Source organism: Amblyomma maculatum, chromosome 8, assembly GCF_055883805.1.
Source record: "Amblyomma maculatum isolate TAMU_Amacu chromosome 8, ASM5588380v1, whole genome shotgun sequence".
In the NCBI taxonomy this organism is placed as follows: domain Eukaryota; kingdom Metazoa; phylum Arthropoda; class Arachnida; order Ixodida; family Ixodidae; genus Amblyomma; species Amblyomma maculatum.
The window spans coordinates 125767048-125839136 of record NC_139351.1 but is presented as its reverse complement, the minus strand read 5'-3'; the positions used below and the strand labels follow the sequence as shown (position 1 = coordinate 125839136).

At 46.7% G+C, this 72089-nt stretch overlaps 1 pseudogene; it reads left to right on the top strand.

The window, feature by feature from the left end:
- Positions 1 to 56837: 56837 nt before the first annotated feature.
- On the top strand, positions 56838 to 66279 carry LOC146182495 (uncharacterized; annotated as a pseudogene).
- The last annotated feature ends 5810 nt before the right edge of the window (positions 66280 to 72089 follow it).

The following is a 72089-nucleotide window of genomic DNA, read 5'->3' as shown; positions in this document are numbered from 1 at the left end:
CATTACTTTTTTTCTTTGATGTGTAGTGCTGTGTTATTTCTTGTTCATTTCAGCCTACTGCTTGGTATTAAGCGCGCGCATACCTCGTTTCTTCAGTGCATGTAAAATTGCTCAGGTCATATAACTACTGTATAAAAAAAAAAGGGAAAAATAGCGCCCTGAATGACTTTTTTTTTTCTCTCTCTCCTCTCTGATCCTTAAGTGCAATTGTTACTTATGTGCCTGTTATAACCAACTTTGTTCATGTGACTCCTCCCCCCCTATGTAATGCCTGAAAGGGCCTTTAGGGTATATAAATAAATAAATATAAATAAATAAATAAACAAGGCACTGAGACTGCGCAGTTACACTTTCACCACAGTTGAGGACCCGTTTCAGCTGAATTTGGAGCCAGCCTTAAGCTGGGATCCACTTTCAAGTGTCTTGGCGCTAATAACTAGCATAGTGTCCGATAGATAGGTCACTGCGGCCACGTTGTCACAACCTCTCACGGCTGCCGGCAATGCATTTGCAGGTAAAATTCCCGAGCCAGGTCTTCGGCTGAGGGTGGTTCTTTTTGAGAGCTCGGTTATGTGGATGAGCACTTGTATGGGGGTGCGAATTAGTGTCACTGCTTGCCCCAATCGAAGTTGGGGTCCCAGCAGAAGAGGTAGATCACCTAAACCTGCAGGCTGCAAAAGTGAGCGCTCGGGCACCGTTACATCCTGTCCATTATCTGAGTGAAGCCGGAGAGGGTATTTCTTGGTGTCAGCTTTTTAAAACACAGCTGAGCTTGGTGTGCCAGTGCCAGCTGAGGCAGACTGGCAGGCCCTCGTTCGTGGTGCTTCGCTCACTGCTGTGGTGCCATTGGGTTGTATGTAAACAGGGGTCGCAGCTGGAGCGGAGAACCACCACTTGCCACAAGGTCAACTACATGCACAGAGATCGTGTTTGTTGGGCGCTTGGAAAAGGCACTGCTTGTGAGCGATGGCCTTATGAGCACCGCTAGTGCAGATGAAGGCCCACAAAATGCGGAAGCGGTTAAAAATTGTGCAACAGCTGGGTGAAGGACCAACCCTTCCTGTGCAGTACTTATTATGGAAGACTGCTGCTGTTTGATATATACAAGTCGCTGATTCCAAGGGCACGAGCTGCTTCAAGGTACTGGACTTCTGTGCAGACTTGTATGGAAGCTTGGTATATGCGTGTGGCCAAAGCAAAACATGCACGTATTTGCCGGTGACTTCATGAGTAATTGCCAAATAAGACTACGATCTTTCAGTAGCCTCCACTGAAAACAGGTTATGCCTAATAAATTATATATATAAGCAAAATATTCATGTTTAAATGTTGCCTATTTGTTTTGCAGGAATCTTGAATTAACGAAGCTTGTCTCAAGATGTAACGGCATCCATCGTTTTTATCAGCAAAGGAAACGTTTTTCATGGAAGACGATATATCATAATATGACCGAAGGAATATATGCACTGTCCCATGGATAACTGCAATTATCACTGATGGTGATATTGTACATTGACTGCAAATGCCCTTTCGGCGAGAAGCTGCCCTCTCGAGTGGGGCTGCAGATGCACGTTTGCCACTTCCTCGCTCAGTGCTGAACACACTGGCGCCCGAACATGGGACCTCAGAAAGAGTGATATTCCTCGCTTTGTGCTGAACACGTTTGTAATCTGCACGACAGAAGAAGATGGAGGGATAGCCGATGCGCGTAATTGAATGCTCCCGACCGCGCGTGCTCAGAGAGAGGTGGCCAAATGCCCTCATTTTAGGCTTTCCTCTCTCGTCCTCTTTTTAATCGGTGACCCTCCCTCACCCTCAATTTAAAAATCTCCTAGTACTCCCTCGTAACACTTCAAAACATTGCTGGTCCTCTCTGACGCTCACTTCAGCTGCCCTTCCTCACCCTCAACCTCATGTTCAGCAGTTTTATTGTTCGTTTTTTTTTTTTCTTCATATGACAATGTCGTTTAATTGAAGGAGGCGTGAACTATTTCCATTCTGCGTCCGCTTTCGGCGGTGTAGAGCCCAGGTCATCATTTATGCTCAGCAATCAGAATTTCTCATTTTTTTGGTATCTGGATGACACTTGTGTGAGAAATATGGGAGAGGCCTTCGCCCTACAGTGGGTTTAATCAGGCTGATGATGATGATGACTTGTGTTTTTAGACTGACAACTTCGGCAGCGAGCATTCCGTCATGCCTTTTCAGGGTCTAAAAGCAACAAGAGCCAGAAAAAAAGATGATTTTATTGGGTTTTTAGATATGCCACTTTACATCCCACCCGAAGTCAGAAACCCATTCTTCCAAATGCATCAGCCCATTCAAAGATCGTAAAAACAGCCACTGTTCATTCAATGTCTTGGTGGTTTGAAAAAGACGTGAGCACAGGCTGGAGCTAACAACGAAGTAAATTGCCTGACTCAGAGGCCAGTTTACCTTGCGACGTATTGACTTCCGTGGAAAGAAAAGTACAGAAAGAAGTGAAATCCGAGATGAAAGGCAAGAAAAAAACACAAAAGTAGAGTGGCAAGCTTGCCAGAGTCGATGTTTTCAGCTCCTAACCGACATGATGCACTTTCCTTTGATGCACTTTACCTTTGATACCAGCCCTATCAAAGATATTGGTCCCTTGATATACGGGCACTTACTTACACGTGCGCACTCGGCAAGGAGGGTGCACCATTTGAATCAACCAAGGAAGGCGTCCTTATGCAAGTTATGCCATGCATGAAGAAATGCCATGTTTATTATATTGTTATAGCAGACGGCAGGACAAAGACTCTGGTCTTTTTGGATGAGTTGTGGAAAACAAGACTGCGCCGCTTACACAAAGGAAGCATAGAGGGGAATATTCCATGTGTATAATGTGGCCTCAGTGGGTGGTAGAAATGATCTTGGACGCCAGATTTCTCAGAAATGATGGGTGGACACGGGCTGCACACCCTTCGAGATAAAACGATAGCCCAAGATTGGAGCTTTATCACTTTCAACATCGTTATCCGTGGCAATCACTTTGGATTACTTGCGTGTTTATGCATGCATGGCTTGCGACTTCGCTTTCTATGGTCTTTTCGGAAATCGTTTTTCCGTCTCTGTGCACTTAAGCATAGAGGCAATTCCTTCCCAGGTGCAAGGCCAGTACGTGGTATGCTCTGTCAGTCTTGTCATTCCCTCCACACTATTCGCAGCTGCGTGCACGCCATTCTTCTGAGGCGTGTGTTCATGTTCAGCATAATGGCGCACAAATAACGCCAATCCGCGCGAAACACGTGCCTTGCTCAGGAATTCAGTTCTCTTGGGTGCTCGTGCAGGGGGCGCACGCTAGGAGATGTTCAATACAGCCTGCTCGGTTTCTGCGCCTTTGGGTTCAGCAAGAGAGCATGTTTTTCTGGCTTCCCAGAGGAAAAAAAACGTAATCTGCGAAGGCAGTCGTGTTAATTCGTAGAACGTGCTCCTAAAATATGTCGTGCTATCGAAGGATACGCGTTCGTTTCATGTATATTCACGGATTTCAGATTGTTTAGACGCGAAATATGCGAGTGGTCATGAGTGCCCTCACACAAAGTGAAATATCAATTCTATACCTGATAGATACAGCTCAGTCAGTCAGTTCAGGCGTTCAGTCGTGTCCGACTCTTCGTGACCCTATGGACCGTGTCACGCCACGCTTTCCGGTCTCTCACTATCTTCTTAACATCACATAGCTTCATACAGCTATAGATACAGCTAGCTGTGTAGAACTACTTGTACTCTGCTTGAGCACGCGAGCCGAATGTAATAATAGAGCCAATGCATACGCTACAGAGGCTGCCATAGTCGAAACGATGGTGGGACCCGTGGCAGGAAGGAGTATGCACCACGCACAGGGCCTAATATGAAATCCCTAAGTTTTACTTGGTGGAAAGGCAGTAGCCTAACGCAGCCACTTTCACTATGTCTTTTAAAGACAACGACAGATCCGTTCGTGAATACACGAACTCACGCTACAGAGCAGCGCCCGATGTCGAGGGAGTACCGTCGATGTACCACCACCAGCGCACAAGGCGTGGTGGCACATCCCAAACGCAAGCCCAAGCGTGCCCCCCCCCCCCCCCCCCCTTACGGAGAGCCCCCCAAGGGTAGTAGGTTCTTGTCGAAGACTGGGTTCCTTCCAGGAAAACGACCGCCTTTGGAAGACGCACGACGCGCCAACGCCAGCTCGTTGCGAAGAATAGCCCTACATTCATTGAAATCTGTCATTACAGGAGTTCAATGCAAATGCTAACACTTGAATTGGTTATGAGCGACACAGTAACTAAATAATTCTTATCTTAAATTAGACGTGAGGCATACTTTCCGGATGCCGGGCATGAACTACGGCCTGCTCCGGCACGTAATTTGTTCTCACCAGGAGTAGATGGCCTGACGCCATTGCTGGATCAGATTTACACTGATCTCCTAAGCTATAAAAAGCATGGAATTGAGCATAATATTTTTGCGCAGGTAAATTTTAAGCAATTCTCAAGTGTGAAGGGCCGTTCTACAATGTTCTACGAGTGTGATTCGTAGAACCAGTCACGATGATGACAACAGCTATGACTCAAGTGAAGAAGCTGTTCTTGTAACAGTAGCAGATCATGCTTGGAGCTACCTCGGTTATGGATGGCTTCAGATATTTTAGCAACGTCAAAAAAAAAAAAAAAAACATGTGCTGCGTGTACTGGCTGCTAAGTGTATTCTTATTTTCACACCAGTAAAGATTTGTCGTGTTCTAACAAACGTGAAAACTAATGCGAGGAGAGGTCAGGATTAGTGGAGGGCGTCTGATCGCGATCTTGTTGCAAAAGAGGACACCTATACTCAAAACCGTGCATAAAAATTTTGCGCTAATGTGATCACCTTGCCTGGCCATCAACAAGGTGCATATCTGTATATGTGGCTGAGATGGGAGAAGAAAAAAAAAAACGAAACAATTCGTGCGCAAATAAGGCCAGCTATGCCGCTGAAAGCCGATGTCTAGGCCACAGGCGCAGAGGAAGACCCTCACCAGTTCAGGCCGTCTGGGCGCCCGAGACCAATAGACATCAGAAACACAAGCTGTAAGCCAATTCTAATTATTTAGCGACCATTCCAACGGATGCATAATTATTTATTGAAGATATACTGTGTTTTGAGTGCACCATCTTCATAGTCTTTTCGCCGGTGTGCCACCGAGACTTTCCGTTAACGTACGGTCGGGTCGTCCGGCACTACCATTTGCGCAACAATTTCAAACTTCATATTGTTACGGACGACATCAGCGCAACAATTTCAAACTTCATATTGTTACGGACGACATCAGGGAAGAAAAAGCGGGCAGTGGCGCGGACAAGAGCGCTCGCGCTAGGCCCGGCAACATATTCATTAAACGTCATCTCACTGTCATCGACCATCTCTCTGTCCTCTGTTCTGTTTTCATCGGCTTGCCGTATCGTAACAATATTTCAAACTACCCGGAGGCTACCTGGCGACAGCTGAAAACAAAGCCAGTATAATTCAGGCAGGGGGCAAGGTCAGTAAAGGTCAGGTTCGTTGTGCGAGACGTGGTTCGTGTGTGAGACGTTGTGTGAGACGTGACACAGTTAAAGCCGTGGTTATAAGGAAGAGGACATGAATGGCACTTTTCTTGGTTCTGAAGATGCTACCATATGCGTTGCAGCCTCGACTGCCGCATATGAGAAGAATTATGATCAAAGGCCGGAAGTCACAGATGCTGGCCTCCCAATATGTGCACGAGCTTCACGTTCCTTCTGGACTAGCAGGCTCCAGCTTTTAAAGGAATTTTGTTCATGGAGTATATGATATTGATGAAGGCTCAAAATATGAGATGCATTTTTAATGTACACAATGAGTTGCGGCCTTTTTTCCCACCTTAGTGTGGTAACCTCCACATATCCTTTAAAATAACCACAGAGGGCAGAACTTGAGTGCTCCGCTCCACCAGGTTTCGGAATCTGCAGATTGGACCCATTTTTCTCTGAGGGCCCTGCTGCTGGTTCATGGTCCGATTTCTTTTCAGATATGGTCACAAACATCCCATGGACCATGGGTGCAAGGTGAGCGTTGCTTTACAGTGGCAACGTGCTTGCTTTGGAGAGTCCACAAGTCCCAACTGAGGAAAATAGCTGCATTGAAACAGCTTTTTTTTTTTTCCTAACTGGTTCCTGCGCATGCGCATATCGCGCTTTTGTCACGAAAAGAGGCATAAATGGCAATTTTCGTGCTTCTGGAAGGTCGCTACCATATGGGTCGCAGCCTCCACTACCGCTTGTGAGAGGAAATGGAGAAAGAACGGAAGTCCGAGCGAGATATGCCGCCCTTGCGAATGTGCACGGGCTGCACGTCCCTTCTGACCAAGAAGGCTGTAGAATTTGAAACTAGGAATTCAGGTTCACTGAGGAAGACATGGCTTGTATATGCGGCGAAATCTGACAAGCTGCTATTACGGCAGCGACTTTGACAGCTACACCACGCTAAACAGGAAAAAAAATTTTTCAGACCTTTCAGCACATTCACCCACCTGCTTTGTCTCCCACAGGTCAAATGTTGAACACACAAGTGTCTGAGATGCTGGTACTTGTCTTAATGTGCTTGGCCTGCACGTGCGTACTGCGCAATGCGGCTACAGCATTTGAATCCACAAAAGAAGGACTATTACAGGGCCTAGGGTTAGACTTTCCCGCTAGGCAAGCAGGCTTCGCCATTTGAATACACAGAGGAAGGCATCTAAAAAGTTCTTTGGCTGCCGGAATCGCGACGAAGATTTGCTTTCTGGTCTAGAAGGACCGCAGAGCACTGTCACTAGCAGTTTTAGTTTCACCGCCGGGACGGCGAGATTAGTGTAGTTTCGTCGCAGAGATTTCCGCGTTACGCGCAGCCCAGCTGTTCGGTCAGCTTGGTTTACCGGTCCAGTTGCGTCACGAACGGAACCGCGCATGAAGAACGGACGCATGAAGGAACCATGAAGGAACCATGAAGGAACCATGAAGGAACCGCAGAACGGAACCGTGCATGAAGATCGAAGGCCACGCGAAGGCATTCCTTTAGAGCGAAGTTTGCGAAACCGCAACCGAAACCAGCTACCGGCTGACGCTTGCCGTATCACGTGACAGCTAATTTCCCATGATTCTTTCCATTATATTTTTTATGACTAGGCTTCACGTTTCCGCCGCGGCGCTCCCTCTTAGCTTTTTTTTTTTTTTTTCTTCCTCCGTGGGAACCGCGCATGAAGAACGGACTAGCGGTGGATCCGCTGCCGTGTCTCTCTGGGCCGGAATCGAGGAAACTGTGTCCCTGCCGCTGACTGAGACTGGATGCAGCGCTCGATGTACGCAAAGCTGTTGTCACTCTCTTGTAATAGGAGTGCACGATGTCAAAGAAATAGGATGCGAAAAAGGACAATCGCTTTATACAAGTCGCCACTTGTAATAGGAGTGCACTATGTCAAAGAAATAGGATGCGAAAAGGGACAATCGCTTTAGACAATCCCAATTTAATAATGCTCATTCAGTCTTTCAGGTAGATGCCGCTTCACATTATTGTTTTGCCGAAATATATTTCCTTGTCTGGAAAGTTGGCACTCACGCACCTCCAATCTCAGCTCATGAACTGAGCACACAACTCTCAATAAATAATGAGAAATGAGTTTTGAATGGCAGCCCGTGGGAAGTGTGCAATAAAAAAACAAAAGCACACAAGAGTAACACCAATGCAGACTAACCTCGATCATCACATGAATGCTTAAGACGACGTTTATTTCCGATGGAAATAAAAGTTGTGCAACCAACCAATCAATCCGTGTTCGTACCCTCTCTCCCTTGTAATCTCACTCGGGAGGAGGAGGTATCGCGCGCCGGATTCAGGCAGGCGGCTCTGACCAGCGCCCCTGCTCTCAACCGCGACGAAATCTTCACATATCGCAAATAGTAAATATTTGTAAACACGGGTCCTAATTCAAGTCTTGCATATTCAGTCGATGCCAAGTTGACGGGGCCGAGCATTTTATTTATTTTGTTTTGGACCACAGCTCCGACCAAATTGCAGAACACATGTTCAGTGGATCGATTTTTTTTATAAATAGGACGAGTGTAGTGAGCGCCGGCTTTCGTAAATATAAAGGTGCTCGTCTTTACAACAGAAGGCACTGACAGAGTGCGCAGTTACACTTCCACCACAGTTGAGGAGCTGTTTCAGCTGAATTTGGAGTCGTTGGCTGGGATGCACTTACAACACTTGTGGCGCTAATAACCAGCATAGTGTCCGATAAATAGGTAACTGCGGCCACGTTGTCCCCACCTCGCACGGCTGCCGGCAATGGATTTGCAGGTGAGGCAGGTCTTCGGCTGTGTGTGCTTCTACTTTGGCGCAATGCAAGCGCTCCTTTCATGTGGATGTGCACTCGTGGTGCACGTATAGCATGCCGTCTTGGCAAGGAAACTGTATTGTTTGAATCAGTACAAGGCATTTAATGCAAAAATATGCAGTGTACACAAAGTGCACAGCAGATTGAATAGAAAAACTGGAACCTTCGATGTGGGAAGTGTCCGAGATAATGGTGTTTGTCTTGATGTAGTACATGGTCAGTATATACGTACTGTGCAAGGCGGCTATAGCGTTTGAACGCACACACTGGAAGAAATTTTCATGGAGAACGATATATTGTCTATATTGGAGCAAACTATCTATCTGATAGATATATTGGTCTCTCGATATAGCTGCGCTAGTAGTCCGAAGAACACTGCGCCATTTGAATCGACAGAAAAAGGCCTCATGCAGGAAGATACCTATATGATGTAGGCATAAAAATGATATGAATTCACTATTCTTTGGATGCCGAAATTGTTCTTCCTGAACTCGTGCCCGTTCAGCCATTTTCTTCACCGCTGACCCTCCTTTTGGGACTCTGCATGGCCGCCCCCTGCCTTGCTTCGATCCTTGTGGCTTAGCCTTCTTGTGCTTCGACCTGCACTTGTGGTTCCTCAGCTTGAACGCGTCCTCGGCGCCAGCGCCACAGTGCGGGCAGTACAGTGGGTAGCGGCGGTAGTGGACCACGTCTTCATGCCTCGTGGCATGGCTTTGCTGCCTGAACTTTTTTGTTGCACACCCTGCAGGCACAGTCTGCAGAATGGGTCCTGTAGTGAACTTTAAGATTGTCCTGGCGAGAGAAGTGCTTCTTACATACCTCACACACGAATGACTGCTTAGCCGCTTGGATTTTCTTGTGCCTGGCGACATCGTACCTCGCTCTTTCCTTATCTTTTTTCGGAAAGAAAAAATTGATCAGGATAGTAGAGCGCATACTAGTTACAATAAATACGGCAGGCGATGGCAATCTTACCCCAGGAATTCATGCAGTGATTTATGACACTCCACCACCGCTGCTTCACCTACATCTTAAAGTAGATGTAATGTATAGGATGCTGTTGGCACAGAAGATGGAATTAATTCACTACCCTTTGCATGTCGGATTTACGACAGTGATCATGGTTTTTATGTCGATGTACCGGAGCTGCAGAAGGCTGCCCAGATTGAGTGAACATTTACATGGATCCAGATATGCCGTGTATATTATGTGGTTATGTAGAATACAGTAGGACTGGAATCATTATACCTTGAATGCCAAAAATGTCTACAAATATGGTGGTCTTTTTAAACGATTGCTGTTGAAGTAAGCCTGCTCTCATTGCGTGGCTGTCTACACATTCCGCACTCCGTGCGTGAAAAGCAGAGTATTTATATAATTGGAACCAGATCACGCGGATGCATCTCTTGTGGTTTTCACAACACAATTTTATACACATCGGAACGATCCCTCCTGCACTCCTTATTATAGCGCCGCCAACTCATAATCGTTGAATGAAAAGATGCTTATCAAGCATCGACAAAGCATCGACATTATTAAGCTTTAAGCCACGATTTGCCATGTATATTATGTGGTTATGTAGAATATGGTACGAGTGGACGAATTGTCATCTGAGTTCCAAAAGTGTACACAAAGATGCCAGTCTTTGGTCCCCCTTGGTCCTTTCCTTGTCGCCCTTTCCTTATCTTTTTGGAAAGGGAAAAAAACTGCACTGCGGGACGTATCTATATTGACCATTGTCATTTCCGTGTTTTCCCTCGAATGAGCTAGCACGGAGAAGCACATAACCTTTGAGAAGGCCAAGCTGTTTGAAAGCCATAGGACACAACTAACAATGGTACGACCTGCGTGCATGTTGACATGTAGATCCAAGTTGCCCTACAATGCCAATGTCTTCCCACAGCGTTCACAATGGTAAGGACGCTCACCGGTGTGGACCCAAGTTGGCACCTCAAGCCAAACAAAATTAGACAACCCTACGACCAGTTAGTGCTCAGCCATATCAGCTACCGCCTGCCACTGACCCTACCAACACCTACAGACACTGATGCTGAGGGTTCAAAATAGCTGGCATTGTGAAGCTTTCACTTCCAAACTGCTCCGACATCATTTGGTTTGATTGCAGTCAATACAGTAAAAGCTCGTTAATTCGACTCCCGTTAATTTGGAAAATCGGATAATTCGACCTTCGCGCCTGGTCCCCAGAATTATGTATAGGAGTCTATGGGACGAAACTCTCGTTAATTTGGACGGATTTGACAGCACAACGGACAATTCGGACAACTTCTGGCAGCTACCGAGGCTCGAAAACGACAATAAGACGAACGCAGCGCAATAGCGATACCCAAAAGCAGCATCGCCATGGACATCAATTAATCAACGTCACCACCCGAAGAGGCTAGGGTAATCATGAGGGCAGTGGAGACGACAAAGCGCCGCCTCGAGGACTGGTGGCGCAACAGAGAAGCCTGTTAAATTTCTGCTTTCTCTCTCTTTCTTACTTCTTCGGACTATTTGGCTGAACATTTAGCATTGAATTTTCTCTCATTTCTCAATTTTTTCTACCCGTTTCTCCTGGCCTGACCCAGAACTTTGTGATCCCCCGATACAAAGGGGTATGGCCGCATCAGCATCAGCATCATTGGCTCGACTTGTGGCTGGATGGGCGCTTTTCTTGTTTTTTCACGAGTCTACGTTACTGGCGGTGCCATTTTGTCGTTTTGCTGCTGTCGGTGCGCGCTACGCTGTTGTATTGAAGACTGCTCGCTTTAGTGCGGCTCATTGCTTTTCTGTTGTGCGCTGGTATCACCGCACTCGCCCCCGATGGCAACACAGCCAAAGAGCTACGAGGCCAAGGACTTGGCTACCAAAGTGGAAATTTTGCGGGCTCTCCCGACAAGAAGCAATGAAACTATGACGTTAAAAGGAGTACTTTAAGCACATATGTAAAAAATGAAGAACAGATTCTTCAGGCGTTCGAAAGCGAGAAGTTCCAAGCGTCAAGAAAGCGTCTGTTTGAGTTGGAAGAAGCCTTGCTTCGGTGGGTGGTGAACTCGCGTGATGCAAACCTCCCATTGAGTGGACCCCTCATCATGGCGCAGGCCGAGAGGTTTGCAGTGATGCATATCGATGGATTCAAGGCGTCAGAAGGCTGGTGTGCGCGCTTTAGAGACAGACTGGTCTCGTTTTCAAGACTGTATGCGGCGAAAGAGGTGCCGTTAACTGAGATGTTGCCAACAGCTAGAAGAACGCTCAGCTGCTGGAACATATCGCAGCATATGATCCAAATGACATTTTTAATGCTGATGAAACAGCGCTTTTCTTTAACCCTTTAACCAGCAGATCAACAATATTGTTGACCCACTATAGGCGGCCACAAAATGCCTCTCCCTAAAATTTAGAACGTGTTCATCCAAATTTAGCCTTTTTATAAAGTAGCCTCTGAAATAAAGATGTATGAGTCGTCAATAGATGGCCATAATGACCGTGTTCAACCTCAAAGTGCCGTCGTCGTCTTCTTCTTCGCGCGCGCCACGTTGGCAGAGTTCTGGCCTCAGCAGGAGCCAAAATCCGAAGGGTGGCGACAATTTTATTTCTTTGTAGAGGCGTCTCTAAACGTGGCCCTTGCAGAATAGTATCACCTATTTAGCAACAGAAGCGGCAGTGCCGGACGAAATACATAGTCTACAAAATTGTAGAGCTGCCAGAATAAGGTAAACATTTACCGCCAATGATGTGCAGTCGGCTGTTTGTTTTTATTTCCACAATTGGTTTGAATGTGATACAGGACATGCAAATAACACAGAAAACTTTGTTTAGAACTACCTTTGCGTTGCCGCTTGTATGTGAGCTTTTTTTTTATTATTATTATTATTATTTATTTATTTTTTTTTTTGTAGGGAATGGTTTATGGCAGGAATCTGAGTACTCGTGTTCATATAAAGGTGAAATAAGCTTCGCGGAACGTTAGCTTTTCATCACTTCATATTATTTTTTGTTCTTGCCAACAAGTAACGTACTTATCTTCCTGGAGCCATGGAAACAACGCTGTTTTATGGAAATCGTATACACAGGAGGTCAGAGGGCGCAGTGCTCTCTGCCATAAAAATGTGTCAGGCTTCAAGTGCACCAAATGTGCACGTCTTTTTGTGCATGAAAAGCGGCAACAACTGTTTTCTTCAATTCCAGCCCAAATAGGACATGACTGACGCATGTCAGTTCGCCAGCTTTGTGCTCCTTATCTTGGCAGATCAACAAAATTGTTGACGTACTGCATTTTTTGAAATCCTTTTTCAAACGCATTCCCATTTTTTTTGGATGTACATTTAGACTAATAAAAACGAATACAAACCAAGCGAAAAATTATAGCATCGCTTTATCTGGTCTTGCCAGTTAAAGGGTTAAGGCATTGCCTGACAAGACTGTGACAATGAAAGGAGATCCCTGCATCAGAGGAAAAAGGAGTAAAGAACGAGTCACCGTTCTTCTAGCCGCAAACATGTCAGGGAGAGAGCGCTTGCCGCTTGTCATTGGAAAGGCACTTCCGGTGGAGGCCTGGATGACATCGGAAATTTTTCGCGGCTGGATACGAAAGTTAGACCGACAGTTTTCCGCGAAGAACCGCAAGGTGTTAATTGTCCTTGACAACTGTAGTGCCCATTACAGTGCCACCGGACTGAACAACATTGAAGTTGTTTTTTTGCCGCCCAACACTACATCGGCCCTCCAACCGATGGACCAAGGTATAATTCAGTATGTGAAGACTAAATACCGCAGGCGCGTGCTGGAACGCACGCTACTGTGCAATGAAGTCGGTAAGCAGTACGACGTGGATCTTATGAGCGCGGTCAACATTCTTGCCTACGTTTGGAAGAACACGCCTGCGCACGTCATCGCTGTTTTCGACACAGTGGCTTCGTTTTGCCTGAGCCCTGCAATGACAAAGTGGCAGAAGTGTCGCCAAACGACAATGCAGATGACCTGCCCGGATTTCGGAGGTGTGCTGCCGGATGCGGTGACACCCTCCGATTACATCAGCACTAATGACCGCGTTGCTACAGCCGGCTCTCTAACTGGGGAATAAATTGTCCGGGACGTACTGTACGGTGAAGATTCGGAGGAGGAAGAGGGGCTACGACAGGAGCAGCCTCGGCCCCCTCGCACTGTGAAGGAAGCAGCAGAGGCCCTCGTTGTGTTAGAGGAATTTTGTTGGGGCACTGCAGATGGCATGCGCGCTGCTGAGGACCTGGAAGGACTGAGGAAAATAGTATCCGCGCGGGTTTCCGCGGGAAAGCAGACAAGCATCCGTGATTACTTAAGTAATAAAGGTATGTTGAGATAAAATCGTGCATGTTTTTTTTTTTTTTTGTTCTCTCGATAATTCGGACATATCTTACGGTCCCTAGAAGTCCGCATTAACGAGCTCTTACTGTATACGATATATTGATGAAAGCGCGAAATGTCAGAGAAGCCTTTTCATGTACATGCTCGGCACATGCTGTCTAGGCCAGGAGGCTGTATTTTTTCAATCAGTACAAGGCATTTAAAGAAAAAAATATGTTATGTACATTATGGGCACAGAAGATGGAATGGAAAAACGGGAAACTTCGATGTGAGAAGTGTCCGAGAAGCTGGTATTTGTCTTGATGTACATGGCCTGTACATACATACTGCGCCCGGCGGCTCTTGAGTTTGATGCACACACAAGGAATATATGCCTGGCGCGAATTAGTCCAAACCGGAAGCGCCAAAGCAGCCTTTTGGCTATCACATTCTTCAGGAGATCTCAAATTGTGGCTTAAGCAGTGGCTTAAATGCCTATGGAGCTCAAGCAGCTGAAACTTCTCCATCAACATAGGCACTTAGGTGGCAATAAGCTCTTCCTGTCGTTAAGCCAGGAACCTAGGAAAGTAATAAAAAAAATGTTGGCTATCGCTACGTGCTCAATATTTGATACAGTAAAGTTTCATTTCTAAATGTTTAGAGGTATTTGTTTTTCGCAGAGGAAAATATGCTGTGTGTGTGTGTGTGGGGGGGGGGGGGGGGGGGGCACGGTATATATATATATATATATATATATATATATATATATATATATATATATATATATATATATATATATATATATATGAAGTGGGCACGGAAGATGGCAGCAATAGATGCGCTCTTCCCGATTCCAGAATCGCCACAGATGTGCAGGAGCTGCACGGACATTCTAGCATTCACTGCGGAAATTATGGCATACGAAGTCATAAGACATGATGTCAGAGAGAGAGAGAGCGAGACTATTTAATGGAAAAACAGAAAATGTCGCCGGCGCATCATGTCAAGAAATATATGCGGGGACCCTTGAATACTGGAAAGCTGCATTGTTTGAATCAACAAAGAAGGCATTTCTCAGACTTGGTTATGTCACGTATATAGGATGGGTGGGCATAGAGTATCATTTCAATGCTGGAATTGTCAGAGAGATGCTGGTCTCCCGATCTCCAGGCTCTGAGTTGGGCATTGGGCCACGAGGCTGAACTGTTTGAATAAACAGAGGAATGAGCAGATGCACTGTCTGAATGCCGGAATTATCACAGGTGCTAGCCTCTAGATCTGCTACACATACGGTCTGAGCCAAGGGATTGAACCATTCATCAACAAAGACAACGTTTTATGTAATGTGGTCATTGATGATGGAAAGAGACTCAGCCGGCTGCCACACAGCAGCACATTTTGAAATGATGTGGGCGCAACGTCTGGACGGCGTGCGTCGTCGCGTGAACCACGCAGCCGTCACCGTTGAGGATAAGGTGTACTCGTTTGGCAACTTTACGTGGCCGTCCACGGCCCCGTTTCTCTTCTTCCTGCCCTCGTGCCCATTCAGCCACTCTCTTCACCGTTGACCCTCCTTTTGGGACTCTGCGTGGCCGCTCCCTGCCTTGCTTCGATACTTGTTGCTTAGCATTCTTGGCCTTCGACCCGCACTCGTGGTTCCTCAGCTTGAACGCGTCCTCGGCGCCAGCGGAACAGTGCGGGCAGTACAGTGGGTAGCGGCGGCAGTGGACCACGTCTTCATGCCTCGGGGCATGGCTTTGCTGCCTGAACGTTTTTGTTGCACACCCTGCAGGCATAGGGCTTCTCTCCAGAATGGGTCCTGTAGTGAACCTCGAGATTGTCCTGGTAGAAGTGCTTGTTGCATACCTTACACATGAATGGCTGCTTAGCCACGTGGATTTTTTCATGCCTGGCGACATCGTAATCTCGTTTCGCAGTACACTAATGGGTCCTTCCAAGCCAAGCGTCCTACTGCGCACGGCGCCTATAGAGTTTGATGCATACACAGGAAGGAATTGGCAGGAAAGAATATGCCTGGTCCGAATTGGTCCAAACCGGAAGCGCCGAAGCACTTCCTTTTGGCTATCACATTCCTCAGGAGATGTCAAATTGTGGCTTTCAGAAGCTTTGCCACCACCCAGCGAATATGATCAAGTGATACAGGACGAAGTGTAGGGGTTTGTCCTTTACTATGATAGGCCAACTACAGGCCTGACACGTGACGAGCCTAACGTGAGTTTCGTCCTGAAAAAATAAAAGAGGGGGATGCTGGCACAGCTTTTACTCAAAGAAATCTTTGGACACAGTGAGTAGTAGAACAAATACCCAGTTTCCTTTTAGCAAACGCCATAAAATATTTTTGTTTGCATCACAATGGGCATGTGCGTATCCCAGACGCCTAGACTACTCAATTAACAGGCGTTTTTATTCGTAGACTTTTATCGCGCTTGGTCGGGCCAAGAAGCAGACATCAAAGTTTTCATTTCAGTTTCGCGTTACCAAACTTTACTTGGTTCCAAAAAAAATTTATTACCACTGCTTCCCAACTTAATGCTCATTAAGTCTCACAGGTAGATGAGCCTTGCTTATAAAGTTCTTTTATATCATTGTTTTGCCTAAGTGTATTGCCTCTTTATATGCGCTGTCCCTTGAACGCTAGAAAGCTGAATGGTTTGAATCAACAAAGAAGGCATTTCTCAGACTTGGTTATGTCACGTATATAGGATGGGTGGGCATAGAGAATCATTTAAATGCTGGAATTGTCACAGAGATGCTGGTCTCCCGATCTCCAGGCTCTGAGTTTGGCATTGGGCCACGAGCATGGAGGAAGAAAAAAACTAGGAGGGAGCGCGCGCAACCTCCGCAAGCCAACCTCCTCTGACGCCGCTCCCTTCCCTCTCTTGCGCGCAATGATTCTTGGGAATTTAGCCAACATAGTTGCCAGACTCAAAAGCAGCAGGGTACATGGTATTGTTTAGTGACTTTGGATGTCCCCGCGGAAAGCCTATCGGAGTGGTCTGCCGAAAGTTGTGCGTCTCGTCGTAACACAAAAGTTACTTTGTTTACAATTGTTGCATTGTACTCCGTGTTTATAGGCACACTAGTGGGAACTACAGGTGGCCTTTTCATATTTGGTATCGTCAGGGAGACTACGAATTCTACATAGCATTGCATGCCTGGGGAACTGGCTTCGGCGTAACAATGTGTATTTGAGGTCTGCATTTCCTAAATGAATCAAACGATTTTCGTAATCATTAGCATCCTGGTTAATTCTATCGATGTTCATTTATAACTTTTATTTATTACCCGTCACCATCAATCGTTTTCACTCTTACACGTCCGCTATTTGCGAGTGAACAATACATGCACATGCCCTGACAAACAAACGTTTCGTTTCTCGAGGAGTGCGCGTAACAGCTAGGATACTCGCCGTTGGAGCGACAGCCCCGAGGTATATCCGTGTAGTTCTTGCAACCCGGCCGCCACGCAGCATTTCATGTGGCAGTACGTTTTGTTGGGCTAGCTTGCGAGACTCGGTGCACAAATACACAGCACAAGAACACAACGGACGACAGGACGAAGCGATGATCAGCGCTTCGTCCCCTCGTTCTTCTTGTTCTCGCGTGCTTCGTCTTTGTGCGCCGAGCCCCGCAAGCATTTCATATGGCGCAGCTGAGGGGACCCAGCCGTACTTCGTGAAATACACAGGTGCACTGCGCGACGGCGGCAGCCCCCACGGGATTAGCCCGTCTAAAAGTCCAAAGTTCCATCCACCGCCTGCTCGCAGCGCGCGCCTCAGGTTTCTAGTGCAGGCGTCGCGTAGCGAAGGCCACGCGAAGGCATTCCTTCAGAGCGAAGCGTGCGAAACCGCAACCGAAACCAGCTGCCGGCAACCGCTTGCCGTATCACGTGACGGCTAATTTCCCATGATTCTTTCCTTTATATTTTTTATGACTAGGCTTCACTTTTCCGCCGCGGCGCTCCCTCCTAGTTTTGTTCCTCCGTGGCCACGAGGCTGAACTGTTTGAATAAACAGAGGAATGAGCAGATGCACTGTCTGAATGCCGGAATTATCACAGGTGCTAGCCTCTAGACCTGCTGCACATACGCTGTCTGAGCCAAGGGATTGAACCATTCGTCAATAAAGACAACGTTTTATGTGATGTGGTCATTGATGATGGAAAGAGACTCAGCCGGCTGCCACAAAGCAGCCCATTTTGCAATGATGTGGGCGCAACGTCTGGACGGCGTGCGTCGTCGCGTGAACCACGCAGCCGTCACCGTTGAGGATAAGGTGTACTCGTTTGGCGGCTACGGCGTGAGCGAGGACTACCCCAACCGCAATGCAACCAGAGAAAGGCACCTTCACAAAGGAAGATATGCTATCTACATGACTTAAGCATAAAATATTAACCAAATTACCAGAGAAAGGCACCTTCACAAAGGAAGATATGCTATCTACATGACTTAAGCATAAAAGATTAACCAAATTCCCCACCCTTTAAGTGCCGGAATTGCGACACTGATGAGTCTGTTTTGTTGTGACGTACAGGGGCTGCAATTAGAAGTCTAAACCGTTTCAATCAACATAAGAAGGCTCATTCATTCATTGTATAAAATATGCTATGTATGTGACGTGCGCACACAATAAGGCACGAAGGGATCAACTGTCCCTTCCTTCGTGTACTTTTTGCGCTATTTTTCATGATGAACGTTGACCAACTCGCCAAACTTTCGGCATGACTTATTGTCCCTAGAATGACAGAATTATCGCAGTTGCTGCTCTCTCGATGTATTGGGGGTGAACAAGCTGTCCGAGCCAAAGGCCCGCTTGCAACAAACGAAACACAGAGATCCCCCACAAAGATGTCACTTGTGCTCCACTTAGGATGTGGACCACGTGTGTCCGTTCCTCAGCCGGCTATCGGCGCCACAATCCTAGATTCTTGGGCGCCCAGCTGCAGAGCATCGCTAGAAATTTGGGCTCACGGAATATCGACACCTTTTCAACCGGCACTAGGCACAGCTGGTGCCAGCAATGTAACATGGAGCATGTCAGTTTACGATTCCTGAAGATATACGGATCGACGCAACATACACAAAAACCAAAAGCAACTAGTTTCGAACGGTTGCAGCCCGTAAAGGAAATGGCTCATTTTATTAGCTTAAGATGAGGAAAGGGACCCTTCTTCGCCGCTTGAAATATGGCTCATACCCAACGATCGACAATGGTGTAAAGGCCAAGGAAATTTCCATTCGCGATTGCGACAGACAAGAGGGAATTTTGGAAACAAGCAGTTGTGAAAAAGTTATGGGGGTTTAAGAAAGCTGTGTTGCAGCGATAGACTGTTTAAAAACCGCTTTATAATAAGCGTTTTTCATGGTATCCCTTGAAATTGGTATACCCGTTAACTCCAGTCCATTCGTAATAAAAAATATCATTATTTGCAAAGACTAAACAATGTTTCAATAGGTAAATAATTGTTATTTTAGACTCATTCATTGTGAGTAACTCATAAGCAAGCATTCGAGGGCAAACATTGCAAGACTAATGAGCATACTTGCGACAAAAACAAGAAATAAACTAATGTAGTTTTTCCCTTGTTCGTAATGAATGTTCGATAAAACAGCAATAAGTATGGTTCATAATCCCCACGTTGGCGGAAACCCACTTCTGCCTTGACCTGTTATTTGAATAAGCATCGCACTACATTCTCTGAAAATGAGCGGCGGAACTCACGTGCACAAAATCGTTGTTGGAAGCCACTTAAAAGTTGTTGTTAGTAATGTAACAATATTAAGGGAATTCTGGATGTTCGTGTCAAAGCTCCACTGGGTTAGCAGTGAAGCTGTCTGGGTCATCATGCACACATGTTAGTTGGCCGCCACTCCTGGGCCACACTGGCGTTAAACGGTTGAGGCGGCGCTGCTGCATAGCTGGTGCATCACTACCCCCGCTGGCAGCAATCACATGCTAGGTAATGAGCGTATCTAAGGCCACCCAGATGCGGCAGGTCATAGAATCGTCTGTGATGAACAGACTACTCTCTCAACTCAGAGCCGTTTTATTCGTAGATTTTTATGGAGCTTGGCCAAGAAGTACAGTTCAAAGATTAGAGTTTCACGTTATCAAGCTTCTATTTACATGGCTGCAAAAAAAAAAAAAAAAAACCATTACTACTACTGCTTCCCAATTTATTGCTCATTAGTCTTACAGGTAGATGAGCTTTGCTTATGAGGTTTTTTCACATCATTTTTTTGCCGAAATGTATTTTCTGCAACTAATCTTTATCCTTCAGGCCTAGAAGGTTGGCACTCACGCACCTCTAACCTCAGCTCATGAACTGATCACACAACTCTCAATAAATAATGAGAAAATCAGTTCTGAATGGCAGCTCATAGGAAGTGTGCAATAAAAAACAAAAACACACAAGAAAAACACCAATGCCGACTGACCTCGGTGATCACATGAACAGCAGAAGGCCAACTGAAGAATGCGCAGTTACACTTTCATCCCAGTTGAGGACCCCTATCAGCTGAGTTTGGAGACATTAGCAGGGATCCACTTACAACACTTGTGGCGCTAATAACTAGCATAGTGTCCGATAGATATGTCACTGCAGCCACGCTGTCACCACCTCTCACGGCTGCCGAAATGCCTTTGCAGGAAATTGCTGAGGCCGGTCTTCGGCTGCGCGTGCTTCTTTTTGAGAGCTCGATTATGTGGATGAGCACTTGTATGGGGTTGCGAATTAGTATCGCTGCTTGCCCCATTCAAAGTTAGGGTCATGCCCTGCAGAAAAGGTAGATCACCTAAACCTGCAGGCTGCAAAAGTGAACGCTGCTTCTGCAGCTGTGCAGGCTATGCCTACAATATGACACTCCACCACCACTGCTTTTCCTATATCTTCAAGTAGATGTAATGTATATGATGCTGTTGGCACAGAAGATGGAATTAATTCACTACCCTTTGCATGTCGGAATTACGACAGTGATTATGGTTTTTATGTCGATGTACAGGAGCTGCAGAAGGCTGCCCAGTTTGACTAAACAGAAAGACATTTTACACGGATCAAGATATGCCGTGTATATTATGTGGTTATGTAGAATACAGTAGGAATGGAATCATTATCCGTTTAATGTCAAAACTGTCAACAAATATGGTGGTCCTTTTAGACGATTGCTGAGGAAGTAGGCCTGCTATCATTGCGTGGCTGTCTACACATTCAACACTCCGCGCGTGAAAAGCAGAGTATTTGTATTATTGGATCCAGATCGCGCCGATGCATCTCTTGTGGTTTTAACAATACAAATTTATACACATCGAAACGATCCCTCCTGCACTGCTTATTATAGCCCCGCCAACTCATAATTCTTGAATGAAAAGATGCTTATTGAGCATCGGCCACGATATGCCATGTATATAATGTGGTTATATAGAATATGGTAGGGGTGGACGAATTGTCATCTGAGTGCCAAAACTGTACACAAAGATGCCAGTCTTTTTAGATGATTTCTGGGAAAGTAGGCTGCACTGTTTAAAGAGTAAAAAACTCAGTCCAAAACAGCAATACTCAAAGTGACAAAAATGCCGTGTTGTGTCACAAAAAGAAAACAGCATTCGCTGTAGAAAAATGCAACTCGAAAATGTCTAATATCGCCCAAAAGCTGCAATGACGTTTCAAAAGAGACCTCATAGAAAAGTTAACTCACCAGCTATGTCCCAGGAGGACTATAGCAAGAACAATGCAAAAGAAAATACTTTTAATAAATAAAATACACTTTATGTGATGTCCCAGGAGGACTATAGCAAGAACAATGCAAAAGAAAATACTTTTAATAAATAAAATACACTTTATGTGTTGGAAGAAATAAGGTGCCGTTTACAATAATATTCGCAAATAACATATTACGAAAGCATTGAGAATGTGGGATCATACCGATATAAGCATAGTGTACCTAGACATGGTTCCAATGTGGACCATTACACAAAAGGCGATTTGTATTCAACGCTCGAATATCGTCGGATTATGTATAGATGTAGTTACAAGTTATCCTCGATATTTATGTACATGTCTCGTACACGCAAGTTCAGTACGGATCTGTTGTATTCCAGCACACGTGAAAAACTAATCTGAGTAGAGATCAGGATCCGTGGGGCGTGCGATCGCGATCTTGTTGCATCTCGGAACAAAGGACATCTACACACGACACCGGGAATAAATCTTGCACTAATATAGTAATAATCTCTTCGCCTTGTCTGACCACTAGCAAGGTGCATATCTGTATATATATATGACAGAGATGTGGTGTAAATCGAAACATTAAATTCGTGCGAAATCAAGACCATATGTTGCTGAAAGCGGATGTCTTGGCCACAGGCGCAGAGGAGACCCTCACCAGTGGAAGCCGTCTGGGCGCCCGAGACCAACAGACATCAGAAACACAAGCGGTAAGCCAGGCCAACGACATATTCTAACGCAGAGCAAGACCCAGCAACCACCCGAACGAATTAGATTATTTATTGAAGATATACCGTTTTCAATAGGCTATTTTCGTTGTGTTCTGAAGTTCTTAGGCACCTCTTCAAGATGCTCGTTGATTCCGCAGGCGACGTGCAGTTCACACACAAAGACAGGCGTGGTTTGGTTATAAGGAAGGCATGAATGGCACTTTTCTTGGTTTTGAAGCATCAATGGTTTTGTTAAGGTACCGCTGGATGCTATATACGCAGAGAACATGGTGCGGGACGCTGTGGAATATTGGGGAAGGTTGGGTAATGATGTAATCGTGCGGGGAAAGTTCAACGGAAGAGTTTGCTGTCAGCGCTGCTAGAAATCGTCAGAGCTACTATGTGGATGAAGAAGGTTATGTCATCGACTTTCATTATGACGACTACTACCAATGCAGCGCTGACGACTCAGAAGGTCATGACGGAGAGGTCCCGAGAGAGAAACTGGGATTCTTCAAGTCGAACCTAAGTAATTTCCATGTTCAAGAACGTTTTCTTTCGGAAGCAAGATTATGATATATAGTTCTCGTTTTCTGAACATGATAGCTCTTCAAATATATTCCACAAAACAAACAAAGCACATACTTATCCCGATGGCTCGCAGATCAACCTACGTCGCTAAATTTTCCATCGACTGATAACGATTCTCTAGCACTGATGGCAGTGTTTCTGGAGATGTGAGGAGGACAAGGATGACCTCCCAGTGATGGCACTTCAAGTGATGCAGCCGAAAAGGAGTACTCAAGCTCGAACACTATTTTAACATCCTTACTCCTGGCGCGATCATTTCCATACCGCACCAGATATTCCCCCACATGCCCGAATTGTTCTGAATATTATGCAAACTTAGAACACTGCATGTTTTCCTGCCCTGTTGCAATACAGTCACCTCACTTTCCACACCCTGCTCCCCCAACCTGGTGGGCTTGGTTAGCCTCTGACCAGCTGAAGGGCCAGTTGGCCTTGGTGACTCAGGTGCACATTCTCGATGCTTAATAGTGCGTTGAATAAAATTGTTTCCTCCTCCAGTCCAGCAGCAAGTAGTAAGAGAAGAGCTCAGACTTCATTAAAGTCAACTTCACAGATAAAGCGGAGAGCTTCATCACGGTGCTAAATGATTTAAATCGATGTTCTTTATTCCCTCATTCCAACACGTTTCGTCTAGAGTAATAATTTGGACTTTTGTTCATCATCTGACCTCATGGGCCGTGGTACTTGAAACAGATTACGAATGCTTTGTGACACCGGGTTGCCCAATATTCCTCCATTATTCGTTTACGTATATCACAGGTAGAGTTCCATCTCTGTGCTGCTGCGTGGTTTGCATAACGAACAGTCGGTTGGTGGCAGCCGCGAAAGGAGGGTTGTGAATTGACAAGATAGGTAAGCTGGTCAGTCCATGATGCGGATTTGCAGGGGCTGGCCAGGATCGTGTCTTCCCAAAGAAGGATGCCTTTCTGAGATAAACTTTTTGAGCAGGATCATCATATGAGCTGCGATATATAGAAGGCATCGACGCTACCAAAACAAATCATAACATTAGGTCTCTAGGATAAACACTCCTCACTGTTTTTTCCTTGATCTTGCCAGCACAGTCCTAATTATTGGTGTCCGGACCTTCCCCTGCGCTACCAGTCAAAAATGTCTCCAAATGGCATGCAGCAGTTATCTGTACTACAACCAAGATGCTGTAGTACTGCAAAATTAACTCCATTAATATATATATACCAGGTATGTATCAGAAGTAGGAACAAGTGTGCCATTACACAAAGAACGATTATATTCCTTAACGCTCGAATATCGACGGTTTAGGACTACGTATGAGATGTAAGTTACAAGTTATTCTCAATATTTATGCACGTGCCTCTTACGAAGGTTCCGTAAGGACGCATCATATTACACCACACGTGAAAAACTGATCTGAGGAGAGATGGTCCGTGAGGGGCATGTGATCGTGAGCTTGATGAGATGGCAGGAATGGATCTGCAGTCATTTGAAATCCCGCATTGTCAGTTATTTCTCTCAGACCACTACTACCGTGGCAGATTATAATTTAATACCAAACATTTTTGTTGTGCAGATCAAACTAAGCTACTCTGACCTGCTGGATCCAAAGGAGATGAGAATACGGGAGTTGTTATCAAGCCACTAATATTTTGCTCGGGTGAAAGCTGAAGCGTCAAGCTATGCGCTTCTCCCATGTTCTCAGGTCATTGCATTTCGTAGTTAGGGTCAGGACTGCAGCTTGTGTGCTCCTGATTCTCAGTCAGTCACGAAGATTTCCTTTCAAGTATTGCCTCTATTGATATATTATTCGTACAATCCTACATTGGCCATTTGAGGGCTTCAATGAAGATTGCTCTAACTTTCATGTTCTTTTTGCGCTATTTTAAACTCCACACATATAAATACATGGTAAATTTCTTGTTAAAAAATGACAGTCTGCTTTTATATTTTGAGTTGTCAGAAGGCCTATGGAGCTGCCTGTTCACGACTGTGAATCCACCGTTTCCTTCGAGCTATATCTCACCATGAGCTTCCTAAATTTTTCACTGGGATTTACTTGCTGTAGTATATTTGTACTGTACAGTACGGGGTAAGCGAATAAAAGGTAGTTCATAGTCATGTTTTTAAAAGCGGCTCTCAAGCTTCCTCAAGGAGCCTAGCGAACAACTTTTAGTGTTCTTCATACGAACCACCCTGTGAGCACTTGGCCACATACAGTTAAATCTAGAACTTCGTTAGTGGCTTTCCATTTCATATACTCCTTCCATTTCCATTTCATATAAGCACTCTACGCTCTGAACATCCATGTCATGTGGCAGAGTTACCTCTGGCGTTTCCACCAGTATGAAGAGATCTTCATCGATGTCAGGTTCGCAAAACCATTCGACATGAAACGGTCGTTCAGATGATACATGCTCTCGACACATGGTCTGTCAATACAAGTTTGAAGAGAGAATGATAAGATAATCTTCACTGCATGAAGTCTCTGATGGATAAATACTGTTAACAGGACATGCGAAATCGTACTTAATCTCGCTCCTATTGCTAGGTTCAAGCTATTTTTTTACCTCAAGTTCTTTCACAGAAAGAAAGGAAGTAGCGTTCCTCAAAAATATTTCTTGGTTATAGAATTAAGCCTTAAGCATGCATATTTGTTTTCAACAATTTGAAAGCCACAATTACAAATGAACATTAAGATGTGAAAGGTACAGGGCAAGGTATGTGTATGTGCTTCTCACATGTTCTCAGGTCACTGCATTTTATGGTTAAGGTCAGGACTGCAGCTTGCGTCACAAGCAGTAGCGGGCTCTCACCGTGCGGCTGACTACGCATTCCCCATTCCTCATCTCAATATATAGGCAACACGCCTTAATTTAGCCCCATCGAACTTGCTAAGATTTGTAGCTGAATCAAATCTGACAACGATTTGAAGACGGGATTTGGTTTCAAGTCAACAACTGCCAATCCACGCACATGAACAATTAAGCTAGTAGCTGCAATCTGCTGCATTTAGCGCAGCAGAACTATGGGAAGATGTACAAGAGGCTGCCGTGGTCGAAACGATGATGGTACCAGTGGTGGCAGGAGTATGCACCTCGCACAGGGCCGAATATAAAATTCTCATAAGCTAGAAAAGCATGGAGCACAAGTTTGTGTGTGTGTGTGTGTGTGTGTGTGTGTGTGTGTGTGTGTGTGTGTGTGTGTGTGTGTGTGTGTGTGTGTGTGTGTGTGTGTGTGTGTGTGTGTGTGTGTGTGTGTGTGTGTGTGTGTGTGTGTGTGTGTGTGTGTGTGTGTGTGTGTGTGTGTGTGTGTGTGTGTGTGTGTGTGTGTGTGTGTGTGTGTGTGTGTGTGTGTGTGTGTGTGTGTGTGTGTGTGTGTGTGTGTGTGTGTGTGTGTGTGTGTGTGTGTGTGTGTGTGTGTGTGTGTGTGTGTGTGTGTGTGTGTGTGTGTGTGTGTGTGTGTGTGTGTGTGTGTGTGTGTGTGGAGGGGGGGGGGGGTAAATATGAAAAAAGTCGGTTCTCTGTGCCGTGCCATAGCACCTGTCATGCTGTCCGCTACTATATATATGAGACACTCGGACGAGTGCTGACATAGGGCCCCTTAGCCACCATTGCTACAAAATTGTGGCGCACTTGGACGTTTGGTGCAAAGAGTTCGAAGAGGTGGCAAACGTTCCGCACGACATGCTGCACATAATTACTGTGGGATTACTAGTGGGACTCAGTCTATATATAAGAGAGCAAGAACCGACATAACACCTGAAAAACTAGCTATCCGCCGTGTACCTTTCCTAGTGGCGAAAGCTTCTGGTGTTGTGGGACGTGTTGCCGTGCTGGTTGGAGATTACGTCTTATATATATCCGCTCCAATCCCCCTGGAGGCTCAGCTGAGGTTATTACTGTTCGCAACTAGAACCTTCCTCCAGGGGGCCCGATTGTTTGCAAGTACGTCTGGAATATTTTGCTCGAACAAATTTCGTCGGGGCTTACCCAGTTTTTCCATGTCCTTAGAGATCGAGAAAAAAATTTTCCTGTCTCTAACTTCTTCGCGCAGTCCTCTCCTTTCTTCATCGCTGTGAGCAACCTCGTGTGATATTTTACCATGGCTTAACCGAGACCCCCAGCTGCACAATGTGATTTACACTTTTTACTCATCGAGTTGTGACTTTATCGGGGGATCCCGCAACAGACTATTTTGCTACCCTGTCCTATTTCCCAGGGTCTCACCGGAGGAGGCCATGACCCATTCGCGCGCTACGCATTGCGGGCACGCCCCGAGCCTGAGTGGGAACATGACTCATATAACTATGAAGAGTACCAGTCTGCCCCTTCCTTATCGCAGTGGAACAGCGCCACTTCAGTGAGACAGATCCTGCTGTCGTTCAGATTGAAGAAAGCCTGCAAGACAATCTCACCCCTCAGAGCACTCTCCGCCGATCTGAGACCGCCGATCCCTCTGTATGAAGAAGAGATTTAGTGGACATCCAGCCGCCTCATCTACCTGGAGCAGAGCAGGCAGACCGCCTTACTCACTGTACACAGGGGCGCGGCTCCCGCCCTCTGTTCCCGTTCCCTGGAGGGGTGGAAAGAGCGCTGTTTATGCGCGCACAAAACAATAGGGATATATATAAGAACACGCGATGCGAATACGGGAATTATAAAGTCACTACTATGTTCATGTGAAAGGTGCAGCGGCAAGGTATGTGCTTCTCACATGTTCTCACGTCACTGCATTTGGTAATTAAGGTCAGGACTGCAGTTTGAGTTCTCCAGATTCTCAAAGTCACGACGATTAGCTCTCAAGTATTGACTCTATAGATATGGCATATTAGAAGTACAGACGTGGGAAATATCTCTGGTGTTTACATTTCTGTTTGGCTTACTACAGTTCCTTTATGCACATTCCGCTTGCCTTGTAGTCTACTCTTAGCTTCCATTCTGGCACTCCTCACACGACAAAGTGCTGGGTTCAGACTAGTGAAATAGTACTATGCACGTTGTGTGCAGGTCACGCAGTTTTGAAGAGATGCTGCAGGAGGAGGCAGCTGATCCTGGCCCTTCAAAGGGCCAACTGGGGACCTTCTAGTTAGGGACGGTTATTTTTTTTTTTTCGTTTTTTTTTTTCTTTTCAACATGTGAAGGTTTGAGTGCTTTTTTCTGCATTTGTTGTTTTAAATGCAAGTTGTTTTACGGTGTTTCCGTGTAGGACCCTGATGTTCTTTTTTCTTTTGCACCTGGCAGGGTTTAGGCGCTTTCTTGCGTTGTTTTGTTGCAAGTGCAGTTTTGCTGCAGGTATAAGCACTGTGATATGTACATCTCACACAATATGCATTGTAAAAAGTATTCATCTCATTGTATTTTACTCCTAATGTTGATGCTCGGTACTTTGAACTGAACATAGTATAAAACCACTTTATGGATATGATAAATTTTCATCAAGATAAAGTTGTCATATTCTTGTTGTGATAATCTGGTTGACGCTATTTCCTTTGTCTTCTCTAATCGGCACGTATATCTATGCACACTCTGAGAGTCAGAAGAAGATTGCGAGCAGCGTCGTGTCTGTAACAACTGCTGGACGGACACCACTGCGTGGTCGAAGCTACCATACACGACGACGTCATGGGAAACTCCATGAAACAGGATGAGGGCCAACTCCTCACCAGATTTAAATAAATTATAGATTATTACAAAGATAATCATCGCCGCTAAGGGGCTCGGGACGGCGAACGAACACCTGCTCCTGCGACGTTTTACCAACACGATGTTATGCCCGGTTATTATGAACGAAGTGTCTAAAGGTACGTCCGACGTATCCATTCGATTCTCGTAAAGATACGGCGGACGTCGATATACAGGCTCATGGCTACATGCACGTCGAACGCGGCCACATTACGCTTGCTACCCGTGAATGAATCTTATCCTCTATGATATCAGCTAGCCGCGACTCTCGATGAGGTGCTACGAAGAGTGCATCCGTTCTAACATAGATCACGGTCTTCACTTAGGGTTGTGTACGGCAAGCATCGCTGTCACGCACATAGCTGCAGGCGATGCTACGTACTGCACCAGCTCCACCAGCTGGCATCGAGATACGCACATTCACGAGCAGCTTTCGCTTCGCACTAAACTATCACCTCGATGCCCGTAATGCGAGCGAGCTATTCCTAGCATTTACGCTGTCTTAGGTCCTGCATCGACTTCCGAAGATCTAGCGCCGGCACAACACACACACACCTCGCCGTGCAGAACATTCGGCAGTCCAAAGTATGTATGTGAAATTGCATTATGCTCGTTCCTCACATGCAGACCGAGGAAACAGGATGTTTCTAGCTAAATTCTTCGTTTAAATTCTACCTCAGAGCCGTGGCACAAGACATGCCGAATCTACTAGAGGCCTGCGCTGGTGATCCGAATTCTCTGTGAACAGCAATGTTATTTGGTATTTAGGGGAAGACTAGACTAAAGTGCTTAGCCTGCATCTTTTTCTTATCGTTGAAGTTTGCGTACATGTAGTTTAAACCCCCGCATGCTCGAGGTTAGCGTGCTCCGACTGAATGGCCGCGCAGCTTTGAAACGATCGGGATCGATATGCATGCATCGCCGGACTTAGGTACGCGGTAGAAAATGTGCGCTGCACATGTCGTTGCAGAAGCTGAATCTTGGAATTTTGCAGAGTGTGCCATGCAAGTGATCGTTGCTACAACCACGCATCCATGTTCCAACGGCTGGCCTACATGGAGGCGCATAAATGTTCAACCGTGGACGTATCAATGATCGAAGAGAGGACAGATTTTCACAATATTGGGCGCGAAATCGATAGCTACCAGTGCTCAGTGTTAGAGAAATTCTGCCTTGATCATGCGCAATTCAGTGTTTCAGGTATGGCCAGTACCTATAAGTTTGAACAGTTCGCCTGTCAAGTCAGCGGCGCCAGCGATGGACCGGCGGAGCGATTTTCCACGCTACACCGCTGTCTTGCTATGAAGCCTACCTAGGCGGCGTTTGACATTCAGCTGCTTTTTGTGGGTCCCGTAATTGAAAGCAACGCCTTCAGAAACACGTTAAATGTACAAAAATGTATTCTCTTCAACAGTTTCACTCCAGGCTGTCAAATCAGGCGGACGTTGATAAAACATTTGAGCACTCCAGTCTTTAGAAATCTGTAGAATCGCCTTCAGTTTGTAAAATTATTGGAATAGGTCACTTTCCGATCGCTGGGACATAGACCCTCATGACAGCGCTGTCACGTGAATAAGGACCACACCAGACCGAAAGCTTGTCTCATATAACATAGCTAACCAAGATATACCTTACAGCATTGTGTTCATTTTTATGGTGCATAAGCGACTAATGCTGCCATGCACCAAGAACAAGGTTTAATGTATTTATTTTGTGTGTAATGACTAAAATGTTCTTCAGGATGTAGCTTGTTTAGGAACATTTTAGGAAACCAAAAATGCAGGAAATTTGCACGTCTCTCCTAGGATCATGCTGGGATGGAAAGGGATCTGTTGCAAAATTGTACAAAATGCTTCCTCTTATTTTCTCGACTCTGGCGCACGTGTAAGATATGGTTTATTGTTAGTTCATCTCCACACTCCTTGCATATTGGTTTGTCCTCTTTCATAAGTATGAAGCTGTGTGTGAGGTGTGGGTATGTGTTTTGTGAAGATGACCTCCATGTTGTGTTTTTGATTACTGCATGATTTCCATTTCTTAATGACAGGTTTGACAAGTATAGTTTGTAGTTTATTTCAATGTTTCAAAAATCCTGCCATTTCACTCTCACTTTTCTTTGTGCAAGCTTCTTGGTATCTTCATGCAGCATATTCACCCTCTGTAATTTAGCATTGCGTCAAGGTAACCTGGTTATTTCGTTTCATCACTTTTCAAGACAACTGTCCCGATTTCATAAAGTGTAGGGTTTCTGAGGAACCCCTTGGAAGTCATAGAAATAAATGAGATCCACAATCATGAGCTATCTAGGGTATGCATACACATGTCCATCGCTCAGTGGAATGGTGTCAGTACGCTGTTAGAACTGGTCTTGTGGTAACAACAACCATTGTCTGAGGTGGTCCTTTAATGGGCATTGAAATGCTATGTAACTACAGGTACTGATAGAACTCTTGATCATGTTATGTGATGATGCGATCCTTGCATGCATATAGGTATACATTTCAGAATCTGCAGTGCACCACTTGACCATTTGCCACCAGTTTGTGTGAAAATGTATTTTTCATGCATGTTAACCAGTATTTAACAGATGACCCCTGTGCACAAGCCAAAAGTGCCACGAGCCAAATGTCACGATGCCACACGACATGGCAGGAGCTGTTAACTCAAGCTTACAAAGTTATATTTGAAACATGTTCTGGGGTGTTTCAGCTCCGATTAAGAAAGGTTACTCCTAGGCCATGGAGGCATGTTTGTACAGTTTGGTTAACGTGAGGCTTACAGAGGTCTATGCCAGGTTGTCTATCACATAGCAGGGCAGCCTACGACCATATGCTAATGAGTATGTCTGAGGTAACAGAGGCATGAATTAAGGATTTTGTAATTAAGTCTGTAGCAAAGGGCATGTAAATTAACGAGAATCCACAATGGGATCTGCAGACAAGAGCCATTAACGCTGGCGCGTCATACCCTTACAAGTGGAGATTAGGAGTCTCCCTAATTTTTTCTCTGCTCAAGGCTTGTCATTTTCTTCGTTCTTCCAGGTGAGGAAGATGTGAAAATGATAGCATCGAGAATGCCAGATACCATCGTTAACAAGGATGCTGATCCCAACAGTGTAAAAAAAGAATTTCAGAAAAGATGGGTGACTAGTAATGCTGACAGTTGAAGCTAAGTGGAAAGGCATGAAATTGAAATGCAACGTATGCAGAGACATGTTGCGAGACGACCAGTCTGTGGCGTGCGACATCTGTCTCCGTTACTTTCATCAAATGATTGGCCAAAGCAGATGGGGCTTGTGGTTTTGTGATAAGTGCAGTGCAGTAGCATAGATGCAACCTTGCCCATTAATAATTGGAGTGGAGTAAGTGCATTGTTTTGTTTTTGTAAGATGTTCATGGTTTCCATGCAAACATTATGAGAAATTTTTTCCTAGAGAATGTTTGCTGAAATGTGAATATAATGTGCAATAAAACTAGTGTTTTCTTGCTATTTACTTTTCCTTGTATACATTAGTTCTGTGAAGAAAACCACCGGCTAGAAGGAAATGTAATGGCATGCATTTTGATACTTGGCCCCGTTGTGCTGGCTCAGTAGTTACATTGCTTGGCTTCTGAACCGAAAGATGCAGATTTGGTTCCAGACACAGCAGGGGCATTTCAATAGAGGCGAAACAATAGGCCGTCATGCACCGTGCGGTGTCAGTGCATGTAAAAGAACCCCAGGTGGTCGAAATTATACCGGAGCCCTCAACTATTGTGTTCCTCATAGCCGTAGTTATTTTGGGATGCTAAACCAGATATATATCACATCATACTCTGAGTAAGATGCTATTCATGGTCAGTAAATCATACAGTAAATGATCAATTTTTTTCTGCATGGTACAGCAGCTGTTGTACAATTTTACTTTAGCCTTCATGAAGAATATCACACTGGCTCCACATGGCCTTCTGTTGACCCTTGATATGCGTCACAATCACACACCCGAGTATGTATTTGTCTAAGGGCACCTATGCATGCAAGGAAGGGACCGTTACTTTCCATTTGTCAGAACTGAAATGCACGATCCACATCATTTCTGTAATTCAACTGCCTGCTATTTGAACTGTCCAGCATTGATGCAAGTTTCAAAGAACAGCAATTAGCAAATTAATCCAAGCAGGAAACCATGCCAAGAACTGCTTCGGTTTCATCTTAACAACTGTTTGAGAACTAAAATTAGCCAAATGTTGCAAAACATAGATGAGAGGTTACAAAATCTAAAAAACAATGCAGCCTACCTGTGGCATGTAGGGTTTCACATCCTAAAGTGACATATGTAGCTATGAAAAATACCGTAGTGGAGAGCTCCAGACTAATTTGACTGCTCGGGCTTTGTACTTTGCGTTGACATCTTGCAGGAAACAGAAGCATTTGCATTTCACCTGCACCAAAGTGCGACTGCCATCACTGGCATTAAACATCACGACCTTGGGGCAAGTAGCCGAACGTGCCACTGAGATGTCGCAGCGTTTACGTACATGCTATACACGTCAATCTTTCTAGCATTAAAGCTGTCACATGCATGGCAGATATTCATGTTCAGCTTTGGACTGACAAGTTTAAAAGTGTACTATTTGTTTTTGTCTAGCATGAAAAACAAAGGAAACTAAGGAAAAAAAAAAATGAACATATGTTGAAAAAGCACTAGTCATTAACACATAAAGCATATTCGTTCCTTTATTGATGATAAAGTGGCCTTCAACAATAGTACAAAGCCTGAACATTAGGAAGGTGCTGTGCCAGGCAGCTATTTTACAGAAACCTGAACCATTTCACCTGTAGTAATGCGCATCCCGGCGGTGTGGGCTGGGCACTTATTTTTCGGTCCACTCCAACATGCGAAAACTGCATCATGTGCATTCCCGAAACGAAACTTTGAAGAATCAAAACTACATAACTACATAACGACCGTCATAGACGTTAATCCACATGATAACGAGGACCAAATGAGCGGGCGTGCGGGCCGCGGGCTGGCCGCGGCAACACCGCGATTACATGCGCTTGCGCTCTGGTCGAGCTTGCCACCCTGCCGCGGTCCAACTCACGTAAACCTATCATCATGCCATCACGTAGTATATCACCCATTCTAGGCACTATTCTTGCCACTGTACTATTCTTTGTAATTTCAAATTTCACGCATGCAGTATGTAGTACATCCGTACATCTTGCACCTCGCACGTACACCTTGCGTACACCTCATACCAACTTTCGATTTGGCTACATATGGCTACCATGTTATTGCTACAACCTACAACCACATCTGGGGATCTCGGATCCGTCCGGCTTTCCCGACGGATCCCAAGGCCCAGATCGGAGAAAAATGCGGTGGGTCCGTCGGAAGAACCCTACCGATCGGGTCCGTCCGCCGTACCTCTGAAAAATATTTCCCGGATCCGTCCGTCGTATCCCGAAGAAAAACGCACCGGATCCGTCGGACGTACCTTTAAGACCATCGATCGGGTCCGTCCGACGTACCTTTAGCCACAGCCTATTATGAAACACGATGACCATATTGTATTTTACTCCTAATGTTGATACTCGGTACTTTGAACTGAACATAGTATAAAACCACTTTATGGATATGATAAATTTTCATCAAGATAAAGTTGTCATATTCTTGTTGTGATAATCTGGTTGACGCTATTTTCTTTGTCTTCTCTAATCGGCACGTATATATATGCACACTCTGAGAGTCAGAAGAAGATTGCGAGCAGCGTCGTGTCTGTAACAACTGCTGGACGGACACCACTGCGTGGTCGAAGCTACCATACACGACGACGTCATGGGAAACTCCATGAAACAGGATGAGGGCCAACTCCTCACCAGATTTAAATAAATTATAGATTATTACAAAGATAATAATCGCCGCTAAGGGGCTCGGGACGGCGAACGAACACCTGCTCCTGCGACGTTTTACCAACACGATGTTATGCCCGGTTATTATGAAACACGATGACCATATTGTATTTTACTCCTAATGTTGATACTCGGTACTTAGAACTGAACATAGTATAAAACCACTTTATGGATATGATAAATTTTCATCAAGATAAAGTTGTCATATTCTTGTTGTGATAATCTGGTTGACGCTATTTTCTTTGTCTTCTCTAATCGGCACGTATATCTATGCACACTCTGAGAGTCAGAAGAAGATTGCGAGCAGCGTCGTGTCTGTAACAACTGCTGGACGGACACCACTGCGTGGTCGAAGCTACCATACACGACGACGTCATGGGAAACTCCATGAAACAGGATGAGGGCCAACTCCTCACCAGATTTAAATAAATTATAGATTATTACAAAGATAATAATCGCCGCTAAGGGGCTCGGGACGGCGAACGAACACCTGCTCCTGCGACGTTTTACCAACACGATGTTATGCCCGGTTATTATGAAACACGATGACCATATTGTATTTTACTCCTAATGTTGATGATCGGTACTTTGAACTGAACATAGTATAAAACCACTTTATGGATATGATAAATTTTCATCAAGATAAAGTTGTCATATTCTTGTTGTGATAATCTGGTTGACGCTATTTCCTTTGTCTTCTCTAATCGGCACGTATATATATGCACACTCTGAGAGTCAGAAGAAGATTGCGAGCAGCGTCGTGTCTGTAACAACTGCTGGACGGACACCACTGCGTGGTCGAAGCTACCATACACGACGACGTCATGGGAAACTCCATGAAACAGGATGAGGGCCAACTCCTCACCAGATTTAAATAAATTATAGATTATTACAAAGATAACCATCGCCGCTAAGGGGCTCGGGACGGCGAACGAACACCTGCTCCTGCGACGTTTTATCAACACGATGTTATGCCCGGTTATTATGAAACACGATGACCATATGGTCAGCGACACGTGCCAGCACTGCGGCGAGGATTCAGCTTTAACCCCCCAACCCTAACCAAACATGAGAGGACTGGGAGCCCCCCAGCTTGGCCCGCTCTTAATACTATTGGTTGCTAAAGCTGTTTACACGATAATAATATGGCGAAATTATAAACACACTTGCTGGGAGGTAACACATTATATAGGAACATTCGCAGAAGACCTTTTTGCTGAATCGCCTAAGCGCCATGTTGGCCAAACGATCGCTGCTCGTCTTGGACAGTTTCCACCGTCACTTACTTGACTACGCATTCGCTACAGACGCCCGATATGAAGAATGTCACCGCTGTAAAAAAAGGCTTTCTCGGATCACTTTGTAAACCATATCATGGCTTCAAGTTCCCATGATGGCATAGTCTCACAGGAAACACTGTGTTGGTTGGCAAAGGGACTTGTTGACCATGCCTCTTCAGACTTTCGTACCAAGCTGCCTGCTCCCGCCATACTGTTGCACTCCACAGGAGAAGCAGCACAAGCCATGGGTGCATGTGGACGCACACAGCCATTATCGCAGTTCTTTTCTACCCAGTGAGGTATATGTGGTGATTTCTGGAAGTCATAAGACATGATGTCAGGAATATATGCGGGGACCTTTGAATGCTGGAAAGCTGCATTGTTTGAATCAACAAAGAAGGCATTTCTCAGACTTGGTTATGTCACGTATATAGGATGGGTGGGCATCGAGACGCATTTCAATGCTGGAATTGTCACAGAGATGCTCCAGGCTCTGAGTTGGGCATTGGGCCACGAGGCTGAACTGTTTGAATAAACAGAGGAAGGAGCAGATGGAAGGACCGAATGCACTGTCTGAATGCCGCAATTATCACAGGTGCTAATTATTTAAACAGTCAAAACTGTCTTCAAATGCCATGGAGCAGTTTTCTGTACAACAGCCATGATGCCAAAAACCAGCAATGCTTAAGCTAGTCCGAGTTTCATTTAATGGTTGTGCTTCACTTGGTTTGAATGTGAAGTCCTGCCCATCTTGACCCTAACTCGGATGCACATATTCGATCCCAAGACGGAGAACAGTGCACTGAAATTGGTAGGCCAAACCCATGAAAGGCTACTTCTGCACTTGAAACTGCATTTTCCACTGTTAATGTCTCTGGAAAAATTTGAGCAGACTCAAGAGTGTCAGCTGGTGACGTACAACAGGGATATCTGCAATTCTAACCAACATTCTAAAAGACTAAGGCTGTAAAGGCCACTGTAAAACTACAACAGCCATTATATGACACAACATTACCATTAAGCAATTATTGTTTCACACGTAATATATATATATAAATTATCTTTCCCCTTAACAGATTACATTACTAATTTCTGTGATTATCCAAGTAAGCATTAACCAAGTAAGCATTAATAAAAAAAAAAGACAAAGTACCATCCCCAACGCTTTCCTTGGCCTCGCCGACTGTTGGCTTCTTTCCTTCATGTATTATAACGAGCACCCTCATTTCCCCTTGATTGATCTGCATATGTGTGTGTGTGTGTGTGTGTGTGTGTGTGTGTGTGTGTGTGTGTGTGTGTGTGTGTGTGTGTGTGTGTGTGTGTGTGTGTGTGTGTGTGTGTGTGTGTGTGTGTGTGTGTGTGTGTGTGTGTGTGTGTGTGTGTGTGTGTGTGTGTGTGTGTGTGTGTGTGTGTGTGTGTGTGTGTGTGTGTGTGTGTGTGTGTGTGTGTGTGTGTGTGTGTGTGTGTGTGTGTGTGTGTGTGTGTGTGTGTGTGTGTGTGTGTGTGTGTGTGTGTGTGTGTGTGTGTGTGTGTGTGTGTGTGTGTGTGTGTGTGTGTGTGTGTGTGTGTGTGTGTGTGTGTGTGTGTGTGTGTGTGTGTGTGTGTGTGTGTGTGTGTGTGTGTGTGTGTGTGTGTGTGTGTGTGTGTGTGTGTGTGTGTGTGTGTGTGTGTGTGTGTGTGTGTGTGTGTGTGTGTGTGTGTGTGTGTTCGCAAGAGGCGCAGAGGAGGTGCTCACCAGTGTAGGTCGTCTGGGCGCCCGAGACCAACAGATATCAGAAACATGATATCCGCAGGCTAATGAGTTTCTATCACGCCGCAGGCCGAGGATGGAAACGTACCACCGTTTTGCGGCCACCCGAATGAACTCAACAGAACTTTGTTGAAGATACACGGTTTTCAATACCCCTCAGCACGCCACTTTCAACAATTTGTACACAAATGTGTTTAAAGAGCGCAGTGAACGTCATGAGTGTAGGCTGACGACCTGTCCAGCATAAAAGGTTATGGACACTCTATGCTGCTCCGAGGTCATCCCAGAACAGTCCTTGAGTACGTGCCCCCGCCGGGTACTCTGGATACGCTTGTTCAATCCTGCACTATATTCTTACCACGTTTTATAATTATTCGCTGGCGGTCCACCTTGCAACAAGTCCGGTAGTGCGTAAGAGAGCTTCGCTGCAAGCTCTTTAGGTATTGTATGTACGCCATAGTTTTGCAGCAGGACGTAAGCATTGGTCTACACCGCTAAACGAATAACGCATAAACGGAATGCTGCAGTGGGATAAATGATGCAGGCATTGCAAGACCGCACCGTCTGCTTCAGCGGGAGGCGGCGCGGGAACGTAACCGAAAGAGTGCGATCGGCTTCGCTCTCACCTCGGACCTTTTCCACATGGTGTGGGCGTGCCCCTTCAACCACCGTGCCTTTGTACCTAACCCAAACACCACCCGGGAGGACTAGGAGGCAACCCTACACGCATGCTCCGACCTGAAAGCCGAAAAGGCTTTGGTCAAACCAGCAATGGCGGCAGCGGACGCCACTGGGGTCACGTACTAGCGACTTCACCTAGTGTTTGTGAGGGGAAGGGCACTAAGCCTGACCGCAGAGCAACATTTTCACCACCACCTTCGTTCTCACTCAGAAATCGGTGGCCTTGTGGAAGAGCATCCACAGCGCTTTCGGGATGTACCAGGTTCGATTCCTGGTACCGCCGGGTATCCACCGGTTTTCAATTGGTACAAGCTTTCCGACAGCCCGGTGCTCGGCTCTTTGGAGTGCAATGCTTGGGAAAGGGGGTCATAGGTGCCAAATAGTTGCTCCGAAGAGAGAATCATCTGTTCCGCCATTGGACAACAGGAAGTCCGCCTGGCGCGGCAAAAACCCATTATGTGGCTGACAAGTTGCACTTCCAGGATGTCCAAGAAGGCAGCCCTCATTATGTAAATCACTCCGATATATCTTTTATATGAATAAAAATTTAGGCATACGCATATTATCTTGTCTTCAAAGTGGAAACCAAAAAACAAGATTCAGCATAATGTTTGTGGTGGTTACATGGAAGGACTTTTTTGAGAAGTGACGCATGGCACCGAGTGGTTTGGGCGCCCGTCTCGGCTGCGGGAGGTGGTCAGTTTGAAACCCGCCGCCGGACACCCACCGGAAAAATTGGGTACAAGCGTCTCCCGGCCCGACGCCCGGCTCTTTCAGGGGTGTGCGTTTGGAAGAGGCTCTGCTAACCCTGCTGTGCTCCTTCGAGGGCTACTAATGGCCTGGCAGGACAACTAATGGCCTGCAAAGGCCGGGCTGACAGAAAAAAAAAATAAAAAAAAGGAAAGGAAATCAACCAATAGTTATTGCGTTACTGTCTCCTTCCTCTGCCGTCATCAGCACGATTACCTCTAATAATAAACATCAATTTGTCCAACTTGTCATGTTAGTAGAATTGACTTGCCAAGGTTATGCACTTTGATTTTAAAAAGTTGGATGTATGCTATTACAAGTGCTGACGTCGTAGCCTTTGATACCATACCGGTATTTTCACTTCAACGCTAAGGTGGAGAGCAGTTAGGGTCGAGCAGTAAGAAGTTATGACTCACAGGAGGCAGCTAGCACACAAAATATGAACACGGGTTTGGGGAAGCTTCTGCAGTAGAAAGAAACATGTCACATTTTCCAAGACTGTCACTCAACTCGCACTTTCGCAAAATGTTACCATTGGTTTGGTTTGGTAAAACTATTTCCCACAGTAGGGGTCCTAAAGGACACTTCATGGAATAATTAGTTACATATGGTGAAATCTCTATTCATGCGACCTCAGGTTATAACTGCGTGTAAATGCCAGAGAGCAAAAGCGACATGCAGCACGTTTTAGGAAAGTGGAAATCGTGCCGACATCAAGAACGTTTTATCGAAGTTATTTCATGTCGTCTACGCATAGGACACACACACACACACACACACACACACACACACACACACACACACACACACACACATTTTAATCTCACGCCCGCGCTCTGAGGATCATAGAAATATATATTTTATCCTGCATTGTTTTTAGGCGAACAATGCAATAATCGATATTTCTCTTGTTTGTACATTTCTTAACAAAGCCAACGTTTTAAATCAAATATCAACACCCTAACTATGCACTTCACATAAATATTTTAAACTAGTGTATGGCGCATCATAGCCAGTTATTTTTGCACCATAAAGTTCCATATAATTAAGAAAAACGATATACATGACTTCTTTGTGGATTTGTACATGACAATCCAAGAGGGGCTTCTTTTTAAAGGCCATCGGACAAAGATTCCACTTGTGGGGCCTCTCGCCCGTGTCAGCGAGGTGTAGTTCCAGAGTGAACATGCTCGTGAGAGTGCTAAGTGATAAATTTAATGATGTCTTCATAAACATAACAGAAAAGTTGCGACATAGCAGTCAGTAGCCCTGTGCCACATCGACCGATACGAGCATGTGCGCATACAGCATATCTGCCACTCATATCAATGGACGAACTATGGAGCATTATATGCAGAATGAAGCAGTGCAAGCCATCTAGATATGATGGCATTCATCTAAGAGATATTCATAGAAACTTTGACGTTTTGAAATAAGTGCTTTTGAACATACTGAATGGTACATTCGAAACTGGTGATATACCTGAAGAGCTTGACGGCACATGCGGTCCTTTAAAATAGATGAGGGCGGTCGAGGACTGACCCAACATGCGCGCGCGCCGCAAGGACGTTGTATATTGCTGGTACGCGGAGGCACGGTAGGATTTCAGCACTGGTAGTGTGGTGGGATATTGTGTATAACGCCTTTGCTGATTCCTTCTAGCGTTTTAATATTGTAACAAGGGGTGGATAAATGGGCCTCTTGCGCTGCGCTTTTGTCGCGCTCGTTGGGAGCTTGCTGCCTTTATAGTTGGCCTCTCCTTCTTTCCCTTCCTTACCCATTGCTGCCATTGTAGTTGCGGGTCAACTGTTCCGCCGCTATCAGGGTCGTACATGTGTTTTGCAGCATTTCTTGCATCTCGTCATCAAGCATGTCGTGACTATCGTCGTGCTGCGGCGTCTGGGCAGAAGCTGCGGCGCGCAGCTCATCGTCAACCGCGTTTTGGTGGTTGCTATTTGTTCTTGTAGCGGCGTCTGAACAGGCTCATCTGCGCGTTCCGGGAAGTGAATCTCGTAAGCGTCCGGGTTTCAGCTCAGCCGAGGAGGAAGAAAATTCACTCAGGAGAAGCGTTGGCGTCCTCCCTTCCTTGACCTTACTGCGCATGCGCACCAGGGGCTGCTTCGTTCGGTGTCCGATGGCCAGGGGCTTTTCACTGTTAGGCTTAAAAAGGCGGCGTCGTCGAAGTTGTTTTCTTGCAAGAAAATAATGAAAACTCACTCACTGTTGAGAAACATTAACATTGATAAATTACGCCCTACTCTGCCTCAGGTCGCCGATTATCTCGACCTTCTATCGAAATGGGGATTAGAAGCCGCCGTACATCAAACAACTAGCGAAGAATTTCTATCTGGAAAGTTGGCTAAATCCTGCATTGACCCTATAAATGTCCGATGCTTCAACTTTCCGTCACAAGCAGAGGTTATAGAAAAAGATCGCTGATCATTATTTTGTAGGCTATCGTTTCGAAAAAAAAAAAAAAAAAAAAGACTGCAAACCTTTGAAGGTCATTGAAGAAGGAAATTTCCATTGTTGATCCCAGGCTCTTTGACTTATCATGCATCACTAGGCATGACTGGCAGTCCCTGCTACCCAGTCGAAAAAAAAATCTACAGAACCGTGTCAAAAATACGACAAAATATTCTGTAGTTCTACCGTAAACGTCAGATATTTCTGTAGTTCTGTAGTACTTTTCTGTAGTTTGTTGTTTTTCTGTAGTAAATTTCGATTGTCTGTAGTTCTGTAGCACGTTTCTGTTGTAACTACAGAAATTTCTGATGTTACTACAGAACGTTCTGTTTTCACAACAGGTTTCCCGTCAAAAACCGCACCCTGATTTCTGCACTAAGAAACAGCGCATGCAAATCTGCGCCTCTTCCACTTCTCTCTGAATATGATCTCAGTTCAATGCTTTTTAGTTTAAAATTAATAAATCACGTGGCATAGACGGCATTTCTGTAGACGAATTAAGCAGAAATTTTGGCGCTGTTAAGTGTGTGCTTGTAACATTGCTGAACCATATTTTGGTTAGTGGTGTTATCCCCTCAGAAATGCAAAAATCCAAAGTAATTCCTCTCTTCAAGGGAGGCGCACGAAACAAACACGAAAATTACCGTCCAATTTCAGTTTTACAATCTATCTCTCAAATATTAGAAAAACATCTGCTGCTAGTCATGTCCAAGTATCTCGATGCTAACAACATTATTTCCTGTCCCAAGATTCCCACTTTTCAAATGCAATCTCCCGTTAGAATTGGTTCGATAATAACCTAATTAAAGTAAATCTCTCCAAAATCAAGCTTATTTGTTTCCACAATAACTTGACGAAAGTTAGCTTAAACCTTCCTTTACTGGTTCACCCTTCTTGCTCTTCTCGTAGCTGTTAGCCTGTTTTTATGTGTGTCTGTAAAATACCTGGGTGTCGTTGACAGTGACTTCGTCTGGAATTCCGTTTTGGCTTACCTATGCTCAAAGCTTCGTGCAGTTTGAGGAACCTTATACAATATTAGGTATTACATGCCACTGTCCGCTCGTAAAATGATTTTACATGTCTTGGGTTATAGCATACTCCGTTATGGAATTACGGTGCTTGGTCACTGCATGTTTCGATGGGAAAATAGAATTAATTGTATACTTCGCAATATTTTTAAAATTATTAGCTACGATTTAGGATTACCTGCCGGAGCTGACATTTTCAAAGGCTTAATTAAGGTGCTTAAATTTTCGTTTCCGTCTTACAGAAACTGTTACCCCCAGACATTTTTAGTCACACAAGTATAAAGTGGAATGTATTCCTTCACGTTGTCTCCGGCCTAAATACCGTTACCAGGTGCCTCGAAGCTCCACCAGATACGGCCATCGCGCTGGCAGTTTCTACATACCATCATGCCTCAATCAACTGCCACCAAGTGTCTTCCGCGCAAAAACAAAGTTTAAATTAAAACGAATCCTTCATCGTATTAACCGTTAATACTTTAGTCTCCAACCTTTTTAAAGGTTCATCTGTGTCCTACATAATTGCATAAATACACAACTAAGCGAAGTAAGCAAAGAATGTTTGTTTTGTTGTCCTGTACTCTGAATTGTTACTGCTGTCGAAGATTGCTTTTTCATGCCGTCATTACTGTGTACTAGAAGTGAAACTTCGCATTTCATTTTAGCTCACGTTACGTGGCTAGTTTGTTTTGTTTTTTCTCTTCATTGCTGTCAGTTCTTTTCTTGCATGTTCTTGCTTAATTTATTTCAATGTAGTATACTGTGGTTTCCAGATATAGCTTGTTACCGCTGCCTGTCGGCCCGCCCTTCAAGCCCACTTCGGCTTTGGCAGGCCAATCATGTAATGCTGGGAAAACTAATTTTATTTATTTATTTATTTATTTAAACTTCATGGCAAATTGTCTCCTCGTCTGCATTTTTGAATATTCTGTAAATATATTACAGAAGCCAATTTTCCACCTAAATTTTTTCCTCTGCTGAAATTTTATATCCCCAAGATCCAGATACGAAAGTACGCGCATAGAATGAGCTAGGTCGAGAGACGAAGAAGAAAGTCCTCCGCAGCGCCCGAGTGGCCACGAGCCTGGGCGGCTGCGTTCGCCGACGGCGGTGTTGACTGGGCGGGCCCCACGTTCGCCTCCGCCGGACAACACATCTGCTGGGAGACGGCGCCCCGCAGCTGTCCCCTGTCCGACACGACGTAGACCCCTGAAATCCGGTGCTCGCCAAATTTTCTCGACCTCAGAGTGAGTCCCACGATTCCTCAAACTCTCCTGAGGGCAACGTCGGTGCGATCGAATTCGTCCACCATTAGCTCTAATGCTTCGCAGCAGTTTCTACGCGAAACCTGTTCAGCGTTATGGCTTTAGTGGCAACAATGTTGAATAGACAAAGTCCGCAGACTCAACCACAGAGTCACAGCGACGGGCCATTGCCGGAGTATAGAGTGTCTTGTCTTCCAGCTCTTCTGTCGTTCTGCTACACAGCAAAACAACCTGTACAACGGTATGAAGCCGCAAATTCAGCTTACCCACAGCAGCATGACTTTTTCAGTTAAAAGTTTCCGGGCAGAAATCGAGAAAGTAGTGTATAACATTGAAGCTCGTTTTTAACTGTTTATATGCAATTCATATCGCGCTACATTTATTGCAGGTCGATCGCTGCCCTTCAAAAACTGTGGACAGAATTCTTGCCCACGACAGCAACGTTCCAAGTCAGGTCTAGGCGTCTCTCGATTAAAATTTCCCAACCGCCCTTCCGCTAGCGCCTGTACTTTCAGGATACCAACATGGCCGAAGCACCGCCCCCAGCAGATGGGCCACCCGCCGCTGGCACCTCGCCGATTGCCGCAGAGCCGCCGCCACCACCGCCGCCGCCGGCCGCTGATGCATCGCCAGCCGCCGCCGCGCCTCAACCACCCACTGCATCGCCCCCAGTCCCTGGTACACCCACTCAGCAACCCCCTGCTGCGACGGCGCCTTCTCCGGCCACAGCAGCGCCACCAGTCCCTGGTACACCCACTCAGCAGGCCCCTACTGCGGCCGCGCCTCCTCCTCCAGCAGCATTCGGTGCCCCCGTCTCGGCAACAGCTACGCCGACCAGGCAACCGCCCCAGCCTCCTCCAGCAGCATTCGGTGCCCCCGTCTCGGCAACAGCTACGCCGACCAGGCAACCACCACAACCGCCCCAGCCTCCTCCAGCAGCATTCGGTGCCCCCGTCTCGGCAACAGCTACGCCGACCAGGCAACCACCCCAACCGCCCCAGCCTCCTCCAGCAGCATTCGGTGCCCCCGTCTCGGCAACAGCTACACCGACCAGGCAACCACCCCAACCGCCCCAGCCTCCTCCAGCAGCATTCGGTGCCCCCGTCTCGGGAGCAGCTACGCCGACTAGGCAACCACCCCAACCGCCCCAGCCTCTTCCAGGAGCATTCGGTGCCCCCGTCTCGGGAGCAGCTACGCCGACCAGGCAACCACCTCAACCGCCCCAGGCACCAAAGCAGCCTCCTGTCATTCAAGTTTATCAGGCGCCCAGGCCTACCGTCGCTACAACCGAAAAAGCATCGCCTGAGTCTCTAAAGAGGGAGTACGTGACAGCGGTAAAGGCGTGCGAGCAACAGGTTGGGCCCAACATCGTGCGCAGCAAGATATTCATTGAAAGCTTGCCCACCACAGCGAGGGGACCTGCAGTGATGAACGCCGGCTGTAACGTCCCTGTCGGCGCCGTGGGTCCTGACCCGTTCGGCGGCTATGGTCAAGGAGGAATGCCCGCCATGGGCGGTGGGGTCATGCCCATGATGAGTGGTGGGGGCATGCCAATAATGGGAGGAGGAGGAAAACCTGGAATGACTGCTGGCTACTTGCAGCAGACGCCTATGGGTAGCTACCTCGGTGCTCCGATTACTGCAAAGCAAAACACTGCGGTGGACTTCGCACAACTCGACGATATGGGTCCCGAAGTGAGGAAGCTACTGGACATGGGAAGCCAGATGGACCAGATTACGGACATCGCCAGACGGGTCGAAGGGCAGCCTATGTTACCTGCTCCGAGCGGTTACACCGATCCATCTGGTTTCCGTGGGGCCCCATTCATGCCGTGCGGTTTTGGCAGACCGATGTCGCCCGCGTATGGCGTGGGGACGCGTTCTGCATACAGCACAGAGCGATTCTCTCCTAATTACGGGGTGACCAGCCCAGACATGGACCCGCGAATGGCTGTATGGAATGCGAGGCAGCCGATAGACGACGTCATCGAAGAGTCTAGACCACCCAACATGAAAAGGTCTTTGAGCAGGGCGTCGGACCTGCTCCAGAGGATACGGGAGGATATCGATGAGCATCGCGCCGAAAATATGCTGGAGAAGATTCGCAGAGACGTTGTATGCATGGACGCTGGACCTACCAGGGCGTCGTCGCGCAACGTTCGCATGACGTATCGGGAAGAAGAGGACGAGGGCAGGCGGTCGCCGAGACCTCGAAGAAAACAGTCTCGTCGTCTCAGGGAGTCGTCATCCTCTTCTAGCTCTGAAGACAGGTCTCATAGCAGGCGGTCGAGCCGGTCCAGCCGAGGCAAGCGCCGTAAGTCGCGAAGACGAAAGTCTCTGCGCTCGAAAGACAGTTCATCACTCTCTTCCGATGCCGGACGTCATAGCCCGTCCCGCGGAAAGACTGGAGGAAAGTCTCTGGAATACGTCAGAAAGCTAAACGAGCGATTTAGCTCATCGTCCTCTGCGGAAGACCCTCAGGACGGTCTGGACGAGTTCCGCCAGAAGTGCATGATGATCGCCAGGGCTGGCGAAATAATGCGGAACGAGTCAGGTTGCGGGAAGTGTCCGGTACTGAACATGCTGGGAGTCCCGTCTCGCGAAAGAGGCATCATGCGGTGCGATTCGAGAACCATGGGCGGCAGTGCGTACAGGTACGGCGCCGAAAGGCCACTGTCTAGCGAGCAGCCTCACGCTGGTCGAACTTCTTCACGAGGTGCCTTGTACCGTTACGAGAGTCGGCCGTCAGCGTACCGCCGGGACTAGAGCGCGACTCCAAGACTACACTGAAAAGTGAGCACTTGACTGTTGGGCGGTTAAGCTGCTTGAACTGCTTTCGCTAGGTAAGCAGTGTTATCTTTTATGGTCTCTCAAGTGTTCCTTGCGCGTATCTGATGGTCATATCGTGGACATAATGTTACTGTTTGCAGCAAGAGTTTGCAAAATTAACAGAACCAGAGTGTCTAGTGGACCAATAGTTTTAAAATCCGCGACTTTTCCTGGCTTTCACTGATTATTTCAGTTGAAATTCCCTGAAGAGTGAAGAGGCTAAAAAATGAAGCTCCTGATCATAATCAGTAATTCACATGAAAAAGCCATTTTATTAATCATATTCTGCGCCCCGCCGGGGTGGTGCAGTGTTAAGACGCCCGACTACTGTGCCGGAGTACCCGGGTTCGAACCCGACCGCGGCGGCTGCGTTTCGATGCAGGCAGATTAAATGAAAATTAAAAACGCACTGATGCCAGCCTCACAGCAGACCAGCCGCCCACCCGGCAAACACCTGAGTCAGAACAATGCAATATGCCGCGCGCTTAGCACCAAAATAGCAGCACGGCCCGCCGGTTGCTTTCGCGCTGGCAGACACCCTGAGAACATTTGCGCAGACAAGCACCCGATTAGACTGGGATAAATGGAGGTGCGCATGTTCTTGCAGTTGGTAATAATAATAATATAATAATAATTTGGTCACAAGAAACTAAGGGTGCAGTATCTGTATCTGTCACCCATATTTCTGTGGACGCTTGAACAACACCGTAAGTGAAGCGAGGCAGGCAGGAGTGAAAGCGAAAAGAGAAAGTATAGCCCCACTAGGGCTATACTGAGTAATTCCGACCACCTGGGAATCTTTAACGTGCACTGACATCGCGCAGTATACGGACGCTTCAATTTCCGCCTCCATCGAAGAGGCATCCGTGTGCTGTGCGATGTAACTCCAGTTTAAAAGATCCCCAGGTGGTACGTTTCTGTACAGTTCAGAAAAGCGCGCAAGAAGATACCACACATCACAAGAAGCGCGTCATGTGCGGTCGAACACCAAAAAAACAGCAATTCTAATAAGGAACATCATGTAGAAAAGGTATCTGAGTGATTGAGCCAACAGGACGCTGTACGCAATTGCTTCTGTGCAGGCTTTCAAAGTTAGCATTTGTAAGTTGAGCGCCGGTTAAGACTTAATTGAAAGGTTCCTCTTTTTCATTCGCAGGACTAAAGCGCGCACCGACAAGAGAGCTGTGGACCACACACTTAGTAATCGAGCGGCACAGCCAAGCCGCTTTGACTCTGCAAACTTGCCGCTAAGAGGAAATAAACGTTCATCCGTTCTGCTGCCTCGTCTGGCCTTTCGCTCTGTGAGCACCTTTCTCGGTTGCCTATTGCCGTGTCCCGAAATCTGCAGCAACGGAAGTGCTGGGTGAGTCACTCGAAAATAAGACAACCTCACGTTTTGTTCGATACGGAAACTGAAATGCAATATTAATAAAATAGAACTTTAAAAATCGCGGCGGCGTAAGTCCGTTAAAAAAAAAAAGACTTTAAAGCATGTTAAAGGGAGATTGTTGCTGAAAGCTGTCTGAACGCAACCTAAAGGTAACCTACACTCACTGAAGACAGGAATTGATTATTATGTAGTGTAACTGTTGTCATACCGTCCCATCCTGGCTGCGTTCACGGCTGGTTTTGCTGCTATTAAGAACAAAAACATGGTATTATGCAACCTAAAGGGGAACATACGCCAGGAAATGTGGTCGTAATTTATTTGTATGCAGTAGTATCTAGTGAAAGTACCTACAGGAATCAAACACATGTCTCGACGGGCGCAACTAGCATGATCAGAGGATTACTGCAAGCAGTTGTAATCCAGCAAACTATTTTATTGCGTATGCATTTTAGTTTATGCACTGCAATGTATACTCAAAATCCTTTTTGTTGTGTTTTATTTTTTAGTGACGCCACCCGGCACTTCCGTTGCTGCAGTTTTCGGGGAATCGCAATACGCATCGACCGTACTTGTCTGGTGAGAACATTACCAGACGCTGTCTCGACTCTTGAGGGCGCTTTAACGTTGAGCTTACAACGAGGCGCTAATACCAACCGGAGGGAATAGGCCACTATGCAAAGAGCTGCTTCTGGTCGAGCATGTATATATATATATATATATATATATATAGAAACATGATGAAAAATTGGTGGCGACACAGTTTTATCCGTAGTGCAGCCTAACGCCATTTAGGGACACGCAAAAGTTCTCGATAAACCTGTTACCGAGTGTCCACTTTTGGACGTCGCATTTAATGTCCCACCGCAAACCTATTTCGCTTAGGGAGCCTTGTCTCACCGAACTCACAGAAACCATAGCTGGACAAATCACAATTGTTGCACAGTTCAGGTGCAGAAGAATTGGTTCACGGGGAAGAAAAGGATCAGTATCCGTCACACTTGTTCTCTGGACACCTGCCAGCGTCGTAAGGGAAGGGAGGAAGGTTTTTTTTTCCACGTAGTTTTCCAGAAATGACTGAAACGAATCTTACAGCATCAAGTTACTGAAGCTCCTGTGCTTGGCCAGCTGGCCTTGCTTCACATAGGATTGAAGCCATATGGTTGCAATGAAGTGATCGCTTACAAAAGCAGCCTAGCGAAAAGTACGAACCAACCTCTGGGCAACTGGCTGTATGCACAAATACGTCTGAAACGTGTTTTTTTTCTCTCTCTCTTTACGTGGACGCAGCAGGACCACAGAATGGAGTCATGACTATTGTAGTCTCAACGCCTGCGGGGTCGATGGTGAACTGCGCCTCGGTGAAAACATCTAACCCCACTCACGCAGAGGAGGCAGCTAATGCATTAGCTGTAGCATCTAACCCCAACGCCGTTGTGCTCACTGATTCCTTCAATTACGGATTAATTCATAAGTCAGGGATGTCATTGCTAAGCACCCACCCAACCAAGCATCAATCATCTGGTTTCCTGGTCACCTGGAACTACCAGGAGGAAACGAAGCCGCTCACAGGCATGCCCGAGCTCTTCTATACCGGGCGTCTCCCCCTGATGAACATGAAGGGTGCCGTGACCTGATAGGTTTAGCAGTGTATGTTGACAATCTCGCGCCATGCAGAACAGCCAGAAAGGAGTACCCAACACCACACAAATCCCTCAATAAGTTAGAACATCCTTAGGAGAATACAAACCAACACATACCCAACACCAGCTAAATTACACCTGTGGTACCCTACACTATACTCTCCGCAGTGCCCACACTTTGGAGAGGTAGCTAACCTCTACCATATGGTGTGGGCATGCCATTTTAATCCCTTAGTTGACCCCATTCCCAACCCCTCGGAGGAGCAGTGGGAGGCTATTCTGCTCAGCGATGATCCTGACCGTCAGCACTGGCTGGTGGGGAGGGCCGGCGCAGCAGCAGCAGCCAATGGACTACCGGACTAGGCGGCCCACCCACATGTTCTGAGAATACTGAATAAATAAAGATGTTTTCAATCGAAAATTCTCTTAACTTCGCAAGACACGTTACTTAGCCGGTGGCCTCTGCGTTTACCCTGTGCTAAAGTTGCAAACGTTTGGAGAACTCAGCGGCTCCTTTGTCATTGGTGCAATAACGAATGTTTGAAGCTGTGCATAGTGTGCAACGAAAATAAAATGGCTGAACGTTTTTATTAGCCTGGAGAACGTCCGACGTGGGCGTGCTGAAATGTGGCAAATGAGAAAGCCTCTCCACATACACACACGAGCACGCCGCAGTGTTACATTGGATGAAGATGCCTTTATCAGCGGGTAAGAGTGAATCATAGTCGCGTCGGCTCAGGATACTGAAGGTAGTTAGGTAACAAGTTTCAATAGCGTCGCTTGAACTACGGCTGTTTGTAGATAAAAGATAGAAGTCATTTTTTTTTTAACAGAGCGGTTAATATGGTGTAATCAATTCGTGTGTTTATTAAAAAAAATATGTGACAAGTTTCGCCTTTAAGTAACAAATATTTCAAAGTTTGCTAAAAAGTTTTGGCAAAAAAAAAGTTTTTGACAACGCATAATGTTTATTCAAACTTGTGCTGGAAAATTGCATTCGCAACTTTCATGTGTATTGCGTAAAATTTTAGACGTAATATTCTATAGTGGAATTCTTGTGCGCAGTTAGAATAGATTTGTTCTCAATCAAACGCTCTAAACCTACAGGCACCGCGGTTAACTGCATCGTGGCCGAAGTTCGTGATCTTGCCGTCAAGCAGAACCGACACGCGGAGCCCAGGGGTTTTGTGAAGGGTCGGGCTTAATTTACTGCGTTCAACAGTACACTCAGCACGCTGTTTGACGAGAATCACAAGCCGCAGAGACGGACGGGGTTGGGGGAAGGGGGGAGGCAAAGGATGGGAGAGCGCCTAGGGGTACAGCAGTGTGCATGGTCCCTACTGCGTGCTCACCTGCCTTGCGTTTCCACTTCGTTCCTTTCTGTGTATTAACGGCTTAGCGGCTTCGTGGTACGCACTCAGTGCTCACCAGTAAAGAACTACGTAAACACGTAACATTGGCTTCATAGACTTAAATAAAGGGAATCTGGAAATGTGGTTGATGCTGAGGGGATGGGATATTTGGAGGGAACTCGGAGCAGAAGGGAACTCAGACGGTACTAGAAGCCGAGCTGTCTCTGGGCTTTCTGCGAGCGCTCTAGAAGTGTGATCGACTCTGTACTACCGCATGAGCTAGTGGCGCAGTCAACCCAAAGACTCACAGCGGCTTCAATATTTGCAGCTTTTTTTTAGTTTTCTTTGGTATCGAGTATCGTTAAAATACACGATACACTAAAAACGTATTTTCGATACCGATACTCCGATACTTTCATTTTCAGCACACGATACCTAATACAGATACACAAAATGCATCTAAATATAGTATCGAAGATACATGTATCTTTGATACTGCCCGTGACTTTCAAAATCCACTACATTTCTTGGTGTCGTTTTAGATCATAAACTACAGTTTCATCAGCATACAAAATTCATGAATCTAAAGCAGCCTTTGGTATTCACGTGATAATTATAACCCCGCCATTTACCAAAAGGCGGCCAGCATCATCTCGAGGTGCGTACATAGACAGCAAAAGCCTTAGTAGCGAAGGCGCAAAAGGAGACGACGCCAATAAAAGGTTTCCGTTTCCCGAAATGCCACTAAAAACTTCCTTAAGTGATTGCGCAACCATAAATATTTCCAAAACGTTTTTGTTTTTTGTTTTTTTAATTTCGAAGTGTACTTATTAGGTGCGAAATATTGGTGTCTGTGCTGCTCTAAACTAAGCCACTATGAGGAAGAGCTATCGCTTATATTGGATAAATTTCACAATGACATGCTGTTTCTCTCTCTTTTGGCATAATCACAATATTGAATGTTAAGACTTGGTAGAACAACGTTTATCTTTGCAATAGTTTTGGCCAAATGTAGTTCTGCACTCCTTAGTTATCCGACCCATGATGCTTGGGGCGCCCATGGGGGCTGAAGAAACTATGGCTGCGACAGAGGTCAGGACAATACCCTCGCAAGGTTGCGGACAACCAAAGACAGGCGGCTTCAGTGGTGGCGACTGAAAAAGCGCTGACTGATGGTGTCAGCAGTGACGGACTGATGATATTGTCGCGCAACTCTGGACAGTGACTATTTTATGTTTTCTTTGCCTTGTGATTGTTCTTTTTCTCCTTTGGTGCCGTTTTTTTTTTTATCTAACCAGCTAGGATATGTATGCCGTATCCGGCGCCCGTTACAATGGGAATAACATCAACTCATCATCATCATATCATCCATCGGTCCGCGTTCGCGCCCTTGGCAGCAGGACTGCATGGGTCCGCGTAGTCAGGCGCTGCGATTTTCACAGCGAAACTTGTCTCTGTGTAAACTGAAATAGCGCTTGAGGAAGCGTTCAGCAAATCCTGTTATCAGATTTCTTACCGAACAAATAGAAATTGGGATAAAACATCTCAATGTTTTCCGCACACAACACATGCTGTAGTAAACTTGCGATTCTGTGCGCTCCCATTCATAACAGTTCGATGGCACACCGAACATATAAACCGATTCCAGCGGTAGCCACTCGATCTGAGCGGCACGAAATATTTTCCCTGGTATGATGCTTCGTTTTTAGCATCATTAAACGGTTCAACTTTAATTCATTCACATCAATGCAAGGAACAGTATGACTTGTTAAAACAAAAGAACATCGCAGACGCGATCAAATGCTTCGTTCGAACCACGGGAGGCCCGGATCGCAACTGCGGAGAATCAAGGACGCGACGGCAGCCTTCGGCGATGACGGCACCTTTACGACGAGCAGCGTTGGCAGGCCACCCATTGGGAGACCCCTCCGCACGGAACAATAGCCAGTATATTCTACGCTAAGTGCGAGAACCATGCTGAGCCACTCTGCAGCCGTCGGATGCCCTAACACACGTGTCATTTATGTCAAATAACCAAACATGGTCGAAAGAGCTATGCCTACGTGCTCCAGCAACGATTCCGTATGGCATGAGAATAAGAGGTGCCGTAGTGAAGGGCACCCGAGAAATTGCGACCATTGGGGATCTTTGATGAAAATCCAGCTCTCTTCAACGGGGGAAATTTTGGGCCAGTTGGTTTGGGGGAAATAGGAAACGCGACACAAACAAGACAAGAAGGCGGGTAAACAGGGTATTCGAATTGTTTTTCCAGCCCCCTGCAAGTTTTGTCACAACTCTAAGAGTGTGGCGGATGGTCAGCGCAGATTCGCGTGTACAACTAAGCACGAATACCAGTATGTGCGCTGTTCCACCGAAGTGAGTTTACGTTGGATATGTGAGTTTACGTTGGAGAGACGGACCAGCGTATTATTCAGAGGTTGCGGCAGTATTACCGTTCTCTGAAACCCGACAATGGGGCCAATCTTCCAAAACACTGCCGAGAATGTCATGGTTGCTACCCCTTGCTGAGCGAAGCCACCATTATCGGGAGATAAAACTAGACTGGAAAGGGAGACATCTTGGAAGCGGCGCATATCCGTAGACCTCGGTTCGACAAGTGTGTAAGCGAGCCTTTTAGATAAAGATTGATTGATTGATTCAGGCTATGAGAGACGCCGTAGTGGAGAACTCCGGAAATTTCGACCACATGGGGTTCTTTAACGACGTGCACTGACATCGCACAGCACACGGGCGCCTTGACCTGGTTTTTGGTCAACCTGTGACACCCGCGTTTTTGCGCTTTTCTGTTGTGTGCACTTTGGTTATCTCGCCTACCTTCGACGAGAGATTTTCCTCGCTTGTGAACTTTTTTCTTTTTGCTCTATTTGCTTAGGCTTTTTTTTTTTTTTTTTTTTTTTGCTGCTACGGGTGTTTTCCAGTAAACTTCAGTTGTTAGTTACTGCACATCCTGTTCACTTCTCGTCTTCGTCTTCTTTGTTTCGCGGTTCCTATTTCCCCAACAACAGCTCCCTTCGCTTCCAACAGTTCCAAGCATCATACGGGCGGGATCTCGATACACAGAATGTCGAGCCCGTTCGACCCATTCCTCGTCGCTGTTCTTCGGGCGGTTTCGTTATATCGGCGGACGAGTAACACACGTTGCACATTGCTAAAATGTCTTAATGAATGGCTGAGGCACCTGGTGCACCAGTGATATTCCGAGAAAATAATTGGGTCAACTTTACTCCAGCTGAGCAGGCAAGGATCGAGTCTCGTTTCCAGTTCGCATTCAGGCACCGCCACTACTCATATGCATATTTCGTTATTTTCGACTGTGAACTTCAGACTTCTGAGCAGAAAATTCATTCTACTACCGAGGCTTTCCAAAGCTGAGCACACAAGGATTGAGAGTCTTGTTTGATAATGCTGTACTTAAGTGGTGTTCATTCTCACGACTTTTTGGTCTGGCTTTTTTATGCACAGTTATAGCCGAACCAGTTGTAATGTTCCACAGTTCTCACTCAAACAGCACTACTATTTATGAGCATACATTTTTCAGAGTTGGTTCTACTTACCGAGTGGCGGCGCTCAGGCTGCGTGGTACCTACTGCAGCAGCCTGGATGCTACCCTGCGCTGGCGAGTTACCTCAACTACGGAGCTTTCTCGCCAGTCAGCTCTCTCGACGCTCTTTGTCTACCTCGAATAGGGCCTTCAGCACCACAGGTCGATTCGGCTATCCACCCTCCCACCGAAGAATATCCACAAAACGGCAACAGGCCCGTTGTCTCCATACCCCATAGTTAGCGCGCGCCATCTTTGTGCTACTCCGGATGTGCGCCGATTTCGCCATTGCGAGTCCCGATTCTCGTACAAGTTTCTTTCGCCCGACGGCCTCGAACTACCACACCGCACATGGTCGAACCGTACGAGAAGAAAACCGCCGGTCTCGTACCCCTAACCCCTTTCACGAAGCCGGAATGGACACGAACCAAATGGAGGCTGCATTGAGCATCGGAGAGCTTCCATCGCCTGACAAGACGACCAACTGAAGATCAACCATCCACGACGGCGAAGAGAACAAGTTGAAAATTCTAAACCCCTTTATCATGACAAAACGAAAACAGCTCCGAACGTAGGCGCTACAGGCCACCGAGACGACATTCCAATCTTTTAACGGCTTTAAACCGAATAAGATGTCATTAAGCATCTAACAGAAGGACGCGCCGACAATTGCCGACAAGCTCCTCCATAGGTGACAAGCCAAATGAAGCATTCAGAAGCGGCTCCGCTAGCAAAGATGAAATAAGGACTTTAGACGCTAGACCAAACAGGGAGATTAAGAACTGTGCAATCACACTTTGCAGGAAGAACTGGTGCGGACTATGCTACGAAATGAAGGGGAACATAGAGTAAGACATAGAATCAGGCCGCGGAAAGTCAGCGGCACTTCCGTCCCGTCTAATTCTCCCAAGCGGGGCCAAAGGAGGAAAGAAAAAGCTGGGAGGACTTATTTCCCCTCGCACTGACGGCGTCGCAGACTCCGCTGCGTGGCTTGCTTCGTCCTCGCGTGAACCGCTGCAGCCGTTACGACTCCGCTCGTTTTGAATTAGAACTGTCGTCTGCGTCGGTCGTCTGCGTAGCCTAGCGCTGTGAATTCTCTGCGTGTTGGCTTATCGGCCAAAGTCGCGATTTTTCGTCGCGGTTCTTTTACTCTGTGCATCTCATTCCTGCTGGCTCTTCGCCCCTTCGTGAGACGAGAGACTTGTCTGCGTGCAGCTCCAGTTCCATGGACTCATCTCGTCTGCTGATTGTGCTGGTCATTACAGTCGGCGATATCCGCTGTGGTTCGTGTTGACGGTGTTGTTGAACTTGTTGCCTTCATGTGCTGTGGAGAGACGTGCGTTTCGAAGACTGTTCTTCCAGGAAGGGTAGTGCAAAGTTTTGATCATGCATTTTGGTTATGTATAGCACAGTGACATGTGATTACTTGCATCAAATACCAACCACTAGGTAACTAGAACGCAGGTATTTGCTCCATGTTTCTACACTGGTTTGATGGTATGGAGTGCGTAGAATGAATATGTGCATCATGTATTTAATTTCATATCAACTGTACACATGCTAACAGAAGCAGTGCCGGCAAACTAGGTTCTTTTGTAGTGATAAAGCAAGCATGCAAGATTACAATGTTTGCGCAGAACCAGAACACTACTGTAAACTGTTGGCTATGTAAAGTGTGCGTGTGTGTAAGGGATACCTCGTCGCATCTTTTCATTTTCTGTTTCACGTGCACTTAAAAAAAGGAAACGATATCTGCTGTTCGCTATGCTATTTCTTGCTGCGGTCGGGTACGCTTGCTCGCGAGCGCCTGCGCCCTCGAGAGCGCTATGCTTGTGGTTTTTCTTTCCATCACACTGCTCCTGCCGCGAGCCGGTCGCGCCGCGGCAGAACGATGATGCGGTAGAAAATCCACGGGCACAGCGGTTCCCCGGGCGCACGCAAGCGCGCGACCCGCGCTGCTTGAAGCAACCTACCGACACCCCCTTCAGCGCACCGGTTTTTTTTGGACCAGTCCGCTATACTGCCTCCCCCGTCAAGTCCATTTTTTACGCGCCCCCTCCCGCTATAATGCTATAATGGGGAGTTTGGCGCTAGCGTCTGTAATTCGTGGCCGCTGAGTTTCACACCCCTGATAGAATCTGCTAAGGCTCCGTAAAGCTGGACCCGTAAAGCTCAAAGACCCAATAGGGCATAAGAATGGCAAGGGCCAGACACACGTTCGAGGGGACGAACATGGAGTGTATGGCAAATTTAATGAATTTGTGCATCAGAAACAAGCAGACTTCTCCGTCCGGGGCTATGAGGGCTCTCCAAACGAAGGCCTCGACGCACGCAGAAGTCCGCGCCGAAATCTTAAGTCTAAAAATAAAACCAATCCCGCGGCCGGACGGGATCACAAACAAGATCCTAAGAAATGTGGACGATAAATATACGGGAATACTATCAAAGTATATGCAGAACGTATGGAGCAATGGTCGCTTTCCACAGCAATGGAAGACGACGAACGTCGTTCTCATACCCAAACCTCGGTCACGTGGGTCTTTGGGGAATCATGACGTCCCACATGATGGACCAGGTAGGTGGTGGACTGCACTGTATTAGTGCTCAAGTGGCAGCTAAGAAATGTTTTGCAATGATGTAGTTATTATCACGTGACTTGGCCGCCATATTGAATCTGTGAGCGACGGAGACACGCATGAGAAACCGGCAAATGTTAGAACGCTCTTAAAATGCGAACGAAGTCGATTCGAACCACTGTTTCGGCGTTTGAAAACGCAGCGCTAGTGCACTGCACCACAGAAGCTTTAAGGGCGGGTTTAGACCCTCACGGTATATGGTATCTCCAGATCGAAAACGAGGGCTGTATTCCACATGATCTTGTAATAGCGTTAGCTCTGCGCGATTCCGTTCTACACAGTAGGGTCTAAGGTGGGTCTAAGGCTCCTCTATTTTTTAAGCGACAGGTCTTGATCCAGCCGCCCCTCCCTCCGATAGGCCGGTTGGCTGCACGTGACCTCTTCGCCGCCAAGCTCCGCCCAAAGGGTCCAGCAGTGCTCGCTGCGCCGCTGAAATGCATGGCGGTCTGCGCTTGTCAGCGTGATATTGGCCGATAAGTTTAGCAAAAAGTACTTCACATGCCTCTATTGCATCTTTAGGAGTCTATATGCAGTACTTAATGTTTAAACGGAAGCAAGAATTACATCTCTGGACTCAAATCTTGAAGCGTGCGCGTGACATGCGGCTGCGTCGGGCTGCTGTGCTTTCGGCTGCCGCTACAGTGCGGAAGACGCAAAAAAGTCATTTTCCATTCTTCGCGGTGACGATAATAGCAACAGAAGGAAGCTATAGCCTCATGAAATCGGGCGTAAGATTTTCATGGCCACGGAAAACACCCGACTATGCGAAGTGATTTCTGTCTGCTTAAAAAGCCGTTCGCTTACCTGGGATGGCCTTTGTTTGGGCATATGCTATTTCACGAGCAAAATATCAAGAACGCTATGACTATGTAGTCATTACTTGTACTGTGGATGTCTAGTGAAAAGTCACTGCCGTTTCGAGCCTCCTTACTTTCCCGAAAAGATCAAGACTGCAATATTGCGCGTGGAATCAATGCTGTCAAAATACTCAGAATGAAAAGCCATTGCTTGATTATGCTTATTACGAAAATTTAGTCCGTACAATTGATCAGTTAACTGATATAAATGAAAAATGAAACATTGGAAAAAGAGGAGGTTGCGAATGTGTCAAAGTGATCGAAATGGAAAGTCACAATTTGCCTATGCTAAATATCGGTGTATAAAACTAAAAAATAAAAATAAAACTTTGTACCATAAAAAGTGAAAAAACAACCGTGTGTTTGGTTTGGTTTGGTTTGGTTTGGTTTGTGGAGTTTAACGTCCCAAAGCGACTCAGGCTATGAGAGACGCCGTAGTGGAGGACTCCGGAGATTTCGACCACCTGGGGTTCTTTAACGTGCACTGACATCGCACAGCACACGGGTGCCTTGCTTTTCGCCCCCACCGAAAAGCGGCCGCCGAGGCCGGGATTCGATCCCGCATCCTTGGGAACAGTAGTCGAGCGCCGTAACCACTGCGCCACCCCGGCGGGTAAACAACCGTGTGTGTGAAACGCAACTGAGCCATTGTTTTAACGGAGGAGTCGCGCAGCTTTGCATCGAATGCTAACAATTAAGTTCCGCTGAACGCGCACAAGGACTCTTCAAGTTTCAAGAGGCGGCATCCAAGTTTACTGGTGATATTATTGCCCGGCAGGCTATAAGGAAACCAATAAAAGCAAATAAATAATAGAAAAGTCAGAAAACATTATCCGTGAGCTTTGTATCACATCATAACCGATTTTTTTTTTATTCGTTGGAAGATATATATGCGTTGGTAATGCACAGCTGCAAAAAAACTTTTTCTTCAAAATAAAGCTATTGGAATACTGTAAACGAAATAAACTCGAGCCAAAAAAAAAGTTTGTACAACGGAGTATACCCGAACAGTTACAAACGCAATGACTCCCTTATTTCATCAGAGCTCTGTGCGCAACGATGTTTCCAAAAGTTGCAGAACACTCGCAGTCTAGTTATTTTTTAGTAAGGAAACGAGTCCAATAAGTTTACTGAAATATCGTTTCTACTTCGTTTGCTATTAATTTCAAAGCATAATTAATGAACAGTTTCCTAGCTGCTGTACTGAGTCGAGAATGGTTCAGAAGAATGAGCTTGCTCATTTAACGCACGCGTTTTTTTTTTTTTTTTACATTTATGCTGCGCACGCATGTTTAAGTTATTATTCCTGTCTTTCAAGTTTCCTGAGCAGCAGAGGACACAAATCTGTTGAGTTCACCGGTTTATGTGTGCACCGAGCGCGGCTCCATGAGTACGCGGTATACGCTAGAAAGAGTGCCACGCGTCGTCTGCTAGCGCTGCTCCTGGACCCCTCGAGAGGGCGCTCGTGTAGTTGTCGCTACCTTTAAAAAAATAGAGGAGCCTTAGTAGGGTCCTCTGAGCGGCGTCACCAGGCGACAAATAGCGGAAATATTGTCTACACGAATGAGAGCGCATTTAAAGCCCGCCATTCGCGCTGCTTCTGTGACGCAATGGATACTACTTGTCTCAACATATTTCCACCTCTGTTGTTCCAGCCTTGATAAGAAACGAGTTAGCTCGCAGTACTCGCGGGGTTATGTCAGCCAGGTTGATTCCCCCGATTTCTCTAGAGATACAACCATATAATTCCATGATAATCATGGAAGTTAGAAAGGCGGGTATATACTCTACCCGACCAGAAATCTAATAAAAGGTAAGGAGTAATCTGGGATCGGTTTAAGACGCGAGCCTTCTTTAGCCCATCTAAATTAGCACACATGTACCCCCGACACAACACAATCTAACTTGTAAAGAATGCGGCGAGATAGCCGGGTACGGTCATGTCACGGAGCTGCAAAAAAGCGCCGCCATCGGCGGACCAGTCCCTTCTCTAGAGCGGTGGGAGGCTATACTGGCCAGCTCAGACCCGTTGACGCAAGTTCGGGCTACTAAGTGGGTTCATAAGGTCGCCGAGAGCCATGGACTCGAGGCCATCTAAGTGTAGAGCCCCCATATCGTTCAACGCAGACAGTTGTGTTAATTAACAGTCAATGACGACACGGTAAAACTTTCATGAGAACAAACGACAAAAACTGTATTGAACTTTACATTATAGGAGAGGTTAAACAAGGGAATAAACACACGCACGACTTTTTTCTTTCAGTTCCCGAAGCAAAGTGTCCGACCGACTGACCCGCAGGTGAGCCCCTCTCCCTCGGCGCCGAAGGGGGCGCCGCACACATGCGTCTGCTTTGTGTCAGTTCACGCTTTCTGTCAGTTCACGAAACAGCGAGAACATGATCTGCAGGCGAGTCTCTTTCCCGGCGCCGGGGCGCGGTCCCCCGCATGTCTCGACCTTGAGCTCCCAGGCGCCAGATCACGCGGTCCAGCAGCAGAGGGGTCGGTGGGGAAGCATCGTCTTACTCCGGCTCGGCTCCCGCGCCGCGCCACGCACAGGATGCGGCAACACCCCTCGCACACAACACAGGAGAGAGGAATGCACAACTTTAAATCACTTTACACGCTCAAACTTCCATCCCCGAAGAGAAGAAAACACAACAACAGTAAATATTGTGCGATCCAATTGTCGCAGCACTGATGATCTGTTCAAACCCTCTCAGTGCAGTCTGTGGTTCTTTAGCCATTCACAACATTCAAGTAAATGACTAACATCTTTCCTGGGGTGTGCTCCAGTTTAGGTTGCACTGTAATGTATTTTATACTGAATAGCCGAAAAACCAGCCGTTAAGACGGTCCGCAAGGAGGTCATTATAAGGTATGGTGTCGGTTGAAGTCCTTTGCAATCCTTTTCTTGTAAGGATTATCTCTGAAGGCTACCTCCTCCCTTTCGGGCCAGTGTGGACAAAGCTTTTCATCTGGCTTTGGGACTCGAGTTCTCAGTTAATCTATAAAAGAATGTTTTGCCGATATAACTGCAAAGCAGAGGCAGGCTGAGGAGACACTTGCTCAGAGAGCTCAAACAGCAGGTGAGACTTGCACCACATACATCGAGGCAGTACTGAAATTATGCAAGATTGTCAACAGCCGGATGACTGAGGAAGCCAAGATAGGCCATCTGCTCAAGGGAATCGCGGAAGAAGTCTACTATTTCCTCATCGCCAAGGACAACTAAAGTTCAGTCACCGACGTTATTCGACACTGCTGGACATTAGACAGTTTTAGTTTCACGTACGTGGGAGCTTGGCGTACGTGAAGCGCCTACGTGTGACCAGTGCGCATGCGCAGAACGTGAAGAGTCTGCGGGAGTTTTACGGACGTACGTGAGATTCGGATTTTCACGTTGGTGTCTTCACGTTGCTGGCGTACGTAGAGTTGACAACATGGCGACGCCCTGCCCGCCCGCTTCACAGCAATAACAGCTTCGCCGCTAATTCCTCGGCTCGATATCGTGTTCTAAACTGTTGTATTAGCTTTAAGCTTACCCAATCTTACCCTCGCGTAAAGTTTCAAGTGACAAATAGCCTTTTATTTTTAGATAGAAGGACGATTTTTCAGCCTGACGCAGAAGCGTTTGTCGTCGTCATAGCAACGATCTCGCGAGGTCACGCCAGACCAGAGTTGAGCGAGAAGTGGCTAGAGTGCCAGATGCAAGCCAGCAGCCAACCAGAACCAATCCGTTGTAGGGGGAAAGTCGTGAAGTTGTAAGCATGAGTTCTGTTGCCCATCGAATTCGCTTTTCCAAAAGCGACGATCTGGATATGCTTCGCGACGTGAGAGAATGCAAACCATTCGAAGACTGCATGCGACACGCTGTTCGGTGGACGCATATAGGTATGCGTCTTGCTAATTGTTCACTGTAGAGCAACGACGTTGAGAACGGCAATTTCCAATTCGACCGACTCTTGGCTACGGCCGCAGCATGGCTCGGCTCAAGGCAGCTCGACTGAACAAAATTAGTTTGGTTCATCTGTACTAGATGGCGCGGCATAACACGCACGCACAGTTTTTCAAGGCTTGTATGAAAGGTCCATACATTTTGCTTCACGTACACCACGTACGTGAAACTAAAAGTAGTCCTGGCGAAATTCGCGTAGCGCACGTAGACTTCTCACGTTTGCGTACGTAACTCTGTACGCACGTGAAACTAAAACTAGAGACCCTCAAGACGCGCCGCATTACATTAAAGTTTGGGTGGCTGGCAAATGTCACTACCGTAGCCAGCGTCGAAAGAATCTCCATCGCAATGTCTCCTGTGCGCCATTCGTAAAATAGTTAGGGATGAAATTTCACAACGTGAGCTGCTTGCCCGGCTTTCTGACTTCGCGGATGAAGCATACGCTTTTCAAGCCCAAGCACGTACGTGCCCACCACCGTCCAGCTATACACCAGTCAATGACAGTCTTCGCCTGACGCGAAGGCCTGGACACCCCGCGACCAAGGCCCAACCAGATTTACCGGCAGTCCTCTTTATCATCAGCGTAGAGACCCTCGGTCCTACTCCAACCGCACACCGCGCCTACCGCGGGAAAGCTACGTCGACCCGGACCCTACTTTGAATATTTGTCGCGTCCTACCTTGCAAGAGTCAAATTAAGCGCCGGTTTTTAATCAGCCTATTTCCCGTGTGCTACCGGTGTGGTGTCGCGGGTCACATTTCCAGCTACTGCAATCGGCGCGCATCGTTCCAGGAATCCCCCGACGGCATCGAACCAACGCACCGTCCCGATCTACATCGACAGCTATCGGCCAGAACATCCCTCCCGGAGGGGCCGTTTTCAAAACGACGGGTTCCGCAGCCATTCTCCAGCGTAGTGTGACACCGCCTCGGTCATTTCGTGTGTGCCGTTCCCCGTCTCCACGGCGCCGATCTCCGCCAACAATGTGTTTCATTTCTGGAGCGGCGTGGATGTTTGGCTCTTTCGGCCTCCACGCACGACAGCACGGGAACGCCCACGCAACGTGGTGTCAGAAGTTACAGCAGCATGAAAAACTCGTCTTAAAAGCAGCTCTCAACGACCGTCAACGGCAAAAAGATGCCACCGGAAAGCGCCAGCAGGCCCAGTGGCTAGGCCTCACTCTACAGCCGCCAGACGCGTTCCACTTCTGCAACTATGCCAATGCCTCCGGACTACGGAACGCTCTGCAAGACATGCAAGTACGTTACGCTTCTGTACTGTATGGGCCTGGAAGCCCGCTCGCTACTAGACACGTTTTCACTCGACGCTGTCGAGTTGGCCTCCTGCGACGCAGTTGTCAAACGCTTCTCCGAGCACTTCCCTTACAAAAATGGATATTGAATTTCTGTTACCCACGTAATGTGTTTTTGATGAGTCATCAACCACTCAAAGGAGATTCAAGATTAGATGTGTTTTAACATCATATCCGCAGCAGACTTTCCTTTGAGATCACACATGAAGTTTTGTGCTTGGAAAACGCAACAGTATTTTTGGGTAGGATCTAATGTGGAAATACATTGACTTTCTCAAATGAGGAAATGTATACATCACTAAGTGAATATATATTATTTCTTTGTTAACTGCACACTTTCAGAGCCCTATGTTTTCATTTCTGATTAGCATATGTAGGATGTTGCCTAAGAAACAATTTTTATGTGTTTTAACATGAGATCCGCAGCAGACTTTCATTTGAGATTACGCAAGAAGTTTTGTACTTGGAAAACAAAACAGTATTTTTGTATAGGAGCTAATGTGGAAATACATTGACTTTCTCAAATGAGGGAAATTATACATCACTAAGCGAATGTATATTCTTTACTATGTTTTCATTTCTGTTTAGCATGCACTGTAAAAACAAAAACAACTTTTTGGACATTTGTTTCATTCAAAACACGCTTACACCCTGCGTCTTGAGTGTTTGTGCCATTGCAAATCACTTCTTGCCAAGCGAATGGGTGCTGTGGTTGGACAATATGCTTGAGGGTGTTACGGGCAAGGATATTGTTGTGTACGCGAACCGACGCACTGTCACACCGCCTCCAAGCTAACGGACGCAAGGCCGCTCCATTTCCAATGCCTCCTTGCACCTGCGAGCAGGCCGTTTTGGAGAGACCAGCAGGGGTACCCCGGCCTGCGCCGACGACGACGCGCGGACGTAACCCGAGCCGTGCGTTGACTCGGAACTGGACCGTCCTGGGAGCATGTGCGCGACCAGGGCACGAGAAGCAATGCCTTCTTTATAATGCATGATATTTTGCGTGTTTCTTAAGCTTTCGAGCTCCTTGCTCTGCGTATAGATTAGCCGAGCCCTCAGTCATCGCAACGCTTCCCGAAATGTTTAGATACAAATAAGATTTAGTTACCAGTAAAATAGTGTTGGCGCTGCTGCGCTTGCCGGCATTGAAGCTTGGTCGCACTTTTTTCCTTAAAGGTTCGTGCTACAGCTCCGTGTTCAGCGAAAATTACGCCCAAGGTAGCAACCACCGAAGAGCCAGCGCTGATAAATTGGCCAGCGATGCCAAACTCGACATGTTAAAATGACTGCAGTGGACAAAATAGTGCGCATAGGTATCTAGAACATTAGATGCAAGTTCTAAAGGTCTAGAAGTTGTAATTGTTAGAGCAGCCGCAATGGCCTGTACACTTCGAAACCTGCTTCGAAACATAATAGCCTTGTATACATGGACTCGACAGCACCGGGTCGAGTAAGTGTCGAGTAAGTGAGGTCACCATTACTCGACCCGATTGGTGTCTACACGAACTCGCTTTCTAGCGAGTAAGTATCGCAGCGGCGCGTAGCGTCGAGATTTGTAGTTATTGTGCAAATTTTTTACTCGTATTTGATTCCGTTGTCTTTTACTATTGAGAGCTTCGATTATTCTTTTTTATCATTGATGAGGGCTAAAAAGCATTCAACTTCGCTGACGCTCATCGCCGCTCCGGTTGCTTTTTTATCCCTGAGTTCGCCATAACTCGACTCGCTGACTCGACAGCGTCTACATGCTTTTAGACAAGCGGGTCAAGCGAGTTAACCTACCCCCTGCAAGCGAGTTAACGCGACCCGCTCCGCGGCTATTTTACTCGACCCGACTGGGTATACATGAACCCGACAACTGGTTTTTTACTCGACAGGCTTACTCGACCCGACTTTGTCGAGTCCATGTATACAGGGCTTATGTCCCAATCTTATGAATGCAGTCCAGACATAAGAAGCAAATATGTTACCGACATTACCAGTTCCCCGAGTGGCCGAGTGGTTAGCGTAGAAAGCTACGGAGTAAGAGGTACCTAGTTCGAATCGCGCCATACGTGCAGTTTTTTTTTTCGCTTATTTTTATTTTTTTTTATTTTTTAGCTTTTTTTAATGTAGTTGATGTGCTTCGCTACGTTTTAGCTTTTACTTTTTATCCAAAAGTGCTCATTGGTCAACACTCATTAACAACACACAAGAAATGCACACATTAGGTACCAACCAGAAACACGGTGGCCAACTTTCTTGTGAAACTCATCAAAAATGCATCAAGAAAATGTATAGAAATGTTAATGTGCATGATGAGGAATGTAATTACCATTTAATCAGAAACTCATTAAGCTTTTTTGTAAGGGTTCGTGCATCCCTATAATAAGCTCTATGAGTCGTCTTGGTTTCACAAGCGCGTTCAACAACCTGGCGAGAGTGTCGACGCATTTTGCGCCGAACTGTTCGAGTTAGTCAAACGTTGCAACTAGCCGTCACCGGCGGTGGAAGAACGCTTGGTTCGCGACAGGTTTGTCGTTGGATTGATCGACACGCGCGTCTCTCCGATAAACTTTGCTGATCAAGAAGCTAACTCTGAAAGAAGCTTGGACGCAAACTCGTCAGTCCGAGGACGCGGACAAGGAACGCTCACTCGAAGGGCTACCTCGCAGGCCACGGTCAACATTGATGCTTTCGCGACGGCCGGTCGAAGTCGGAACGCTATCGTGACATTCCGGTCTGTTCCTTCTGCGGCCGCGCATATTATGCACGCTCAGAGTGCCCGGCAAAGAGCTCTATCTGCAACTGGTGCTGTAAGAAAGGTCATTTTGCTCAAGCTTGCCGCTCCAGGAAGTCGAGGCAGGCCAAACTCAATGCTATCCAAATGCATGCTCTCGAGATGCCAGCTAAAGCCAAGTATGTGGATATCGCAGTCGACAACTACACAACTAAGTTCAAAGTAGACTCAGGGGCCGAGGTTTCCGCAGTTCCAAGTGACTTCCCCGGAGTCCCCCCGGGCTGAGGTCGCCAAGGTGTAGACTATTTTATCAGGGCCCGGTGGCCAACCTCTGCGTGTACAGGTTTCGTATTTGGCACAGCTATCTTGGCACGGGAAGACCAGCTCCCAGCGTCTTTACGTCATTGAGGCATTAGCAGTACCTTTACTGGGCCTACCAGCCATCCAAGCTCTTGAAGTTGTGAAATTTTTGGGTACTGTCAACACTCCTGAGCCAACGCTTCAATACTGAACTCTTCAATACTGAACTGTTCCGTGGCCTCGGGCCCCGCCGGGGTGGTGCAGTGGTAAGACGCCCGACTACTGTGCCGGAGTTCCCGGGTTCGAACCCGACCACGGCGGCTGCGTTTCGATGGAGGCGAAACGAAGAGGCGTCGTGTGCTGTGCGATGTCAGCGCACGTTAAAGATCCCCAGGTGGTCGAAATTACTCCGTAGCCCTCCACTACGGCTCCTCTTTCTCTCTTTCCACTTTCATTCCCACCTTCCTCCCTTCCCTTACGGCGCGGTTCGGGTGTCCACAGAGCAAGTGTGACAGTTACTGCGCCTTTCCCTTCCTGTGAACCAATTTATTATTATTATTATTATTATTCCGTGGCCTCGGCACCCTCAGAGATGAGTACACCATTCGCTTGAAACAAGATGTGCCGTTCTCACTAGTGCACCTCGGCGGATACCAATCCCATTTCTGATACCATGTTGCGTGGGCGCTCCCGTGCTTTCGTTCCGGAAGGCCGAAAGAGAGCCAAGCATCCAGAACCAAACACAAAGTGATTTATTACAAACCTTCTAGCTGCGCTTCAACTTAGAGGGCGCCACTATTAAGTTCATAGGTGGCGACCCCAACAACATCCTTTCGAAACCGCTACCCAACAACTTTTAAAATAACAGATTTTTGTTAGGTGTTGAGAAAATATGGTGCGTATACGGTTGTAGTAAAATCCTTGCTAGGAGCTCCAAGCTTTTCTGTGAGCTTCATTGTTGGGAAAACCAAACACTAATGAATTTTGGGCTCCCGTCGTAATCCAGGCACACACTATCATGTCGTGGCGGTTGCAAAACACGCGTGCTTGTCTTCAGCACCACGTTTATTATGGTATCAACGCACATAATTAAGGTGAAGCAGTTTGACGTCCTGAAGATGGCAGCACGTTCGCTGCCTAACCTAACCATAGAGAGATAGCGCGGAAAGATCCACCTGTGCTGCCTTCCAGGTGCGATGCACCTGCATGCATTGCCTCCCCCTGCGCTGCACAGAACTACCATCGTTCGCGGTCGAGCAACTAGTGTGACCTAGGCCCCTGTGGAGAGGAGCGCGCAGGCCTTGTCCAGTATAAGTTGTCGACGGCGCATGCAGGTGTTCATGAATGCTACGCTCGCGCTCATCACAGATGGAAATCCGATGTTGGGCCCATGATGCTCCTATTCTGGACCAAAAACGTCCACGCTGCCTTCTCCAGAGAAAGCTGAAAGGCCTTTCGAACGTTCACATCGAAACATGGACGGGCTAACGTATTTTTCTTTTTACTATGTCCCTATAAAGAAGACATCTCGAACAAACACCAGCCTATAAACTTCCAGTCAGCGAGCCAAACGCAAAATGCAGCCCACCCGCTATCCATTGTCGTTTACTGCTTTTTGCAGCATGTCTTTGCAGCGAGAACTACATTAGGCTACCAGTCGAGCATTTCGCTGTGGAACAGCTCTGGAATGTGTGAAATGCGCCGCGGAGAGGAGGAGCACGCGCGAGGGGCGTGACATCAGAGCTTCGCTGCCGGGTGCCACCCCCGCGGCCGCGTGCGGATGCCACGTGCTAGCTATGCGTATAACTAAGGTCTAAGGACTAGTATAACTGAGCATGCGTAACTGTGTGTATATAACTGGAGAAGAAACACGGCGGCCGCAGCACAGTCACTTGCATGGAGAGAGTCGGGCCGCTGCTCAGCGGCGGTATCGACAGGAGATCAATTCCTCGGATCAAGTAGTTTTCGCCTTGTAATATTGGCCATGCAGCAGAGAAATTATGAATAACGAAAAGCCCAAGCGAGCAGCACTGTGTGTGTGTGTGTGTGTGTGTGTGTGTGTGTGTGTGTGTGTGTGTGTGTGTGTGTGTGTGTGTGTGTGTGTGTGTGTGTGTGTGTGTGTGTGTGTGTGTGTGTGTGTGTGTGTGTGTGTGTGTGTGTGTGTGTGTGTGTGTGCGCGTGCGTGCGTGCGTGCGTGCGTGCGTGCGGTTTCGACGTATCAAGCATGTTTGTGACGCCAACGGATTTTAATGAACCGGAAGTACTAAAATTATCAGAAATCCAGAAATCCACAATCCGGCTTTTTCACAGAATGTGGCGCCCTTTGGGAGTGGTTGAAAATTCGTCTGCTACTGGTTGAAAACGTCCTTGGCGCCTGAGAAATGGTGTGTTGATGATGCTCAGGGCCATACCCTTTGAAACGGGTCGGCACCAAAACTGATGCGCAGGCCAAAAGTGAAAAGAACGAAGAAAGAGAACAAACATACAAAAGACAGGACTGGGAGAAGAGAAGCACGACAAGATGATGCCACACCCTCCCGGGTGGAGTTCGGGGTGGGGTAGCTGGCTCCACACTACACTCCTATACCACGCCGCAACACAGTCATCCACTCAGACGCCTTTTTGTCACTGTCACTGGACTTGAACCACCTTCTGCAGTGGCGAAGTTGGACGCCGAGCGCGGGCAAAAACCCAGCGACTGCGGTAACGTGGCGGTCTCCAGTGGCTGTGTTGATGATGATGATAGTGTTAGCTAGTCCCTTTGTAACGGGTGGACACCAGATTGGTGTCCCAGCTATTAAAAAAAGAAATAAAAATTTTAAAAACCACACACACACACAATTGTCTAAAGAGACATCAACTAAGAAGGTCACACGCAGCACTTCACCTGGACACACCCCACGACCGCGCCTACCCTCACCACACACTCACACCCCCACACCCGGCCCAAACTTCATCACAGTTGGCGAACTGCACTCCACCATTCGGCGAGCCTTCTCGTCGTCGCCGCAGTTGCTTTAAAGGGCAACTCCGGGTTTTTTTTTTTTTCACATTCGAATATTCTAATAAAAATTTTACTGTAGATTCTTCTCTCCGTCCTGACGCATTCTACAAAATTTGGGCGCCGTACGATAATCCGTTCGCGCGCAACACGACTTTAAAATATGCTGCTTTCATGGCTTAAGTTGAGACTATTTCTGCCTTCAACACTGAGTTTCTGACGTCACAAACAGTATGCTGGCGTTACTGTCCACTTCCCGCATGATTATGAAATTGTGAGGCTTATATTGAACTACCTCAGACATTTTATGCAATGCTTCATGATTTCCATACTTTATTTTCACCATCCAACGCACGTACGAGTGTTTCTCTAATAGTGAGTGTGACGTCACCATTTCGTCACCTGGGACGTCGTTTCTGGCAGTAAAAGCAGTTTCGGTTTCGATTTGCTGTTTTTTCTCATTAAAAATATTTTTAATTGGAATTTCGAAAAACGGTTTTTTGTGTTCGAGTCAGGACGTGCCGAGGAATGTAATTCAACCAAAAACACAGAATGATGGAAAAACCACCGGAGTTGACCTTTAAGCAATGCTTTGTCAGCGGCCGCGCTGTCTCCGGCGGCGCCGTCCACTGTTGCGGGTGGGGTTGAGGGGAAACCGAGCGCCTGTGGGAATGTGGCGCCCTCTATGGCCGGCATGGAGAGACGAGGGCAGCGCAAGGCTAAATCACGGCCGCTCAATGGAGGCGCCTCCATTGAGCGGCCGTGGCTAAATGTTCCACCGATTCGTCCTCAGTGCCGCACACCCTGCATAGAGTACACGACACATGCCCCGGAATACAACTGTGAACGAGAAGGGTGCTCGGAGCGTCCTCGTGAAGACGTCTGGCGCAGAAAAACAGCGATGCACAGTCATGCTTGCTGTAACCGCCGACGGGCGGAAGCTGCCACCATACGTGATCTTCAAACGGAAGACTATTCCGAAGGGAAACTTTCCCCGTGGCATCCATATACGTGCACAGATGAAAGGGTGGATGACTGCAGACCTGATGGTCGACTGGATCAAGACTGTTTGGGGAAGAAGACCAGGAGCATTTCTGCTCCCCTCGCTTCTGGTTTTGGACAGTTTTAGGGGTCACCTTGTGGACAGCGTGCGTGCCAAGCTGAAAGAGCTGCGCACGGACATTGCAGTCATTCCTGGCGGCCTGACTTCGCTGCTGCAGTCTCTCGACGTGTCTTTGAACAAACCGTTCAAGGACAACGTTCGACGACTTTATGCTGAGTGGATGGCGATGGGCCAACATGATTTGACGCCGAGCGGAAAGATTAGAAGGCCATCCGTGGAGATGCTGTGCTCGTGGATCAATGAAGCGTGGAGCAGTATCCCCGACGAGGTAGTGGTATAAGAGTTTTAAGAAGACAGGCATATCTAACGCTTTGGATGGAACGGAAGATGACTTCCTGTGGGATTGTGAAGATGCTCCCAGCGACAACACTGCCGTTTCCGATGAGTCGTGCAGCAGTGAAAGCGAGGATGGCGAGGATTCAGACTTTGATTAGAGTACTGACGAAAAAAAAAAAATAAATGGGCATTGTGCACTCCATGTGATGCTTAATGTGCGTGTTTATTGCGAAGGTAAGCCTTACTCAGCTTTTATTTTTGGTTGTAATCGAGATATATGTTCTAAGACGTCTGACCTGCAACTTGTTTGCGTTTTCGGTGCTCAAAAATTTTTTGTAGAAAATTTACCCCGCGTAATGATCGCACCCCGAAATTTGCGTCAGTATTTAAAAAAAAAAAGTGCGATCATTATGCGAGTAAATACGTACTTTCTTTCGGTACATATACTTTATATATGCATATATACGGGCAGTGATTACCCGTCCAGTGATATAATGAAATGGACTACCCAGCAAACCAAGGCAAATTACTTCAACCCGCGGATAGCGTCAGTACTTGACTCAAATATGGACATTCGGGTTGTGCATGGCGTTTTATGCTTGTCCAGCCTACGTAGTTAGGTTATGTCTACAAAGCAAGTCGAGAAATGTCAAACTTGCACAACGAGATTTTAGAAAATTGCGAGTCTCCTGAACCTGGCATGACCTAGACAGAGGCAATTCGGAAGATTTGAATATGGTAAATGTGGCTGATGTGTCTTCTCGGGAAGCTGCGTGGTTTCTACTCAAACTTGGGATGCCTGAAACCTACGTAAGATTTGATCACAGCCAACACGGCTTGGCCAAAGGAACGCACAAGTTTAGAAGAAAAACGAGAAGGATCGAGATGTACTAGATGAATCCAGTACAGGCGAGTGGAAAAAGTCTTATCGCGCGCTATGAAGACCATCCAGAGGAACCGGAGGGTTATGATGAATATCCCACGGAGTATGGACCGCCGAATGACACGCTGAGTCTTCCACCGACGATTTTTCGGTATCGTGCTATCCGGCCAAGGACGTCATCAATTTCAAACTCAAATTCTTTTCTGCAAGGCCGTTGACATTCTGTATTGTAACAAATTCATAGAAATATTCGATTAAAACTACGTATCAATAATGAAAAGAACAAAGGGTATATGCGTGACATCCAAAATCAGGAAATTTGTATAACTCGTGTGACAAGTTGATGGCTGAAGAAGCATCTCAGCGCGCACAATTGTGAGAGCCGACGAGGCTAATAAACTACTGAACACTTTGCAGTTAGGCAAGAATACAATTGTTAGCATGCTAAACATTGGCCAAGACTCGGGTATCCTTGGCAAACCCCAAGTTTGGAAGCATCACGAACCGTCTGTGTCGCGATGTCCAGCCGTGCAGGCTAGAACAGACATTCTTCCTAAACACATGTTTCTAGAAAAAATGCATCTCACGAATATCTCTCGGCGATGCCAATACTCGATGGCACCCATAAAGTTGGGCGCTCTACAGCCGTTCTCTAGCCACCGAATCGCGAAGGCAAGCGGAAAAATGGGCATCAGATACCACTGTAGCAGGTAGCCAACCTCCCTTTTCGTTTGGCCC